Raw genomic sequence first — 72,089 nt, 5'->3', positions numbered from 1 at the left:
ACACTCATCGGCTGTGACCGGAGCAACTTATTGGTTGTTTATCAGGTATAACGTCGTCTTTTGCCAGACACATTTTCTTCTGAATAAGCAACGCCTTGTTGGCGTTTGTAGGAGTCACATGTTTGGAATCACACCTTTGTGAGGGTGAAACCCTAACGGGCTCCTAGCCTTCTGTACACACCCCCAAGCGGGCGGTTATAGGAATTGGCTTGTTAGGAGGTCGTGTATGACATCCAGCCAGAAGAGTCACTCGGAATTTGTTCACCGGTCCCTAAGCATTCTTTGACAGGAGTTTTGCCTCGATTTTCATGTAGAGGACCCAGGCAATCCTTCAATGGAATTCTGAATTTGGAGAGATCCACGCTCCTGTAGGGCTTCGTCGGAGGTGCGGGAGCAAGAGGAGCGGGATCTGAAGTTGACGAATGCTGAATAGTAACTTCGTCTACTTTTGCCTTAGACGCTGATTTGACCTTTGGCATCCAAACCCATTTATACTTAGGTGATTTCTTAACCGCCTCTTCTTTCTGCATTTCTTGTGCTTTTCGCACAAGGATCCGGACGTGCGCAAGAAGTGTACGACACTTTTGAATACGCTCCTCCAGAGTGAAATGGTTCTGTTTGACACGAATCCATTCGTTAGTAGGTGATTTGGAGAAGAATCCCGAAGCTTACTGTGGTGATGGTTTAGCCACTTGGCGTCTCCTGGAGTTCAGATCCTCTTGGTAGCGGTGTACTTGCTCCAAAGCCTCTGCAAATTGGCTAGCGAGACGTTGACGACACCTCTGACGAGCTCTCTCCGATAAAGTTGGCGTGCCTTCAGCAATCAACTCCTTAATGGAGGCGGTGTCCGGATTTGCGGCTTTGGTTTCATCAGACGCTGGCGGATCATTACGAAGTGCTACTGCAGTAGCAGTAGCGGGGAGATCGCCTTCTTAGGTCTTCAAATCTGAAGACCAGCGGATCTTCCGGAGGAGGAGACCTTCCTACACCTGCCAGGAGAGGAGGATGTGGAAGAGGAGGAGGAGACGTACTCCTTGAACTTCTGTTGGTCGAACTCGTATTCAACCTCTTCAGCCACGGGGATCTTGATCGTCGGCTGCGGTGCGACAGTCTTGACAGTAAGGTTGTTGGCTCCCACTGTGATCGCCAGCTTGTTTGGTGTGAAAGTTGACATCTTCATTGAGGTATTCATTACAACTTCAGTTGTTATAATAAAAACAAAAAGATAGTCTTTTTATAAGACTCTTACACAATGAAAACTAAAAATTACAACTCTCGTCAAAACATACACAACAACAGTTTATCTCATGTTGTTTGCGTGAGATCTTTGCCGGTGCCGGGGTTTATCCATAGACCACCAAGCTATCAGATCAATCTGAAGTTTCATTGATTCGCAAAGGAATCAAGAAACCAAAGTAATTATCTCGACAACAGCGACATAATCACTCTTCTCGAGATCGCAGCTAGCTACGATCTCAAGGGAAGGAACCGAGCTATGGATCTGACGAACTCCTCTTCCTTATGTTGAAGAACTCGATCCGATCTCCTCCTCCTCCCTAAAATTCATGCTCCTCAGTCTCTTATTCAGCAGGGCTTCACTAAGGCTCAAGAATTCTAGCTCTCTGCAAATGATGGCCCTAGGACTGTATTTATAGGCTTTAAATGTCATGTTTGTGGATAGGAATATAAGACTCTTACACAATGAAAACTAAAAATTACAACTCTCGTCAAAACATACACAACAACAGTTTATCTCATGTTGTTTGCGTGAGATCTTTGCCGGTGCCGGGGTTTATCCATAGACCACCAAGCTATCAGATCAATCTGAAGTTTCATTGATTCGCAAAGGAATCAAGAAACCAAAGTAATTATCTCGACAACAGCGACATAATCACTCTTCTCGAGATCGCAGCTAGCTACGATCTCAAGGGAAGGAACCGAGCTATGGATCTGACGAACTCCTCTTCCTTATGTTGAAGAACTCGATCCGATCTCCTCCTCCTCCCTAAAATTCATGCTCCTCAGTCTCTTATTCAGCAGGGCTTCACTAAGGCTCAAGAATTCTAGCTCTCTGCAAATGATGGCCCTAGGACTGTATTTATAGGCTTTAAATGTCATGTTTGTGGATAGGGTCGAAGAACAACCGTTATTATCCGTTTAGGTGGGTTTTCGGTTGTGTAACAGCTTCTACATATTTAAGGATAATCCCACATATTTATGGATGACCCCAAGGAGTTCTAGCAGCTAATTTTATCAGAAAACACGTCGGGAGCTGACCTGGGCGTGAGTCACTTCTACTATCTCGCAAATATCTCGGGTATTTTGGTCTTAACTTTCTTGTTCGACCTCGGAATGAGATGATTCAAGATACGTTAGAAAGCTGACAAAGATACATACAACTCTTATCTTTTGAGATTCTTCATATTCGTAGCAAGTCATGGTCAAAATCTCCATTCTTCTCCGAGACACACTTTGTGTCTCGCTGGTGTAAAATGGCTTGAACGGTCTCGGGTATTTTGACTCTAACTCCCTCGTCCGACCTCAGAATGAAGGGATCCAAGATGCATTAGAAAGATCACGAAAAGATCTACAACCTCCCAAGAGTGAGACACCTATGGTATGAGCAAGACATGAGTGGTTCTTACTCCTTTGTGGGTGAAACGTAACCCCAGGTTGAGTCGCTTCTTCGTTATTGTATCATCCCATTGATTTGTATGATTTATTAACTCGCTTCGTACATTTGTTAGCTTCTCTATGACATCAGATCATCCTCCTTGATTCGGATAATAGCGTTCATCGTCTTCTCTTTGTCTCGAGCTGCTTGTGGGAACCCATATATAATTTTTAATGACTACAGTACATGAAGCAGCTGGAGGGTTTTGAAGTGAAGGGAAAAGAGCACATGGTTTGTAGGTTGAAAGATCCTCTATGGTTTAAATTTGGCACCCAAGTAGTGGATAAGAAATTTGATTCTTTCATTTTGAGTCATCACTATAAGAAGACAAATGTAGATTCTTGAGTATATTTTAGGAGATATTCAGGTGCTAGCTTAATTATCCTGTTGCTTTATATGGACCACATGTTGATTGTTAGTTAGGATAGTCAGATGATCAGTGGGATGAAGAATAGTTATTTAAATCCTTTAACACGAAGGATTTGGGTTTGGCACAACGGATCTATGATATGGAGATTGCACGTGATAGAACATTCAAATTGTTATGGTTATCACAAGAGAAATATGCTAAATGGTTGCTTAATAGGTACAACATAAAAGGTGCCAAGACAGTTAGTACTGTTCTTGCAAGTCACTTAAAGCCTAGTAAGAATTTATGCCAGACTACAGATGAGAAAAAGAGGGAGATAAAAAATATTTCTTACTCTTCAGCTGTAGGGAGTATAATGTATGCTAAGTTTGCACTTAGCAAGATATAGTTCATGCAGTCGACGTTGTGAGCATGTTTCTTTCTAATCTAGAAAACGTACATTGGGAGAGTGTAAAGTGGACTTTAAAATATTTGAAAAGTAGCTTCATATTGTTTTTGAGTTTTAGAGGTTCCAAGCGGCCAATACTACATGGTTTTGCATATGCGGATTTGGCAGGTGATCTAGGTCATAGGAAGTTTATCTCAGGTTGGTTGTTCACTTTTATAAGGAGAGTTGTATTATGGCAGTCTAAATTGTAGAAGTATGTTGCTTTATCTACAACAAAGACATAATATATTAAAGTTGCAAAGTAGGTAAAAGAGATGGTGTGATTGAGTAGATGTTTGCAGTAGTTAGGCATGTACCAAAAAAATGAGTATCAAGTTTTCATTGATAGTCAGAGTGCTCTAGAACTAAGCAAAAATTCAATATTCCACTTCAAGATAAAATATATTGATGTGAGATATCATTAACTTAAAGAAGCTGCTGAGAAACAGGAGCTGAAGTTATAGATGATTCACACTAATGATAATTTAGCAGATTTTTTTATGAAGACAATTTCCAGAGAGAAGACTGATTTGTGTCTGTAATTGGCTAGTATGGGCTTCCAGTGAGGAGCTATAGATTGGCATACTCCTCTCATTAGGCTAGATGGGAGATTGTTGTAGGTCTAGTCCAAGTTAGGGCCACATATACTAGGTCTATGTTGAATTCCACTTGATAAAGAATTTGGACTTATATGCAATTCTAATAGGTTTGAGAACCTTAGGATAAATTTTGTTTAAATAAGGAACAACTTTTGTGAATCCGTGTAGTGAACAGGAGCCGAAAAAGAGAGCACCTATTCTTTTGTGCGCTGTATTCGAGGAGAGAGAAAGAAAAAGAGAGGAAGAGAAAATTTATAATTTCGAATTGTTATGTTGTCTAATTGGGGTGATTTAAAAGCTATTTTTTTCAGAGTAACGACGCCATCAAGGATGCAATGTTGGTTTCTCTGCGAGGGTTGAAAATTATGGTGAGAGGGGGTTTAAGTTGTTGGTGTCCTTGCAGTAATACTGTATTTTTCCCTTGTGATTTAATTCCCAAGTTTGGATGTAGCTTTGAATACTTGTACTCTTGATTAATAGAGAAATATTTCTCTCTAGATTGCCCCATAGATATAGGCACGATTTGCCGAACCATTTTAATCTCGGTGTTTGCTTCCATGTGATATTTTTGTGGGTGTCGTCATTATTTATTTCTTGTATTTAATTCTACCGTTTAATCTCCATAAAATTCCTAGCAAGATGATCACGAAGCAGCATTGCAAATGGTTACATTTAATGCACCTTTTCCTAGCACATTAAATTTTAAGCTTAGCAAATTAGTCTTTATAATTTAGATCCACAATTAAAGTTGTACTTGTCAAGTAAGAATTCAATAAATGCTAACAGATGCACTAGCTCAGAGGAGTAAATATTCTATTAGAACATCTTATAGAAAGTGATGATCTATACCATTCTTAGGTGGTTAGAGAATTAGTTTGGGAGTTATAAATCTTCTATTTACGGTGTAAATCACCCCATTCCTTTAGACGCGATTCTGATAGCATCCCTATTAAATTCAGATAATAAAATTAGTAGTTTCTTCTTGCAGGTATTTGCAGAGGTATTTAGGGTCCTTAAACCCGGAGGTGTTTTTATCGTGAGTTTCAGTAATCGTATGTTCTATGAGAAAGCAATCGCGGCCTGGAGAGATGGGACCGCCTTCAGCCGAGTTCAACTGGTTGTGCAATATTTTCAATGTATTGATGGTTTCACTCAACCGGAGGTGGTAAGAAGATTACCAGGAGATGTGGATAATTCACCTCTTAGTGGTATCATGAGATTGCTCGGATTATCTGGCTCAGATCCATTTTATGCAGTAGTTGCTTACAGAAACTTCAAACCTGTATATGAAACTACCCAGTAGGAATTTTTATCTTTGATTTCTTATAATGTTATTGATGTACTTTCGATTTTCTTCAACTCTATATAGAGTCATTTATAACCAGCATTCCTTCTACTGCTTGAAACAGGTGAACAAAAGGAAATGACAACTATATTCTATCAGATAATTCAAGAGACGCTTGTGTTGGGCTCTTAAGCCTCCTTTTTGGGGTCCGAGGAAACACGAAGTCACTGAGAAAGAAGGTCACACAAATACAAAATTAACAGCACGAATACAAACAATGAATTTTACGTGGTTCAGAAAGTTTCCTATATCCACGGGGCAAGAAGGGGATGAGTTTTCACTAATAGAGAAGAGAGTACAAATAGAGATTACAAAATCACTTAAAATCTCTCAAATAAATCTTTCAAATCTCTCACACAAACCCCAAACAAATTGCTCAGAAAACTCTCTTTTCTGTGCACAAAAAATAACCCCTTTTTAACCTTACTAAACCCTAAAAAACGTGTTTCAATATATATCAAAACACAAACAAAATCAAAAGAGGAAATGAAGCCCAGACCCAAACCCGATAGGCGGTCGACCGTCGAAACCATCGCGGTCGACCACACAAAACGACAAAAACCAAAAAACCATTACAGGGTCCGCGGTCGATCGCCGAATTCTTCGTAGTCAACCGAACAGAAATCCAAAAACTACTTTGTACTCGTTCACGTTTTCGGTCGACCGCACATGTTGCTGCAGCCGACCGGACAACACCCAAGTGCCTGTCTGCTTTGTTTTGCTGAACTTCGTCGCCGTCGTCACTGTTTCTACAATTCTCCACCTCGGTGAAGTTTTTCCAAAACTAAACCGACACCAATACCAACCAAACGTCCCACTTGTTGCGTCCAGTACGAAGTGAAAACAATCCACGACAACGGTCTCAATCCACAACAAGTCGAGAACCCAAACGAGAATGCGAACAAGCTCCAAAATGTCGGTATCAACTCATCAAACTGGCTGCATCAAAATGACTGTCTACGTATCCTTTTGCCCAAGGAATCAAGCCTGACATAGTTCACCCAAATGGCCTCCAAATGGCCTCCAAAAGCCCTCAATCAACTAGAAGGATTTTCAACCCTACACCAACTTCACGATCATCACCAACAAATCTACAGCTGATAATACTCCTAATGGCCTCAAAGTAAAAAGATAAACTCTCTTCCAAACTTGCATTTCTCCACACCAAATCTATCTTGGAGCTTAACCCCTCAACACTATTAGAAGAAGCACAATTACCAAACACCTCCACCTGAGGTGAGCCAACGACCATAGCCAAATCTGAACTGTGTCTACCTACTACACTCGAATCATGATCTTCAAACTCATCATCTATATCCACACCAACATGATCTCCAATCTGTGTCACCTCAGCTGGAATCCCAAACGATACAGAATGATCTGGAGAACGTGGAGTAATCTCCACCCAAAATAAAGTAGCATCACTCTCCACCTGCTACGATACATCTCTGATCTGACCAATACTCTCCACCTGCTGAGAGTCAAATGTGACCTTACTGCTCAGAACAATCTTCTTGAAAATTGAGTCCCATAACATGTAACCAAACACGCCTCTGAATTCTAAATATGCACTCAGATCAATTTCCACATCCTCGATGTGACAATATGCTAGGAACCTAAATATCTGAAGCAAACTAAAATCTGAAGCAGCTCTAACAGACCTAAATACTCCAATCTCAGCAGATGACAACCTATGAATAAGATGGCTCGAATATGTCAAAGCATCAGTACCATAACTCTTCTTCAAACTACTGCTTGACACAAAACACTGATCCTTCTCCAGCAAGGAACAACTCATCAAATTTGCCACCTCATCTCGTTGCCTCAATGTTTTCTTTCCAATGAAGCGTCTCAAACTGCCTTGAGCTCGACACAAATGCAGAAATGGATTCCTCTTGTGCTTCCCACCAAACGCCCACGTGAACATCATCTAGAAGGCCCTTAGCACGATGAATAGAAATGCCAAACTTCACCTTGGTCTTCTTGCTCACATCATTAAGCTCACAGTACTTCAAATTGCAGATCAAAGCACCTCCCACCAATCCTTGCAAATCCGAAGCTTGCAAGGAACCAACACTAGAATGTCCCAGCCTCAAATGCCACAGTCTAGCCGAATCAATAGAAGTCACCAGCGCTCCACCTGTCACCGTACTTCCAGTCAAGTAGTATAAGTTATTCTTCCTGACGCCCTTCATCATAATCATGGACCACTTTGTGATCTTCAGAATTGTATTCTCTAAGATCACCCTATAGCCTACTGCCTCCAAAGTTCAAGCTGAAATGATGTTCTTCGTCAACTCCGAAACGAATCTCACTTCTTTCAGCTCCCTAGTCATCCCGTCACACATCTTGATCTGAACTATTCTAATATCACCGATAGAGTAAACATAATCATTACCCATGTGCACGACATCCCCTCTTTCTAACTCCTCAAAGCTGGAGAACCAATCCCTCCTAAAACAAATATGGTATGTAGCACCTGAATCCAACATCCACTCTGTAGAGTCGACATAACAAACTGACGGTAATAGTGGACATAAGTAGCCTGAAGAATCCGAATCTAAATTGTCACCACTAGCTTTGGCAACATTCACCTCTAAAGCTTGTACAGCTTTTCCCTTATTCTTCCCGGCTCTATTCTTCAACTTTGGGCATTCAGACTTCCATTGTCCATCTTCTTTGTAAAAAGCACATTGATTTCTACCAACTGAAGGATGTGCTGTTCTAAACTGTGATCTCCTATTTTGGTTTGGACTTTTCCCTCTTGCGGTCAATGCATCTGCTATTGTATCATTTCAAGACTCCTTGTCTTTTTTCCTTAGCTGATAATTCACAAGAGCAGCGGTAATCTCATTATACGAAAGAGATGCATTTCCATTAATTAGGGTAAGAACGAAGGTCTCATATTCCTCATCAAGCAAGGAACTCAACAACAACAACGCCGTGTCCTCATCCTCGATCATGGCATCCACATTCGTCAAATTCGTAAGAATCTTTGTGTAGTTGTTCATGTGATCACTAATTGAGATTCCCTTCTTTAATTGGAAATGATAAAGTCTCCTCTTCAAATGCAAACGGTTCTCAACACACTTCGTCAAATACTTGCCTTCAAGAATCTCCCAAAGTCTCATTGATCACATCATATTTTAGATCCTGCGTTAAATAAGACCTAATCACGTCACATGCTGTCCGATTCATCTTCTTCCAAACCTTTTTTTAATGTTATCCGGCTTTCCGTCCAACTTTAAAGTTTCTTCTAAATTTTGCACGTTCAGCGCATCCAAAACTTCACATCTCCATAAGTCAAAGTTGTTCGTGCCATTAAACTTCTCCACATCTATCTTCATAGAGTGGATATTCAAATTTTGAATGGTCTTCACACCAGAAGTCCACTCCCAACACCTTCTTTCTCAGCCATATTCCTCAAAACACCAACAAACCAATACCGAACAAGCTAAAAAATAGATCCTAACTACGAGAAAGGTAGATTTTTACCTCCAATTAAAACCCTAACAAGAGCCTCCAAAAGATCTCATTCTCACATGATGGAAGACAAGATCCATAATAGTAAAAATCCCACATTTGTCTCTAATTGAAATCCTAGATGAGCTTCCAAAACGATCTACTCCTCCACCTAACCTAAGTGTAACCTGGCTCTGATACAACTTGTTGGGCTCTTAAGCCTTCTTTTTAGGGTCCGAGGAAACACGAAATCGTCGAGAGAGAAGGTCACACAAATACAGAATTAACAGCACGAACAAAAATAACGAATTTTACGTGGTTCGACAAGTTGCCTACGTCCACGAGGTAAAAAGGGGATGAGTTTCACTAATAGAGAAGAGAATACAAATAGAGATTACAAAATCACTTAAAATCTCTCAAACAAAGCTCTCAAATCTCTCACACAAACCCCAAACAAATTGCTCAGAAAACTTTCTTTTTTGTGCACAAAAAATAACCTCTTTTAAACCTTACTAAACCCTAAAAAACATGTTTCAATATATACAAAACACAAACCAAATCAGAATAGTAAATGAAGCCCATGCCCAAACCCGACAGGCGGTCGACCTCCGAAACCATTTGCGGTCGACCTCCGAAACCATTTGCGGTCAACTGAACAGAACGATAGAAACCAAAAAATTCATTATAGGTCCGCGGTTGACCGCCGAAGTTTTCGCGGTCAACCGGACAGAAATCCAGAAACTACCATGTACTCTTGCACGTTTCCGGTCGACTGCACATGTTGTCGTGGTCGACCGAACAACACTCATGATGCGAAACGAAATAGGGGGTTCCATCGGAATCAGCGATTTAATTCGAATAATACAATGTTTCGCCAAAATTCATAATATTTGGTAGGAAATTAAATAAAACAATTAATACGACAGATGGGTTTTAACAAGATTTGCAACAATAGTCATAAACAGTTCCAATCTCAAATATTTTAATCGCAATATTAATTATCATTTCGCAAGTTCTATATTCAATATCAAAATTAAACAGTCACATGTTCAGTTCTCTCAACTCACAAAATAAATTAAGCAGGAATATATGATAATAGTTTAGAGATTTAATACGCATGCAATTAACTGATAATTATGAGATTAACAAAAATTACTGAGTTGAGAGTTTACTATCCCAAAAGCTGAGAGAAATCCAAAAGCCCGTGCTATTCATGTGAAGCCCATAGCCCATTTATCAACAAACCCATCGATATATTCTGTGATCGGTTCTGATTGATTGGTATCTGATGGAATTTTACCACCTTCATTTTCTGGCGATGGACAGAGAAAGTTAGGAAGGCAATCAAAGAGGTGGTCAGACTCCACTGGCTTGCTTCAAAAATCTGAGAAGAGGATGAGCGGTGCTTGAAAGGGGACGACGGGTGATGGTGGCCGACCCAAGCAGCGACGTGGCGACAGCAAGAGAGAAGACAGAGGGGATCCTGTGGTCGTGGAGGAGTACTGGGCGGCTCGGCCACTGTGGAACTGTTTGAGGACGGAAAGGAAGCTAGGGTTTCAGGTGAGGGTTTCTCAGGTGAAGGGAGAAGCGAATGTCGGTTGTATGAGATGGGGAAATTGGGGTTTTCAGCGGTGGGGGAGAGATGAAGTGCGAACTGGGAAGAGGGAGGTGGGGTTGGGTTCTGATTGTCTGAGGAAGAAGATGAACAGTAGCGATTTTTTTTAATGACTGCAGAGAAGAAAAATGAAATTACTGCTACGGTTTCACACCACAATCAAGCAAGATAATTTTCATTTTTTATTCTTCAATAATTTCATTCTGATTACAACCATGCTTTTATAGAGCAATTACAAAATTTGAAATCTCACACAGAATCCCTCAAATCTCTCACTTATTAACTACTAAATTAAACAACAATTCAAAATTTAAAATTCAAATTTCAAAAATTAAAACTAAGCTAATATGGAAGATTTCCGATTCTTGTTCTCATCATTCTCCCTGGGTGGGAGAAAACTCGACTCCGTCGAGTTAGCTGCAGAAGTTTGTAATCTTCAATATAGTCTGTCTGCATCTTAATCTGCCATCAAATACTTTTCTGCATCTCAAATCATTAGTTAGATTGCATTATAAATTCACCATCTAAAATATTATCAAAATTCACTGCTGCATGGGTGAATATATATAGAAGTGAGGGTAAAGTGAAACAACTCTCAGAAATAATAGCTAGGGTCAGGCTTATATCAGTGGATTGTCAATAACATTGTGAACTGTTTAATCACTCAATATTGAGAATAGAACTATGACCAAATCGATAATATAAATGTTGCTATTAATTATTTCAAGAGTTGGAAAAGCTCATAAAAATCATGTCAAATCTTAAACAGCTATAAAGAAACTGTTTTGGACAAGTCCAAACCATCTAAAATATCAACATTAACAGTTTTAAATTATGTCCTGACTCCATATCATTCATTTCAGTTAACAATGTATTTATTCAAGTTAGATCACTGATTCCCCAATATATGACCAATGCAAAATAAAAATGATGTAAATCAACTCAAATGATTATGATGAAATGCAGACTCGAATGATGTGATCAATGACAGATGTAAACTCAACGAAGTGTCTAAAATGCATGACGTCCTCTATCAAATGGAATAATTAGGTGTTCCTTCGTTGATATGTATAACAAATTTCCTATTTTTGCAGTGATAAGGAGGAACGTGCAAACACATGCATGAAGGAGTGTTTTTGTGTGCTTAATATGAAGGAGAAAGGAAATAAAAACACTCGTGCTCAAACTTGTATCCCTAATCACTATAGATTCCCAAAAAGGATCAGTGTATATGTGAGTGACTATCGGGACAATGCATGGGGATGTGATATCTAATATGGTAGTTGTTTCACTATGCTCAGTTTGGGTTTTAACTTCCATACAGATATCCGAGTGAACCGAATCAAGAACTAAATCAGGAACGTGTTGGGTGTCATGTTTGTCTGGGAGGACTTCGTGGGGAATATCAACGACGTTTTCAATCATTGGAGTTGGTTCAGGAGGAGTTGAAGTTTCAATTTCAAAAACAACTTCAGAGATAACATTAGTGGGCTTCGTGATCAGAGGGGTAGTTTCAGAAGAAATGGGAATGCATGGTTTGTCAATTTTAGTATTCTGGAATTCCTTATCAGAGTTAGATTCTATCAAATCTACGGCTTGGTTAACGGTTTCCTCAATAATAGATTTGATTCCGTTATAGGCGGCTTATTAATTCTAACTCTGAACGGAGTTGTACAGACGGATGCAACGTGCCCATATCCTTGACAATTGTAACATTGCATTATTGGACTAAGTTTGGAGAGAGATCTTTCTGACTTCTGGCCCTCGATATCGACTCTAGATTGGGAAGAACTAGGGTTAGATCGACTCAGAGGCTGATTAGAGGTATTGGCACAGGAAAACTGGGAGGAATGAGTTTGACAATCCTGAGCCTTATGAGATTAGTGGATTTTGGCTTCATCTAACTCTTGAACTAAGGCGTAAGCTCTCTCAATGGTGTTTACTCCTCTAGCAAAGAGTTCAGTTTGGAGGTCGCTTCTTAATCCAGCTCTAAATTTTGATAAGACTTTCGTCGGTGCCTCTGGTTCAATGGTGCTGCATCGAGTAAACAATTCATCAAATTGAGCAACGTACTCTTTTGCAGATTTGGTTCCCTGAGTAAGACAATGCCACTTATCTAGCAATCTATAAATAAGCGATGGCGGAAGATATTTTCGTTTCAGTTCGTCGGCCATTTCTCGCCAAGTAAAAATTGGTAACTCACCTCTAATATGCCTTATCATTTCGAAGTTGGACCAATATTGGCAAGCGGGTCCGGTGAGCTTCATTGTGGCAAACTTGACTTTTTGGGATTCCGTCAGGGCGTACCAATCGAAGTAGAGATCCATGCTCTTCAGCCAGTCAAAGAAAGTTTCTGGGTAGAGCCTACCATCAAAGGTTGGTGGATCAGGTACGGGTTGAGGTGGGGGTCGATGAACTATGTATCCATGACCTTGCGGTGGGTATCCATAGCCTTGACCTTGTGGAGGCAGAGTTGTAATCCACATTTTTTTAAACCTCACTAATCTTTCGTGGGTTTCATTAATTGGTGCTGCTAGTTCAGCGAATTTCTCAAGGAGTTCGGGATCTGTGTTACCTGACAGGCTGGACTCACTAAATGATTCACTAGACTCTCCTAATCAGGATAGATCTGTGCGAGTGGGCATGCACTAACAATTAGATGAGATGAATGGTGTGCACAAATAGCTATATGAGATGAATGCGTTTTTTTTATATCACATAAAAGACTCAACTAATCTAAAAAAAAATTCCTACCCTAGAACCATGCTCTGATACCAAAATGATGCGAAACGAAACAGGGGATCCATCGGAATCAGCGATTTAATTCGAATAATACAACGTTTCGCCAAAATTCATAATATTTGGTAGGAAATTAAATAAAACAGTTAATACGACAGATGGGTTTTTACAAGATTTGCAACAATAGTCATAAACAGTTCCAATCTCAAATATTTTAATCGCAATATTAATTATCATTTCGTAAGTTCTATATTCAATATCAAAATTAAACAGTCACATGTTCAGTTCTCTCAACTCACAAAATAAATTAAGCAGGAATATATGATAATAGTTTAGAGATTTAATACGCATGCAATTAACTGATAATTATGAGATTAACAAAAATTACTGAGTTGAGAGTTTAATATCCCAAAAGCTGAGAGAAATCCAAAAGCCCGTGCTATTCATGTGAAGCCAATAGCCCATTTATCAACAAACCCATCGATATATTCTGTGATCGGTTCTGATTGATTGGTATCTGATGGAATTTTACCACCTTCATTTTCAGGCGATGGACAGAGAAAGTAAGGAAGGCAATCAAAGAGGTGGTCAGACTCCACTGGCTTGCTTCAAAAATCTGAGAAGAGGATGAGCGGTGCTTGAAAGGGGACGACGGGTGATGGTGGCCGACCCAAGCAGCGACGTGGCGACATCAAGAGAGAAGACAGAGGGGATCCTGTGGCCGTGGAGGAGTACTGGGCGGCTCGGCCGCTGTGGAACTGTTTGAGGACGGAAAGGAAGCTAGGGTTTCAGGTGAGGGTTTCTCAGGTGAAGGGAGAAGCGAATGTCGGTTGTATGAGATGGGGAAATTGGGGTTTTCAGCGGTGGGGGAGAGATGAAGTGAGGGGGGTGTTCGGCGGTCCTTGGAGGTGGGGATTTTGTCGGCTATTTGTGGGTTGTGTGGAGGAGGAAGAAGGAGTGGAGTTGGGTTCTGGGCGTCGTTGGACTGGGCGTCGGCTGTTTTGAGGGTGGGTTTCAGGCGCTTGGGCGGCGGCTGGAGGAGAGGGATCGGAGGTGGAACTTGGTGGCAGTGGAGGTGGGATTTTGGTTCGATGTTGACGGCGGTTGTGGAGGTGGTGGTGGTTGCTTGAGTCGAAGGAGGAGGGCGGAGGTCCGGTGGGCTTCGGGCGTTGAACTGGGAAGAGGGAGGTGGGGTTGGGTTATGATTGTCTGAGGAAGAAGATGAACAGTAGCGATTTTTTTTAATGACCGCAGAGAAGAAAAACGAAATTACTGCTACGGTTTCACACCACAATCAAGCAAGATAATTTTTATTTTTTATTCTTCAATAATTTCATTCTGATTACAACCATGCTTTTATAGAGCAATTACAAAATTTGAAATCTCACACAGAATCCCTCAAATCTCTCACTTATTAACTACTAAATTAAACAACAATTCAAAATTTAAAATTCAAATTTTAAAAATTAAAACTAAGCTAATATGGAAGATTTCCAATTCTTGTTCTCATCAACTCAAGTGCCTGTTTGCTTCATTTTTTCTTAACTTCGTCGCCGTCGTCGTCGTTTCTACAGCTTGTTTACTTCGTTTTATATACCCTTGTTTGTTACAGAAATATATTATCATCTAGCCGAATCGGTTAAAGAGATCAAAGAACTAATGCCATCTATCTTGGTCTATATATCAGCACAATTATGTGTACAAATAAAGGGTAAAAGACCAAATTGGTCCTTGTACCAAGGCGTCACACTCAAATTAGTCCTTGCACTATTTTTTTCCTCAAGTTAGTACCCGCACCCCTTGTCACATAAAAAATTAGTCCTTTTTAAACATTTCTTAACAATGAGATGTTAACTTTTTATTTATGACTATAAATTACCATTAGCAAGAAATTATTTCGTTTGCTTATCATAATTAGTAGAGTCGACAGCAAATGTGAGAATTACAGATAAATGCATTAAATTGAACAAAAAATAGGATAGCATAAAACATAGAATGAGTGTGCATACCTTTTGTTGATCAGTCATTAGAGTCAAATTTACTCCCTCTCCCAGTTGAAGGTCATTCTTGAGTTGTCCTAAAAACTATGACCGAGATTCTGCTCTTTCCACCTCCACAACTGCCCAAGCAACTGGGAACATATGATTGTTCCCATCTCTGCCTATTGCACATAATAATTCACTTTCACAAATTCCCTTTAAAAAACAACCATCTAGTCTAAGAATAGGCCTGCATCCAGCCATCCACCCCTTCTTAAGTACATCAAAACATACATATAGCCTTTTGAACTTATGTGGAACTCTTTAAGTGGGTTTCAAATATATTGTGCTACATGCATTGGATCTTAGCACCTCAGTAATGTAGTCCCAGAGCTTGGCATAGTGCTCAATCATTTTTTGGTTCGTTTCATCCATTGCTAGTTGCCGTGCCCTCACAATAGTAGCTGGAGAAACATGTAGCTTGTAATTTTCAAGAATGTCAGCAATAAAATTCTTATTCAACCACTTAGGATTATCTCGAATCTTTTTACCATATGTCTTCTCAAGCCACTTACTATTCAATTGTTTAGTTTTATATGTAAGGGGGCACTGATGCACTACGATAAGAGTCTTAATCTGCCACCTCTTTTAAAGCTACTAGTTTTTACACACGTGCAATGCACGTGATTTAATACCATGATTAAGTATTTTTGACAGTTTGTGCTCACTTTTTTCTTTAAACTCTTACATCCTGATTATTTTTTTATGCTTGTTTAAATGGGATACACCCAATTTAAATTTTCATGTTGATATTTGAATTGACAAAAAACAAATATAATTTAAAAATAATTTGAATTTTCATATTATTTTTGACCGATATGAAACTAAACTTTATTTGAGAAAGTATAGCATTGCAAAGTGAAAAATATTAAAATAGTGTTATACAAGGAAGGTGAATATTTAAAACCAATATGGCAAAATGATTGATTTAAAGTATGTTAAAATGATGCAAAAGAGAATATGAAGTTTATTTCTAATCATTGATAGACTTCATAAAAAAATATAAATTAAAGATTAATACTAACTCTAGTATACTTTTATATGATAAAAACATCCACATAAGAATATAAAAGTACTGAAAAAAATTCATGAAACTCCCTTCTAAAGATTCCTAATTTCACTCAAAATAATTAAACTATTCTATAAAATATTCATAAAATATTCATAAAATATTATTTATTTTATTTTTTATTGAGTTAAGATCAATCCTTCTTCAGGTTTATCATTTATCATTTCTCGGACAATTCTAGAGTATTGTCTTCATCATCTACATCAATTGTGACATCAGGCTAATTTTGTATTTTTTATGCTATTATCTTTCCTAGGCTCGTTAATTTTTTATCATCTCATTTAACTTTACAAAGAAGTCAAATGTACTTATGATGTTCAACACAAACTGCTCAAAATATAGACTTTGATTTTTTTTTCTATTTCAATGAGAATAAATATTAATTTCATATATATAAAATTCTTTGTGTTCCTAATTTATTACTTAAATAAATTAGAAGCTATCTCTTTATTTTCCTCTAAAATGAATTCTTCTGATGTGCATCCAATAAGAATTTCTGTTATTTCAATAATATTACCTTTGCTCTATCCCTGTCATTTTCCATAAAGATCTAAACTAAATACCTGCATTATTCATTACCAATTTCTCTTAGATTATAATATTAATATTTAATTTGAAGAACACAGTATGGAATTTATGAATACTTACTAATTTTTCTTATGTCTTCCATGGAGATTTTTTCTTTGATTAGGATAAAGTTATTAAATTATTTTTTAATGTAACTCATTCAGTGCTTCATTAATAGATATGTCTTATGTTAATGCCAATTCAAGTGATTCATTGACGTTTTCTGAATTTTAGATTTATTTCCATCACTTTCCCATTTGCAATGGAAATAACTCAATTCTTTTAAAGTTATCTCTAAATATTCTAATAGTTTCTCCATATGTAATTCCTTGTATTCTTTTACCCTATAAATATTATTAACGTCAAAGATTAAAGTTTCTAAATTAAAATCAATTAATGCTAAGGTATAATATTATAGTGTTTTATCATTTCTATGGATTTAAACATCTATCAATTAATGTTACGAATGTATTTTGGCTACCCCAACTTATTACTAAAATTATATGAAATTACTTTAATTTATATAGTGCCGATAATTTTTAATCTATAATATTTTTAAAAATTTTATCCATTAACCGGATGTTTTTAATCAATTCTTATTGTTTTTGTTTACCAGTATCAACTTAGACTATTCTTAGATGCTGAAAATGGATAGTAAATCCCTAAATTAGAAATTTTAATATATATATATATATATATATATATATATATATATATATATATATATATATATATATATATATATATATATATATATATATATATATCTAGTTAAAAATTTTAAAAATTTAGAGTTTTTTTTACGATTTTTAAATTTTGAAGGAGTTTTTTAAAAATTTTGAGGTTAATTTTGGCAAATTTTAATTTTTTAGGTGTCTAAGGGTAATATCTTGAATTCATCTTATTTTATTTACAAATTTTAGAATTTTAGGGTGGTTTTTTATAATTTGAACTTTTGAATGTGTTTCTATAATTTTTGAGATATTGAGGGTGTTAATTAAAATTTTTAAATTTAAATGTTAAAAATTTTAGGTGTATCATGGTAATCTCTTGAATTCATCTGTGTTGTTTGTAAGTTTTAAAATTTTAGAATTTTAATGTGCTTGTCTGTAATTTAAACTTTTGAGGGTGTTTCTATAATTTTTGAGACATTGAGGTGTTAACTGTAAATTTTAAATTCTTTGCAAACTGATGTTAATTTTTTAATTTCATGTTTTTTATTTTAAGTTTTGAGATATTTGGATGAGTTTTATAATTTTGAACTTTTCAGCGTCTTTTCTGCAATTTTAAAACTTTTTATGGTTTTTTTGCAATACTTCATGTATTATAATATGTTATCTACTTGTAATTTATTTATCTTAACAAACTAATATCATTTTTATGTTTTATATATTTTATTAATATTAGTTTTTTTAAATTGTTAAGCTAAACATGGTTCACATAGGATTAGGATAAGATATGATTATGATTAGGATAGATTAAGATATAAATAAAATATTCAAAATAGTGAAGGGTAATATTGACCATTGAAAATTAGAATTTGATTATAGATAAGGTAGTTCAAATTATAAAGGGGTATATTTGTCTAAAAAAGATTTTCCGAACTCGTGCTTTTAAAGGAAGTATGATACTGGACTACATGTAATTTTCCATGGACAATCTCCTTCACTTTTGCATTTGGCAACTACTCTGTCACTGTCATTTTTCACTTTCTTGATATTGTAACTTGTAACAATTGAGTAAAAAAAGAGACAACGTGATGAAATAATTTTCACCATTGGAGTAAAAATTTATCTTTGAGTTTGTGTCAGTGAAAAGAAATATTAGGATGCAGTTTCTTATGTATCTCAGACCTTGAAAGTGATTAACTTTTAATCAATATTGATTTATTAGCATGCATTTTAGTATTTTTATGATAATTATATATTGCTTTGAAAAAATTAATTATGTTTGTACAATATTTGAAGATGCATACAAATCGAGAGGAACTTGCTTGTAAAATGTGTGATCTAGCCGTTGCTACCGTAGTGATTTTGATGATGTCATTCCTCCATCATTATCAATATGCATATCGTCGACCTAGAAGAAACGTATCCTTCGTGATCCATCGAATACATGAGATTTAAATAGAAATGACCATATGCGTCGTATATTGAGTAGTAGTAGCTCTAGCTGTCAAGACTATCTCAAGATTTTAACCTTTTTTGAACTTAGTTCAGATGATAAGAGATGGAGGCCTATTGAAGGACACGGTTCATGTTCCTATTGAAGAACAACTGTCCATGTTCCTTTACATAATGGGACACAAATGTAAGAATAGAACTTGTAGAATTGACTTCATACGTTCTGGTGAGACTATTAGTAGGCATTTAAACAAAGTTCAAGGAGCAATTTGTTGTCTTCGAGATAGGTTCATGAAACTTGCCCCAAATAAAACTCCAGTACTGTTCATGCTCAATATCAAACAGAATAATCTAGAAGAGGATGGTTGCGTGGGGATGAAGAATGATGGAGGGCCGCTCCCTTCTTCGACTTTATGCCTTCTTGAAGGAGGGCTTGATGTCCACGCTGCACAGACAAGAAGAACTCGTGAGAGGACGAGGACCAGCTGTTATCATGTCCCCATGATATAATTTTGATGATAACAATTTATTCATATTAAAGAATCAATATGTGTGTTATACATATGCACTAACATTTATATGCAGATTTAAATATCATATATGAACAAGTGCAAGATGAGTTCAAGGCATTTTGAAGTAAAGAAGATGAAGAACATAGACGTCAATGTAATTGTTTTTACATTTTTTCTTTACTTAGAAATATTGTACAAGCCTTGATCACTCACGCACACACACACATACAAATTAGAACACACTGACACAGGCTTAGTGTGTTGGTTAACTATAGAAATCCCCTATGTTAACCATTAGAGTTATAGTTAATAATTGAGTGTCAAAACATTTAATTCATATCATTTTTTTTAACTCTTAGTAGTCGACTAATTAGAATAATAGTCAACTACTCATGTTTGTGACCAAAATATAAGTTTCTGTCAGTTTACAGTATAGTCGACTAATTAGAATAATAGTCGACTACTCAAGCTTATGACAGAAATATAAGTTTCTATTAATTTATAGTATAGTAGACTAATTGACTTTATAGTTGACTACTGAAGACAAAATACATTTTTCAAGTTTCTGTCTGCTTATAGTATAGTCGACTAATGACCTTTATAGTCGACTACTGAGAAATTTTCTGACTTCACAGAGTCTGTTTAAACTCAGTGTAGTCGACTATTTTGTCTTGTAGTCGACTACAGATACAGTTTTTCCATATTTCAAAATTTGAATTAATGACTGTTTATAGCCGTTTTTAAACATTTTTAAAGTTAAAATAATTGTCTTTTCAAGGGCTATAAATAGGTTATTTGTTCAAAAAAAATGTACAGACTTACATACCCATAAGCTTTGATCTTTGTGCATTTCTCAAGTGTAAAAACATTCAGATTTTGAGAAAAAAAAAGTTTCTGAAATTACCTTTGATCATCATTCAAATACTTGCTCTGTTTGGATACCATGGGGTTTTACTTGTTTCCATGGTGTTTTTGCCAAAAACAAAACACAATGCGTTTGGAAACCATGATGTTTTTTGAGTTAAATCATCCTCAAACTAAAAACACAACACTTATTTTAAAACACCTAAAAGGTGTTTTAAGTTTGGTGTTTTGGTTTTGAGTTTGAGAATGTATTAATATAATATCTAACATAATATATTAAATATAATTAATATAGAGTTATTATCAACATGCTTATTATACTATACTATACTATACTATACTATACTATAGTATACTATACTATACTATACTATAGTATACTATACTATAGTTAATCTAATATATTAGTAATATTTATTTTATAATATAACAATATAATAAATAAAATATCTTATATAACAATATAATAACATATTAAATACTAGTATTTAATTTATTAACAATGTATTATATAATAATAAAATATAAATAAACTAATAAAAAATAATAAAAAGTTTATTAAAGACCATAATATATTACATAATATTAAAATATTTATAATATATTAATTTATTAATAACATACTAGTAATAACATAATATTAACATTATTAATAATATTATATTATATGAATAATAGTATAATATTATATTATATTAATAATAGTATAATATTATATTAATAATAAAATAACATTATTATAAAAATATAAATATAATATATAACAATAACAAATTGATATACCAAAATAATTAAATATATAATTATTTGAAAATAATATGTAATAATTATAATATAATATAACTCATTAAGTATAATATAATATTATAATACATTATACAATTTTATATTGCATTATATTTAGTACTTCTAATACTATAATAATGTAAACTAAATATTATAACATTTTATTTACAATATATTTTATTATAATTAATATATAATATATTATAACTATGTTTAATATTAATATTTTAATGGGTCAAACTAGCGTTGACCACAAATACTTAACACGGTGTTTTGAAAATGTTTTAAGGGAAAAACGCAACACCATGGTGTTTTTTTAATAAAAACACAACAAAGAAAACACTAAGGTACCCAAACAAAGCCTTATTATTTAGGCAATTTACAGAAGTTAGAATCATTCCTAAGCCATTACTACACAACACTACAAATCAAGGCTTATAGGAATTGAGTTGTTGCTTCAAAGAAGTTTTCTCGGTTTGTGAGAAGTGTTAATCTCTTGGTTTAGAGATTAGTGTGCAAATTGGCAAGGTGATTGTCAATTGGTGTTGCAATTTACAGGGACTTGCAAATTGGTCAGGTTTGTTTTTGATTTTGTAAGTTTATTCAAAATCATAGTGGAAACTCTCAAGCGGGATTTGCTTGGGGACTGGATGTACACTGGGTTGGTAGAACCAGTATAAAACTTTGTGTTTGTGATTGTGAATTTCTGAGATTGTCATTTTTCTTTGTAATTTATAATCTACTTTGCATAAATTTTAAAAGAATACTATTCACCCCCCCCCTCTAGTGTTCTAGTGTATCTATTTCAGATCCTACACCAGCTCCCCCGTGGTTCCTCCGATGGTCAAGTTAGTGAAACTCGAGTGGGGAAGGGAAATGTCAAGAACCGATGTGGTTCTTAAGGTTGCAATGTGTATTAGAGATGATGATCTCACAGATTTAGCCCAGGAGGAGAAAGTCTTTACCTCTCTCTTTTTTTAGCTGATCCTTTGGTTTGGATCCGATCGATTATCTATAGCCCAGCCTAGGGAAGCGGTGTTGGAGTGCAGGCTAAGAGCCGAGTCATCCCTTGCTTTACAGGTGTCGGCTGGCGACTGGAGAGGAAGTCACTTCAGGTCTAGAAAGGATGTCTCCGTATTTTCTGGGAAGCAGTTGAAAGCGTGGCAGAAGGCATGCTGGCATGCTGAATCATCCCTCGCCTTACAGGTGTCAGCTGACGACTGGAGGAGAAGTCATTTCATTATGGGAGAGTGTGTCTCCACATTTTCTGGGAAATGATTGAGCTGACAAGTCATGGAGACCTTATCAGGCTAAAGTCTGGATAAGGCTTGTCCGAGGTGGACTGAGATGTTAACATATGCTCTGAGATAGAGGCTTGGGGCTGGGGCCGAGTTCTCAACTTAATCGGCAGCAAGGAATGTCCCTCCAGTCATTTTTGAGAAATGGCCAGTGAGTGGTCGAGTGCCCTAAATAGGATCGTCCATGATGATAGGGTCGACCGACATAGCCTTTCGCGTCGACTTAGGAGTGTCGGCCTGTTCGACTGGTTAGAATGTCGTCTCGTCTCAGCTAATAACCGTCTCTCGAGTCGATATAAAGATGTCGACTCGTATGGGAGGTCAGGATCTTTCGTGCTAACCAATATCGCCTTTGGTGTCGACACCAGAATGTCGGCTTGATGAGTCGGTGGGGCCGAGGCCTCTGTGATTGTGCCTTGGGTTTATCCCTGATAAGGTACAAAGGTATTGTAATTAGCCATGATAGTCGAGTTGCACTGGAGGATTCGACCATATGTTGTGTCTTGGGCTTACCATGATGAAGAGCCAAGGGCTTGTTATCCTACTGAGGAGTCGAATGCCTAGAACTATTAAGAGTTGACTAGGACTTTCCTTCCCCTAAGGTCGAGAGAAAACTGTGAGAGTCGACCAAAGGGTTGAGTTTGTTTTGCTAAGACCCTTATCGTATCATTTTGCAAATTGATGGAACATATATAGATGCAATGGTCCCAACTAAACATGTTCCTAGATTCAAAGGACATAAAGGGATCACACAAAATATTTTAGCTTCAATGATATCAAATAAACGATTTACATATGTCATGGCTGGTTGAGTGGGAGCTGCTAATGACTCAAATATTTCATTTGAAAGCAGCCCAACTGGAGGAACCTCCCAAGGTCCATTTGGATTTGGTCAGTTCCAAACTCCTATGATGCCCTGTATGCTACCTATGACGTCGGGCATGATGACTCCTCAATATTCATTCGAACAATGGATGCAATTTTTAAATGGTACACCAATGCCACAAATAAGAAACCACACCTCACCTATTAGTGGCACGCTGAGATCACTATCATTTGATATTCCCTCTTCGGATCAAGTGATGCAAATAAGAGGTCGAGACAGGGACATGATGAGGAGGTTTCATCTCCTTCAGAAAAGAACAAGAAAATTAAGAAAGGAAAGAAAGTGGATGCTAAGACTGCAGGGAACAAAAAATAGGATGAACAGGTTGATGATTTTCTAATTCTTTTCTTGGCTACTGAGTCTAGAAATGGTGACATGTGTGACAAGAGCATGCGAAAAAGGGTATTCGATTATGCATCATATGCATATAATGAGAGATTTAATGAGAATTTTACCAGTGCTTATGTGAACAACCACTATCGGACTCTCCGAACCCGTTACCACAACACGAGGAAGTGTTCAGAGATTAGTGGCGCTAGTTGGAATGAAGAGACCAAGACTATAACACTTGATCAAAGTGTTTATGATACATGGGCAAAGGTAACAATTTCATGTTTTTGCATTAGTTGGAATAAATACTAGTTTCAATAAATGATATGAGAGTGCTTTTTTGCAACTATACACATAGAGCACACTGTTGTATCTGTACCTATATAAATAGGGCTCATTGCTGAGTGAGCTATATCTGTATAGGTACAGACACAACACTCTGCTACATCTGCTCTAAAGCTAGAACAGATTCATGTGTGTTGTATCTGAATATATAGTAGCATGCTTATTTGCTCAAATTCCTTTTTATTTGTTCTTTCAAATAAGTCTAATTGTTACACAATGCCATGTTTGTTTGAAAAAAATCCAAAATTAAAAGAATATGTCAACAAGCCACTAAAGCATTTTGATGATTTGAAGCTTATCATTGGAGATGATTTTGTAACCGAGGAGTTTAAAAAGTACATATATCAAAAGTTTGAAGGAGTAGACAGTTATTTGATAGATCTTGATTCACCCATCCATGCAACAACATCCCCTGTTCACGTGGGATCATCCTCAGATGTAGACACAAATAGATTGATGCGCGCAGCGGAAATTTCGGCAACACTTCGGCAGCATAACAAGAGAGTCGGGTCGCAATAGGAATTCCTATTTCATCAAGGAAACAAGAACCTTAAGCAAAATATCTCAACCAAGTGAGATATCAGCTCTTCCTCTCATCAGTTTTAGGACTGACCTGTCGAGGGAACCTAAATAAGCTATTACAAATCACACAAAAGTGAGACAAACTAATTTTACGTGGTTCGCAAATTGCCTACGTCCACGGGGCAAGGAGGGGGGAGATCTACTATTAGAGGGAGAGAATACAACTAGGGCCTACGTCCACGGGGCAAGGAGGGGGGAGATCTACTATTAGAGGGAGAGAATACAACTAGGGTTTACATACACACAATTAAACCCTCACACAAACTCTCAAATCTCTCACAAATATCTCCACCAATGGATGCTCAAAACCCTAACAAAAGCCTTCTCAAATCTCCACTTTTGCCTCAGCATCCGCACCCTGCAGCCACCAACAAAAAACTCCCTGCACTTGCTTTTTCTCCGTAGCCACAAAAACCAAATCCCCTTGCACTCAAGCCAAAGCTGCACCCTCCTCTGCCTATGTTTTTTTCCTGTAGCCGCAAAACAAAATTCCTTGCACCCCACCCTAGGTCACGCATGAAAGCAATATTTATAGTCTGCTAAAGAAATAATCAGGTGGGCCTTCATCATGCGGAAACAAAACCGCGTGATGAAACTTTGCCCAGCTCATGGGCTCGTGGTCCCCACTCATAATTCTCCACCTCGGTAAAGTTTTTCCAAAACTGAGCCGACACCAAAGCATCAAAATGTCCCACTTGTTGTATCCTGTATGCCGTGAAGTTAATTCACGACAACGAACTCAATCCACAACACGTCGGGAACCCGAACAAGAGTCCAAACAATCTCCCCCATCAAAAACAACTAATCCAACCGGCTACATCGAAAAGACTGCCTACGTATCCTCTTGCCCAAGGAATCAAGCCTCACGTAGTTCATCTAAATGGCCGCTAACGGCCTAAATAATCACGAATGTGTAACAAGTTTCGATATTGGTTAAACTTGTTGCTCGGAACCACCTTAGTGAGCATATCCGCCAGATTATCCTTCGTGTGGACTTTCGCAATCTCCACATCGCCATCTTCAAGAACATCCCGAACAAAGTGATAACGAACATCAATGTGCTTCGTCCTTGCATGAAAAACCTGATTCTTCGCCAAATAGATAGCACTCATGCTATCACAATGAATGGTGATGGACCGCTACGATATACCAAGTTCCTCCAAAAGTTTAGATAGCACTCATGCTATCACAATGAATGGTGATGGACCGCTACGATATACCAAGTTCCTCCAAAAGTTGAAGCCAAATAGCCTCCTTCACAGCCTCGTAATTTCCATATACTCTGCATCCGTCATAGACAAAGCCACCGTAGACTGTAAGGTGCATCTCCAACACACCGGCACATGGGTCAAAGTAAACACATACCCCGTAGTAGACCCGCGCTTATCCAAATCCCCGGTATAATCCAAATCAACATAGCCAATGCATAACTGCCCACCTGTAGTGTCCCTCTCATAAACCAAACCAACATTGAGCGTACCTCGAATGTACCTAAAAATCCATCTCACGACGTCCCAATGACCTACTCCTGGATCGTGCATGTATCTCGAAATCATGCTTATCGCCTGTGACAAATCTGGCCTCGTACATACCATCACGTACATCAAGCTCCCAAACGCGCTCGCATATGGAGTCTGTGACATTAACTCTCGATCTTCAACTAACTTCGGTGAAAGGTCAGCTGAAAGCTTCAAATAGGCTCCTAATTGTACACTAACTGGCTTTGTATCCATGCTAACATGAAATCGCTGTAATACCTTCTTCAAATAAGCCACTTGTGTCAAACAAATTCTGCCCTTCTTCTTGTCTCTACCGATCTCCATCCCTAAAATGCGCTTCGTCTTACCCAAATCATTCATCTCAAACTCCTTTGAAAGCTATGCCTTCAACTCATCTATAGCAGATCTGGAAATAAAGGCAACCAACATGTCATCGACATAAAGTAACAAATAGATGTACGCACCTCCTTTCAACTTATGAAAATATACGCAAGGATCAAACTGGCTTCGAGTGTATGAATGACCAATCATAAAACCATCGAATCGCCTATACCACTGTCAAGAAGACTGCTTCAAACCGTATAGCGATTTCTTCAATCTGCAAACCAATTTTTCTTTCCCTGTAACTCGGAATCCCATTGGCTGAGTCATATATATTTCTTCATCAAGAACACCATGAAGAAATGTCATCTTCACATCCAACTGATCTAACTCCAAACCATACTGTGCCATCAAAGCTAGCAAAATCCGAATCGAAGAGTGCTTCAACACCAGAGAGAACACCTCATTATAGTCAATTCCTTCCTCCTGTGCATAGCCCTTCACAACTAACCTAGCTTTGAACCTCAATGGAGTGTCCTCAATGCGCTCTTTCTTTGTGTATATCCACTTGCAACCAATTGCCTTCCGTCCCTTTGGAAGCTCAACAAGCTCCTACGTATCATTCTTGTGAAGAGACTCCATATCCTCCTGCATAGCTAGCTGCCACGAATCAGCATCCGAACTCTGCTCGGCCTCTCTGAATGCAGTAGGTACCATCTCATCGATACTCTCCACCGGAAGTGCATACGTAACTATATCGGCATACAGTGCTGGCATCCGTATGTCTCTCCTCTGTCTCTGAAATGTAATAGAATCCCGAACCTGAACCGTCGGTCCCTGATTCTGCATATCAGTACCCGTATCCTCCGTGTCATCATCGTTCTCTCCTGGCGTCACCTCAGTCGGCACTCTAATGGATACTGCACCATTTGGACACTATGGAGCTGCATCGATCTACACCATCTGCGATATCTCCTCTGTCAGGTCGCTCTCCACTTGATGAGAGCTGGGAAGCTTCAAGATAGAAGCCTCATCGAACGTGACGTCCCTACTTTGCACAATCTTCCTATCAACTAGATCTCATAGTTTGTATCCCTTGACACCACGCTTGAATCCTACAAATATAGCATTCCTAGCTCGAGGTTCTAATTTATCTGTCCTCACATGATAAAATGCAGGGCACCCAAATACCTTGAGCTGGTCATAGTCGTGTGTTGGCTCGACCACTTCTCTATAGGGGTTTTCCCCTCAATCGCAGATGAAGGCAGCCTATTAATAAGGTGGCTCATATATGTAAGTGCCTCAGCCCAAAAGATCTTCTCCAAACCACTCTGTGATAATAAACATCAGACCTTTTCCAACAAAGACCGATTTAGGCTCTCTACCACCCCATTCTGCTGCGGTGTATGACTAACCGTGAAGTGCCTCTCTATGCCCTCGTCTCGACATAGCTGTAGAAAAGGGTCTGATGTGTATTCACCACCGTTGTCGGATTGTAACGTCTTAATCTTTCTCCCAGTCTGCAGTTCCAATCTCTTCTTCTACTCCACGAATATATCTAGGACTTCACTCTTCTTTTCCATGATGTACACCTAACATCGTCTAGAATAGTCATCAACGAACGTGAAGAACCTATGTCGACCACCAAGTGATGCAGTCTTGGTGGGACCCCAAACGTTTGTGTGTATGTAGTCTAGGATGTCCCTCGTTCTATGAATAGCAGTCCCAAAATTCACCTTCGTCTTTTTGCTAAGTACACAGTGCTCACAGAACTCTACTTTACCACTCTTGGCTCCCTTCAACAGTCCCTGTTTGCACAGCGCCTGTAGTGACTTCTCACCTGTGTGCCCCAACCTATAATGCCAAAGCCTGCTCATGTCCACCTCTGAAATAACTAAAGCAACCTGACTAATTTCGGTGCTCCCCTTCAGATAATACAAGTTTCAACTGCGGACTCCCTTCATCACCACCAAAGATCTCTTAGTAACCTTTGCTACAACGTCTTTAAAGGTCACATTGAATCCTTTTGCCTCCAAAGCTCCAACTGAGATAAGATTCTTCTTCAGCTGAGGAACAAATCTCACCTTTGAATCCTTTTGCCTCCAAAGCTCCAACTGAGATAAGATTCTTCTTCAGCTGAGGAACAAATCTCACCTCCTTCAATTGCTCCAACTGAGATAAGATTCTTCTTCAGCTGAGGAACAAATCTCACCTCCTTCAATTCATGAACTACTCCATCGTGCATCTGGATCCGTACAGTGCCTATCCCACAAATGCCACAGGATTAATCATTTCCCATGACTGCAACTCCCCCATCAAGTTTCTTAAAAGATGCAAACTAGTCTCGCCTGGGGGTCACATGATAGGTAGCGTCGGAATCAAGCACCTAATCTGATGCATCCGTATGGTTCACCTCCAGAGTAATAAATAGAGAAAAGCTTGAATCATCGGAATCATCGCCTTTTGCAATATTCACCTCATTAGCCTTCATGCCCTTTTTCTTGCTATTTTCTCCTTCTCATTGATCTTTGGACAATCTCTTTTCCAATATCCATGTTCTTTACAGAATACACATTAGTTTTTTCCTAGCTGGTGACAACCTCTTGACTTTGACCTTCCTCTATTACCACCTTTCGGATATGGGCTTTTACAACTCGTCGACAAGGACTCGCCTGAAGTACTAGCATGGACAGTCTCCTTGTCCTTCCTCCTCAAATCATAATTCGTCAATACATTAGTAACTTTACTATAACTGATAGAAGATCTCCCGTTCAACAAAGTGAGCACAAAGGTGTCATAATCCTCATCCGGTAAGGAGCCTAATAAGATAATAGCCTTATACTCATCCGATATCTTCTCATCAACATTCGCCAAGTCTGACAATAACTTAGTGTAGTTGTTCACATGAGTCGCTAGCGAGGTGCCTCTGGACATCTGAAATCTGAATAATCTTTGTAGCAAATGCAATCTGTTCTCAACACTTTTTGTAAGATACTTATTGTTAAGAATTTCTCACATCTTCATTGCAGACGCCACCCCAATCACATCATACTTTAGCTCCTGTTCCAAACAGGACCTGATCACCCCACAAGCGTTCCTATTCATCTTTTCTCATATCGCCTCTACATATTTTGGTGGTCTCTCGTGGACCATGATGGTCTCCTCCAAGTTCTGAGCATTGAGCGCATCTTGTACGTCGCTTATTTATAAACCAAAGTTGATTTTACCGTCATACTTCACCACACTAACTTTGGTGTTCTGAAAACCAACTTGAACTATACTCGCCATCGACTTGCTGCTTTCACCTTCTTCTCCTATTGCAAACTAACTCCAAGTTGTAGAGAAAGAATCAAACTTTGATAGAAATTAAGAATTACCCAATTGAACCCTAGATCGGATTCCAAATAGTTCTCCTGTCCACATGAGGAAAGCAAAATCTCCAACGACAACTCCTAATGCTATCTCCACCGAAGCCTAGAACTCCAAGAACCAAGTTTTACACAAGAATCTTTCTCCACCTAATTCCAAAACCCTAGATCTAAAATCTAGACTCTGATACCACTTGTTGCGCGCAGCGAAAATTTCGACAGCACTTCGGCAGTACAACAAGAGAGTCAGGTCGCAATAGGAATTTCTGTTTCATCAAAAAAACAAGAACCTTAAGCAAAATATTTCAACCAAGTGAGATATCAGCTCTTCCTCTCATCAGTTCTAGGACTGACTTGTCGAGGGAACCTAAATAAGCTATTACAAATCACACAAAAGTGAGACAAACTAATTTTACGTGGTTCGGTAAATTGCCTACGTCCACGGGACAAGAAGGGGGGAGATCTACTATTAGAGGGAGAGAATACAAATAGGGTTTACAATCACACAATTAAACCCTCACACAAACTCCCAAATCTCTCACAAATATCTCCACCAATGGATGCTCAAAACCCTAACAAAAGCCTTCTCAAATCTCCACTTTTGCCTTTGCATCCGCACCCTATAGCCACCAACAAAAAACTCCCTGCACTTGCTTTTTCTTCGTAGCCACAAAAACCAAATCCCCTTGCACTCAAGCCAAAACTGCACCCTCCTCTGCCTATGTTTTTCTCCTGTAGCCGCAAAACAAAATTCCTTGCACCCCACCCTAGGTCACGCATGAAAGCAATATTTATAGTCTGCTAAAGAAATAATCAGATGGGCCTTCATCTCGCGGAAACAAAACCGCATGATGAAACTTTGCCCAACTCGTGGGCTCGTGGCCCCCACTCACATAGGAAGGATAGAAGTACCAAAGCTACTCCCAGGACTGAAAAATTATCACATGCAAACAAGCGTCGGGGTGCACGCCATGGATCCTATAGTGATGACTAACTTTCTTGATAAAGTGGATGAAATTGCATGTTCACTTAAAAATTCAATCAACGTTGGAGTGAAAGATTAGCTGAAAATGTTTATGCTCTTCATAAATTCCTGCGTCATGTATTAGATCATGTGTTTGAGCTTCTATATGACAATGAGAGGGATGCTAGGCGATTCATAGCAAAACAATTGGGGTCTAAAGTGGCTTGGATGAATAACCATGTGGCGAAGCATGGTTTAACCACTAATATAGATGTTGAGGACGGCATTGAAGAGTCCTCGAATGAGACGTGAGGTCGTAAGTCTTATTAGTATCATTGTGGTTAGTTTATGGGTGTCTGTGACATTATGGTATCTATTGGTTTGATTTCTTTCAGGTTGAACTTTTTCTCTTCGTCTGGGTGTATGTTTTAGTGCTTTGTTATGAGAATTTGCTTGTGTCTGTTGCTTATATATGTAAGACCTTTAAACTTAAATTATGTATCTGTTTGATCTTCATTTTGTGATCTCGAAATGTTAGCAGCACATGATGGATCTTAGGGACTATATATTTGAATTGCTATCAGTTTGCTATTTTTTCTTATTATATGTGTTTGTTAGTGTTATTTATTGAGGTTTGTTATTTAATGGAGGAGGGAACTCCGGTCACATGAGTTTCATTTGAGTTTATATTACTTGTGAATTTTATTTTATTTTATTTTTGGTTGAAAAAATTGAATGACTCACAAAATTGCTTCAGGAAATGAGCAAAGTCAATATTGATGTAAAGAGATAATGACATAATTTGGGATCTAGTTATGAATTACATGGTAATGTGAGTGAAACAAATTGTTTTTCTAATGGTTTATTTTGAGAGTAAATGACTTTTTGATAGAGTATGATAATCAAAAGAAATAGTTATGAGATTTTTTGTTTTTTTATGGAGGTAATCTTACCTACGGCAATATTATCCATTTGAGTGGGGTCCACGTAACTACCATTTTACCATGCATACTATGCAAACCAAACACACTTTTTTTTGGGGAAAATTGCTTGGAGGAACCAAAATAACTTGGCCCATGCATCCTCACCCCCAGCCCAAGAACCATAACCCAAAAACCCTTATTCCGAAAAAAGAGTGCAAGTAACCCCCAAATACTGTGTAAACCCACTGCCCAATAAATCCATTCCCAAATTACCCTTCCCCATTTAATACACCCACAATCCGTTTTCTCCTTGAGCTGACCCCAACACCTCCCCCTCCCCCCAACACGACAAGCCCTCGTCCCTCCGCCCGGCAAGTCCGCCTCATCTACTGTAAGCTTACGTCGTGGGCGACGGCGACAGCCGACCATCCTCGTTGCGCGTCCGCTTCTTCGCCGCACATCCCTCCGAGATGATCTCCGGCGATCAAAAAGCCTTGCATTGCCCACTTGCTTCGACGTCACCCGTAGGATCCAGCGTCGCTGCGAGTACTTACCCCATGCTGTCACCGCCGAGGGCCCGCACGGGCCCTCTCTTCTCCGCCGCCGATGCCCTCGACCTCCTCTCCAAGAACCCTAGCTTCCTCTCAAGGCAGAGATTCTTCAACGCCAGCAGCCGCCCAACATTCAAACGAGTGTTCAGGGATCGCACGATCAGGGATCGCCCAACATTCTAAATTTGGTAATTTGAATAGTATGATTTTTTATGATTTGCAATGACTGGGAATAATTTGGTTAATGGGTTATCAATTGATCTTTCTAAAAGTTAAATAGAAATAATTACTGGCCAGATTTTCTGGAAAGCATCATTTTTTATTCTCTTCTATGAAATATTATAAACTTTGATTATAAGCACTTATGTTCTTGTCACCCTAGACAAGACAAGGTTTGTTGATATCCGTGACACCGTGACACTGAAGGACGTAACGCCAATGGCACTGGTGTTGCAAGTTATGGTCATCATCTTTTCATAATTTCTTGTTCTTGTTGGCATTGAATATTGGATTGGTAGTTCTTGCCTCTGAGATTATTTGTATTCCTGCCTCTATTTCCCACTCATCTGGATTTAATCTGTGTAAATCTAGATTATAGTTTTTATTTTAGAAAAAAAATTAATTTTGAATAACTAGTTTATAGCGCCAAAGTTGCCAATTATATATTAACCTCTTCTGCTCCTTGTAGGAGATGATCTTGGAAGAGTATGAGAAAATAAAGGAGGACGACGGGATCGCCTTTCGTCTTCTCGAGGGCCGACGTGGCGGAGGCGGACGACTATGATTTCAAGGTTGGGGACGTCTGTAGGGCTGTCACGCGTGCCGACTTCTTCAGTTTGTTAGTGATGTTTCTTCTTGAACTATGCATAAGATATGTAATATAGTTGTGAGCAAGGTTTTTTTTAAATGTAAGTAAGGTTCCTTTTTTTTGTTGTGTTTGTTGGTTGAATGGGCTCTCTTGAATATGTGATGTTTGGGGAAATGCCTATGAGATAGAGTGATATGTTTTTTTAGTTGGGCACAATTTTTATGAATACAAGGTATTTGAGAAAATGTGTGCGATATGGAACACCAATATGCATGTTATAGTGGAATGGTATGCTCCCAATGAAAGTAGTTGCTAAATGTTAGTGGTTTCTGATATGGTTTCTGAAGAATGGTTTAGTGTTTGTATATTCTGTGTGACATATGTTGCTGTTATGTGACATTATGATGCTGTTATGTGACATTTTGATATTCTGTGTGACATATGCTGCTGTTATGTGATTTTTTTGATATTTTGTGTGACATATGCTGCTATTATGTGATATTTTGTGTGACATATGTTGCTGTTGTGTGATATTTGGTATTCTGTGTGACATATGCTATTTTTATGTGATATATTCTCGTTACCAGAATTTGACATATGCTGCTTCTGTGTGATATATTATAGTTACCAGTTACATGATAAAATGTGAATTTGTAATTTCTTGGTGATCTTTTTTCTTTAGCAAATTAAATTGAATCTGAAAGTAAAGTTCTTACAGGTGTCACAATTAATACCAACAAATCACACGAACAGGTAATATGTCACATTGAAGTAGTAAATGTCACAACAAAATGTCAAAAGTAACATGTAACAGATAACAATCACAAAAGAGTTTGAATTCTGCCAGGAAACATTAATCTTGGATAGGTTCAGTGCATGTGGCTCGGTTATGTCCTTCAGCGTGACATCATATCGCAAATAGGAAGTGTCCTTCAACGTGACATCATTCTGCCAGGAAACGTTAATCTTGGTGATATTTAGATCTGATTTGTGATATTTGAGATGGTGGGTTGGGATTGTAACTTCCTGATGTATTTTTGTTTGATGGGTTAAAATCCTTTGTAAGGATGATTTTGATCCAATTATAGTTCAATTTGGGAGTGTTGTTATGTTTCTTAGTTATTCAAGGTTAAATGGGAAAATAAGGGAACATATATGTATCATAATTAACCGTAAATGTGACAAATAAGCATATCATGTGATATTTCAATGTTATATGTGACAATTCAATCTTACATATGACAGTTATACCTTATATGTGATATTTAGATCTGATTTGTGATATTTGGGTGTTGTATGTGATATTTCGCTGTTGCTTGTGACATCATTCTATCTCATAGGCATTTCCCCAAACATCACATATTTAAGAGAGCTCATTCAACCAACAAACACAACAAAAAAGAGGAACCTTACTTAGATTAAAAAAAACCTTGCTCACAACTATATTACATATCTTATGCATAGTTCAAGCAGAAACATCACTAACAAACTGAAGAAGTCGGCACGCGTGATAGCCCTACAGACGTCCCCGACCCCGAAATCATAGTCGTCCGCCTCCGTCGTGTCGGCCCTCGAGAAGACGAAAGGTGATCCCGTCATCCTCCTTTATTTTCTCAATACTCTTCCAAGGTCATCTCCTACAAGGAGCAGAAGAGGTTAATATATAATTGGCAACTTTGGCGCTATGAATTAGTTATTCAAAATTAATTTTTTTTTCTAAAATAAAAACTATAATCTAGATTTACATAGATTAAATCCAGATGAGTGAGAAACAGAGGCAGGAATACAAATAATCTTAGAGGCAAGAACTACCAATCCAATATTCAATGCCAACAAGAACAAGAAAATATAAAATAGATGATGACCATAACCTGCAACACCAGCGCCATTGGCGTTGCGTCCTTCAGTGTCACGGTGTCACGGATATCAACAAACCTTGTCTTGTCTAGGGTGATAAGAACAGAAGTGCTTATAATCAAAGTTTATAATATTTCATAGAAGAGAATAAAACATGATGCTTTCCAGAAAATCTAGCCAGTAATTATTTCTATTTAACTTTTAGAAAGATCAATTGATAACCCTACTCCGTTTGGATACCATGGTGTTTTCCTTGTTTCCATGGTGTTTTGGCCAAAAACAAAACAATGTGTTTGGAAACTATGGTGTTTTTAAGCTAAATCACCATCAAACAAAAAACACAACACTTATTTCAAAACACCTTTTAGGTGTTTTAAGTTTGATGTTTTGGTTTTGAGTTTGAGAATGTGTTAATATAATATCTAACATAATATATTAAATATAATTAATATAGAGTTATTATCAACATGCTTATTATATTATACTATACACTATACTACATTATAGTTAATTTAATAAATTAGTAATATTTATTAAATATTATCAAAATATAATAAATAAAATATCTTATATAATAATATTAACATATTAAATACCAATATTTAATATGTTAATAATGTATTATATAATAAATAAATAATAATAAAATATAAATAAACTAATAAAAATAATAAAAAAGTTATTGATAATAAATAATAATATAATAATATACTATACTATAGTATAATCACTATAATATTATTAACTTTTTAATAAATAAATTGAAATAAATTAATAATTATAAAATATTATATAATAGTAACATAAAATATTATATAATAGTAACATATTAATAATACCATAACAATATAATAATATTATTATAAACATATTGTCTAGTAAATACAATATAATATATAAAATATTAATATATTATGTAATAAATAATATAATTTATTATAAAATAAAATAATTTTTAATAATAAAATAATTATTTGTTAATAAATGTTAATGTAAAAATAATATATTCATAATATAATAATATTTATTTATATCATAAATACTAATATATTATTAAAGTACTATTAATAAACTCTAACATATTAAAAACTATAATATATTATATAATTAAAAATATTAATATAATATACAACAATAACAAATTCATATACCAAAATAATTAAATATATAATTATTTGAAAATAGTATGTAATAATTATAATATAATAATAAATATAATATAATATAACTCATTAAAGTACAATATAATATTATAATACATTATACAATATTATATTGCATTACATTTAATACTTATAATACTATAATAATATAAACTAAATATTATAATATTTTATTTATAATATATTTTATTATAATTAATATAGAATATATTAATAATATTTTTAATATTAATGTTATAATGAGTCAAACTAGTGTTGATCAAAAATACTTAACATGATGTTTTGAAATCATTTTAAGGGAAAAACACAACATCATGGTGTTTTTTTATAAAAACACAACAAGAAAAACACAATGGTATCCAAACGAATACCATTAACCAAATTATTCTCAGACATTGCAAATCATAAAAAATCATACTGTTCAAATTACCAAATTTAGAATGTTGGGCGATCCATGATCGTGCGATCCCTGAACACTCGTTTGAATGTTGGGCGGCTGCTGGCATTGAAGAATCTCTGCTTTGAGAGAAAGCTAGGGTTCTTGGAGAGGAGGTCGAGGGGCGTCGGCGCCGGAGAGGCCGTCTACGTAGATGATGCGGACCTTGCCGGAGGCGGAGGATGAGGGCTTGTCGTGTTGGGGGGAGGGGGAGGTGTTGGGGTCAGCTCAAGGAGAAAAGGGATTGTGGGAGTATTAATTGGGGAAGGGTAATTTGGGAATGGATTTATTGGGCAGTGGGTTTACACAGTATTTGGGGGTTACTTGCACTCCTTTTTCGGAATAAGGGTTTTTGGGTTATGGTTCTTGGGCTGGGGGTGAGGATGCATGGGCCAAGTTATTTTGGTTCCTCCAAGCAATTTTCCCTTTTTTTTCATTTCATGAATTGATTAGAATGCAAACCAAACAAAGGAAAAGATAAAATTAAAATTGGTGAGGTGGATGTCAATTTTCTTACTTGTTTCATAAATACAGAAGTTTACTACTGACAACCAAACAGGCCCTTAACCAAGTTAGCTTTGCCTCCTTTGAAAACCAGGCACTTGTGCAGGGTCATGTAGTAGCCATACGAAGCTTGTCGTAGTAGTCATAACCTGTAATGTTATGTACAATTTGTATTATTGCCACAAATATTAATATATAACTATCTCAAGCAGTTAACTGCGGATGCATTTCTCCCTCACCGTCACGCTTCACTCTTGACCAACTCTGTCAGCATTCCAGGTGGAATTGCTATCAATTAGTATGGATTTTCGTTATTTTCCATATTAGACCCTTAATCTTTAATATTTTGAATTTTGGGCATCAATTCATAAATATTGATTTTAGGTCACCCAATTCTTGTATCTTGCTATTTCTACTCTTAATTGTAGGGATTAATTTGAAACAGCTAACTTCATAGTAATTTTCAATGATGTGAGGGACTAATTTCAAAGATATGAAAGATTAAGGGACTAGTATGCGAATCCCCTAGTTGTTTTTTTCCAAAAGACTGCATAATCAATTCTAGCTAAATTTAAACAACAAACGTTTAAATTACATGTCCACTTATTGAAATATACAACTTTATTTTGATAGCGTGAAGTGCATATTCACTGACAGGCGAACTAACAAGAAGGGAGATCCAATGGAATGTTGCGATCACCACTAAACTTATTTAAGTAGTCTTTTCTCAAATTACGTCACTCCGTGTTGCTGATGCTGCTTCGACTTTGTTTTTGTTTGCATGCCTGAGGCAGAACAACTTTATCCGGTCAAGCGCGATACTAAGAGAGGACGGGTCAATGGCAAAAGTGATGCGAATCCAATTTTTTAATCCAACAGTGATTCCTGAAAAAAAAATAATTCCACATAACCACAGGTTATCCAACTAAAGAACATACAAGTCAGTGGTCGCGCACGGGTGTTCACTACCAGAAAGTCTATCACGAAACATATTTATTTACTAAGCATGGGAGAAAGAAATCAACATACAAGAAACCTCAAAGTATAAACTCAAATATGGAAGGTGGATCACTGGGAATATGCAAAAGCAAAAACTAATTATTCATTCAAAACTTAATTCAACTAGAACACTGCATCAATTTTTAGTACATATTTTTGCATGTTGAGGGATCTGTTTAGCTGCAATAGATTGTTTTGGAGGATGTATCTCACATATAAACTAGTTAACCGAAAGTACTTATACCCAATAAGTTCCCAAAAGTTGTATAAGTGGAGTTCAGTGATATCCTAGCTTCTAGCTTCGACTAATGACGGAGAAGAAGGTATTATAAACTAAATATATGGTAAGAAAGCAGTAAACATAAGATATTGTAGGATAATTAATCAACTGCAGGTCCAAAATGCTTTTTTTTTCGCTTCAACCAAGTCGTCCAAAGAATTATCTATATTGAATGCATGATTAGTGAACGGTAAGCTCAAAAGTTCTATCGTAACTAGAAAATAATAAAATGGAGTCATATGTACAATTTAGTCCATTCTTATAAGAATATTATAGCAAGTACGTGGAGCTCACCAGGCAAAACTATTACAGACTCCTCTTTGGCCAACTTGCAGCAGAAGTCTACACAATCTTTAATGCCCTCCAAATAAGAAAAATCCAACTTTGCCTGTATAAGATTAAGTAGACATAATGTTAGCTAAATACTATCAAGAACGTTCCAGAGAAAGGTTTAGAATTTAGATTTTCGAGAGCATCACCATCACAAACATGGACCCTTCTGGCTTATAGGGACAAGTAATGCAGTCAATCTCCTCCAACTTTTGATGACATATATCAGATGCTTGCCTAAGAATATAAATAATCTTGTTGAAGAAATCATCCTTTGTACTCTTGAGAATATGAGGGACTGCTCCCTAGAAACACAACAAATTTGAAAAATTAGACAACTACAAGTAAATGTACTTGGTCAAAAAGTTAGGAGGATTAGAAGAAGATATAATGTAGCACGAGACACTAGTTTAGAAAGACTTGCTTTGCTGGACATGATGCACAAGTATCATAACCTATGTTGCATAGAAACGGCTATAGATACAGGTACCGATACATGGGTACATGTACAAGACATGGCAAATTTGTAAAAGGTAGGGTATGGGGAGACAACTAGAGACACACACACACACAGTATATTTGAAATTAATAATTTACAAGAGGTCAATATTGTTTTTCATTCACATGTAATGAGAATTAAAATGCCTATACAATTTTTATGTTAAACTATGTGGATTATAACTTGGTAGAATGCTCGTTTTTTACTAGGCACTCAGACAACCCTTAAAATCATAGTTCAGAACCTGACCTATGTCCAACAAGCTTCTAGAAGTTGATATGAAGTGTCGGATACATGTCAAAGAAGTGTATAACAAGGGTTTAACATTAGAATATGTGTTGTATAATTGAGTACATGCCAGAAGAAACATATGCATATATGCAAGAAGTGTCCAAGGAGTTTCGATACGGGTACGAGTACGGCTTCACATAGAAGTATCTAGGTAACATAGATTATGACTTATCAGGAAACAACGGAGAACCTTAATCTATGCTAGAAAGATAATATTTCAATCACAGTTGAGTAACTGCTTCAAACTTCTATTCTTGCTTCACTGAGAAGTTTATTATTCCTTTGTGAATTTGAATGTTAAGTAGCAATATAATTTAAAAAAAGAAAACATAAGATGTGCACCACATAACTATTCATTACATAAGGCTATGTCAAGACTACATTACAGCATGTTGCGGCAATTTACACTGATATACTCGCAGTTGAAATATGTTTGATGGCTTTTTTAAAGTGGAAAACAATCATTACCCAAATAGCTCCTATCCAACAGAATATTAACGAGCAGCATAGACTGGTGCAAACTGCAGCATAGAATGTTCCAGCAATTTGATACCAAATTGTAATGTGTTTCTATACCCCTCTCTGAGGTTTTAGGAAGTAACCTGTCCCCAGAACTCTCCAAGTAGATTGATGTCTCAAAAAAGTTCATACATAAATATTGAACAGAATTTCTTTTAAATGCAGCGTAAATGTTGGTTTCCATCTACTTAATTTTAGAAGGACGATAAAAAAGTAAGGAATGCATGATTTTCAAAATCCTAATGGAACTGTAGTTTAATATCATCTATTCTAATGCCAAACCCTTGAGCATGTGCATATGAAAGAAAAAAAAGGAGTAATCAAATAATTAATTATAAGAAAAATCATGGTTCCACAATGCTTCTGGAGCCTTTCAATTTTGTCAAATCATGAGGCACCATCATATAAACGTTTCATGGAACCTTTCAATTTCCAACCAACGAAGAGGATCTTCTTGTCCTTCAGCAATACATTCTTTTGACAAATATTTAAAATACTTCATATGAATTTTTCAATTACACATGTATCTGCGCATCATCAAAAAACATTACAAAAGTTTAAGAAGGATGGCTTCATTTTACAGTTTTCAATAATACATTCCAAAAAGCTACTGAGAAAATAAAAAGCAGGAGGCATGCACAGAGGAGATGTATAAATTTCCAAATTATAAAAACATCAGCAGATGCTGGATGACATCTTTCAAGAATACAATAACAATGTTGTGACCCCAATCTGAAAATTGTGAAATTTTATAAAATCAAATTTGTCACCATCTTCTACATACCAATAATCAAAACCCACATATCTTATCAAGTTGATAGTCTTAGACATTGTCATTTGAAATATTAATTCAAATTTTTGTGCTGTCATCACTATTAATTGATTTGTTACCTGGATTTATGATTAATCCCAACTTCCATTTTATAGTGAAGTTCAATGTCTGTCTACTAAGCTCTTTCTATCTGCAAAAGTTTGCAGACTGTTTTGTCCTTGCCTTTTGACTTCTGGATAATTTGTGTTCACTGTAGTGAAATATGGTCTCTGTATAATGCTCATGTTCCCAAACTAACACCATGGTTTAAAACCGGTCTAGACTCCCGCCTAAGCCTAGATGATGCTTAGGCCGCTCACGTGGGTCTTGGGAGTACCTACGGGAGCATGGGCTGTTATGCATATTACAAATATTAGGTCGTGATCTGAGTTCCTCCTTTGTCACTTTCACGTCCTCCTACCTCCCCCAACCTTCAGCAGAATCTCTTCATATCTACAGTTAAAAATGAAAAAAAAATCCCTTATGCACTAGGTGCTAGCGGCCGGGTTTGCACCTAGTGCTCACTGTAATATTGGACTGTTTACTATTTACTCTATTTATGTGTGGTTGATTAGGATCTATTATTGTTTTTTTTTCTTTTTATGGGTTGCAACTTTTATGAATTTAACGTATTTTGTCAATTATTATAATTAAAAAAAAGAAAACATAGTCCGCCTAGGCTACTGCCTAGGCAACTAGGCTTTAGGCTCCAACTCTAGTGCCTAGGCCACCTAGCATTTTGTGTAACCTTGAATACCACTAGATGTTTACTTTATACTCTTTTTTGAATCTTGTTTAAATCTTGGGGTTTTTGTCTCTAGATCTAAAGGCTTATTCAAATTTATGTTAAAAACCATATACTTTAATTGATACCTTTAGATCCATTCATCTTTGCGCATTTATCTTTAAACTCAAATTTTATAATTTACTACGTATAATTATGTGGTCAATTCAAAACATTTTTTCAAAGAATCCATGTTTACTCATTTATTAATTCCCTCTCATACCCTTCGCTCTCTTATTTCCTTCTTCAACTCTCATAGACACATTAAATACTCTTTCAACTCCATTAATGCCTAAGGTTTAAATACTAAATTTTAGTGGGATTCATGTCATTTTGATATTTTAAGATATAAACTCTCCCAATTACTCAATTCCTAGCTTTTTAGCATAAATTTAGATAAGCATTTGGGCTAATTATAGCATTATTTTGTCATTTTCTTCATCAGAATTTTTTACATGACTATTCATGATTCCTCATAATTGTTTATTATAAATAATATGAATTAATAATACTAAAATTTTCAAAATATTAATTTTATTTTCAGAATTTTAATTTTAATTTTATGATTCAGATTCTAATTTGTTGCGAGACCAAATTTCATACTTAAATTTGCTTTAAGTTGACTATCTTGATAAAATTTGCACATATTGTTTCCTTTTGTTATAAACAGTCATGAATGATGGGTTGTACTGTGCATTAATGGATTTTAGAAAAAAATAATCACTACTTTAATTGAATGTCAAGGGGAATTACATTGATTTAATGGTTATAATTCCTTAGGTGCAAGCACAATTAACTGACTTACAAAGTCTCATACACAAAAGAAGTTGTGCATGTATGTGACGATGATGATGTCTTGATGTATCAATGTAATCCGATTGATATGCTAATTATATCTAGTCTAATTATATTAATGTGTTTTCCTACTATTCTTTCAATAATACTTGTTACATTTGTGGTTTATCCTACAACACTTTCAAAACTACCTATTATATTTTCTGAAATACCTGCAACACTTTCAGAAATACCTACTATGCTTTCAATAATATTTGTTATACTTTCAGCATACCTGCTATACTTTTAAAACTACCCGTTATACTTTCAACAAATCTAGGGACACGTGGTTTATCCTACTATACTTTTAGAAATACCTGCTATATTTGTGCTTTTTCATGCTATACTTTCAATTATATGCTTCTAAAAATACTAGCTATACTTTCAGAAATACATGCTATAATTTCAGAAAAAACCATTACACTTTCAACAATATCTACTATAACTTTCAATAATATCTACTATACTTTCAAGATATCTACTGAACTTTCAAGCATACCTGGTATACTTTCAGAAATATTTGCTAAACTTGTATTTTATTCTACTATATTAGAAACACTTGCTATAGTTATCTTCTCATGTTATACTTTCAGATTTGTCATGTTTACTTCAATAATATCTACTGCACTTTCAGAAATACCTACTTTACTTTCAGCAGTACCAGCTATACTTTCAGAATTAAATGTTATACTTTTAGAAATTAATGCTATACTTTTAGATTTTGCACCACAACCATTAAAATCATTATATTCCCACTTAACATTCAGTTTAATGAAGTTATTATTTCCTCTCAAATCCATCAATAGACAACAATTCATCATCCATCTCTATTTGTCATAAAAGAAAATAAAATACGCAAGTTTTATCAAGGATAATCAACTTAAAGCATTTTTTAAAATGAAATTTGGTATCACAACAAATTAAAATAAAAAATTACGAAATTAAAATCAATAGTTTGATTTTTTTAATATTATTAATTATAACAAACAATCATGACGAATCGAGAATAAATATGTGAAAATTTGTGATGAAGAAAATGATAAATTAATGTTATAATTGTCCAAAATGCTTGTGTTGATTTATGCTACAAAATTAGAAGTCGAGAAATTGAGAGAATTTATAACTTAGAATATCAAAAAAAAGATGAATCCCCACTAATACTTAGTATTTAAACTTTAGACATTAATGGAGTGAAGGAAAATTTAATGGGTTTATGAGAGTTGAAGAAGGAAGTAAGAGAGTAAAGGGGTGAGAGAAAGAATGAGAAAAAGAGAAGGGTAAAATTAGATTTTTTTTTATTACTTTTAAGGTGGGGCACATAAGTATGTAGTATATTTGAGAAATTGGGTTTAAAGATAAATACATAAAGGTAATTGAATCTAAAGGTACAAAGAAAGATATTTAAGTTTAAACATAAATATGGGTAAACCTTTTGGTCTAAAGATAAAACCTCTTAAATCTTACTTCTCCACTTGTATATGATAAATGATATAGAAGACTGCCTTCATCCTTAATCAACATGCTTATACTTCTTTCTTTCTCACCTAACATTTCACTATGGATTCTCAAATATTTTATCCCTCCTTTCAATACAGTCATAATGTATAGAAATAAATAAATACCATTAAACAATATGCTAGTATTATTATTCTATTCTCACTTTTCAATCTATTTTACCAGATCTGAAACTTCATATTACAGCAGTGATTCTAAACTTCATTTGCAAATTGCTTTCTCTCTCTCTCCAAAGAAAAGATGTAGTTTATTCTATAGCTCACGTCATAAAGTTTACAGTTCTCTTCATCATTTCAACCTCTGCAGGCCATGAATTTCAATAAACATGAGAATTAGCGCACCCATAATCATCCATCTAGGTTCAAATACCTTTACTATCCTATTTTAATTGTTTTATGACAAAGTTTCAGAAATACACGAGATCATGTCCTCTGAATCTGTGCCTTGACAAAACAAAGAACTTTCACTTTTAACAAAATGAAGAACATCCACGAAGACAATCGATGTGCACAGCTATTGTTTGCCACCTCATCTCGGTGACTACGAACCGAGCAGACAATTGCAATTTGTTGCCTAATCTCAACGACGTGAAACCATGCACAAAATCCTATCTCTATATTTGGATACCATAATTAAATTTGCACCACTGCTGTTTTCACTGATCTCAACCGCGCGACAGGCATATATTGTTGGTTCAATATGACATACGCACCAACTACATGTGAATAAGTTGATTATGTATTCGCTTCTCACTTGTCATTATCATCCTTTACAGAAACTACAAATACAAATGCTAAAACGCTACGGGCTAACAAGAAACCTACATGCATTCAAGTATCTCCATAGTAAGGAAGCCAAGGGAAATATACAATTGTACTATGAAGTAGTGCAGTTCATCATACATACATGCAAACATTATTTTCTAAACACATGGAATGCTAACCTGGATTAATGTTGCAGGATCTGTTGTGATGTCGAGGAAGCTTTCAATGCTCTCAGCAATCTGAAAGAAACAAAAAGGAAAACCACCACTAATCTCAATCGGAATGCAAATTTGAGAATTGAATCTTACTTTGTCGAAAATAATGAGCAAAACAAGATTTAAAGGTTTGCAAACATTATACAATATGTGATGTCATCTTCAAGAATTGCTTTCACCTGTTATCAGTAAGCAATCAAGCAATATTTCTAATGAACTGTACAAAGAAAACTAGAATAACCGTTGAGAATATGTTATCTCAACTGAAACACAATTTAAGATTAAATGCAGGGGAGACAACTACCATGCGTAGAAAGACAATTTAAAAAGGGAGAAATTTGGACATGATTCCATGAAGGCTAAAAACCACATTAAAATGGCAGATGGGATGTTCCTAAGCATCCGCATGTATAACCAGTATTGTTGAATTTAACGTACAGAAGGCTACATGGGCTATACTCATGATTTAGCGAGATATAGGATGCTATTGAAGGCATATTTGCCTACTTTACTACGAAATCAACGATGAGAGCACCCAAAACCAATACCAGCCAAAACACATCATTATCCATTTCTGACTAGCACAGAAGAAAGCAATCAAGTACAGGCCCATTTGAGGTAAGCTTGGCCTTGCGGATATAAAGATGACTTTCCGCATAAGAAGCATACCTCTCAATAAGCTAATCAAGTGGTGACACTAGGCAGACCTCAAATATCTGATCCTAAAGGAAAAAATAGCATCCAGACACACAGAACTCAGTGACAGTAAGCAGTTAATGAAGGCTGACGTATAAGGCTAAAAAAAGTTTAAATGGCCAAAGAGATGTTTTCAGGCTTACGGTAAAACAAATCCTCCAAGATCCAAAAAATGAATGTATGCATATGTTATACACTAAATTATGATAGTGGTTTGTAGAACTAGAGAACATTATGAAACATTTAAAAAACTAGAGTACTTCCAAAGAATCAAATACGTAAGGTACAAAAAGGAAGAGCATTAATCACCTTAGTTTGTTTAAGAAAATCTTTGGGGTCATTTATCACCAGCCAACCAAGTCGCCAGCCAGGAACAACCCATCTCTTTGATATAGAACCCAGAGTAATGACAGGGGCAATCTCTCCAAATGCTCCCATTGGCACAAATGGATTGCTCCCAAATGTTACGTGATCATACACTTCATCTGCTATTACCATTATACCAAGCTTCTTCGCGGTCTCAGCAATCTAAAGATTACGAGAAAATCAAATTTATAACAGAAAGCAACAGCAGCATATAAAAGACCATAAATGCAACACACCTGGTTCAAATGTTGATAAGTGAACACATTCCCACAAGGGTTTCCAGGGTTAATTACGACCATCGCAACAGTATTTTCGTCCGCAAGAGCCTCTACATTATCTAGATCAACCTCCCAACCTCTCTCTGGAACGAGGTCAAAATGTCGAGCCTCTAGTTTGCTAAAAGCAGCCCGTGCTTCATAAAGTGGGAAACCAGGCCTCGGCAACAAGATATTTGCACCAGGATGAGCAAGAACTGATAGAATAATCTCAATTGCTTGGGTGCAGCCACCCGTAACATACACATCATCAGGAGAAAGCTTGTACGGAAGATCCTTGCTCAAGTACTCAGAAATTGCACTAAAAGAATAGGTTATGAAATTGGATCTCTACTAATACTGATATAACGCTGAGGACATGAAAAAGAAATTTGAAGAAAGAAATTAAAGGATTCGGGAACCACTTTCTGGCAATTACAGCTCCCAAGATAACTTGACAAGTTTAACATGAGAAAGATATGGGTAGAAGCCTTGCTTCAATGAAATCAACAATATATACAAACAAAAGAAACTAGTCAATGTTGCGCGCCTATGCGGAAGCGTGCTCGCACACCGAACGAGTTTGTGAGCCACGGGAGAAAAAAACCAAACAAAACACGAGCACAATCCAATCCAAAATACGACAAATCAAACCAAATACAGAGATATATGTGGTTCGACAATTTTTCTATGTCCACGAGGAGAGGATGAGGAGATTCCAATTAAATCAAGGAGAGTACAAAGGGTTACAATCTCACAAAAGCGCACAAATAAACCCTAAACCAAATCTCTCAACTTGCTCATAAGTTCTCCCTCTCAATATGCTCAGTACAATCTCAAATCTCTTATATCAAACCCTAGAAAATCGTGTTTGATTATATATCAAACAACAATCCCAAATAGAGCAGGAAACCAAGCCCAGGCCCAGACCCGACACGCGGTCGACTGCCGCGCCAGTCGCGGTCGACCGTGGCTAACGACAGAAACTAAAAATCCATTACAGGGTCTAGCGGTCGACCGCCGCGCCAGCCGACGCGGTCGACTACCAAAAGTCTAGAGACTTTTTCCTGTGCTGTGCACGTTTACGGTCAACCGCCGCGCCACTCGCGGTCGACCATGAAACTTCCAAATGCCTGTCAGCTTTATTTTTCCTGAATTCTTCAATTCTCCACATCGGTGAAGTTTTTCCAAAATTAAGCCGACACCAAACTAACGTCCCACTTGTTGTGTCCAGTACAAAGTGGAAGTAATCCACAATAACGGACTCAATCCACAACAAGTCAGAACCCAAAATCGGCTGCACCAATGAGGTTGCCTACGTACCCCCTCTCCTAAGAGATCAAGCCGCCCATAGTTCATCTAAATGGCCGCCAACTGCCTCAACAATCTAGAATATTCAACAAGTTTCTACAATGATCAAACTTGTTACTCGGAACCATCTTAGTGAGCATATCCGTCGGATTATACTTTGTGTGGACCTTCACAATCTCCACATCATCATCTTTAAGAACATCCTGAACGAAGTGATAACGAACGTCAATATGCTTCGTCCGCGCATGAAAAACCCGGTTCTTTGCCAAATAGATAGCACTCATGCTATCACGATGTATAGTGACGAACCGCTGCGATATACCAAGTTTCTTCAAAAGTCCCCGCAACCAAATAGCCTCCTTCACAACCTCCGTAATCGTCATATACTCTGCCTCGGTCGTCGACAAAGCCATCGTAGACTGTAAGATACATCTCCAACACACCAGCGCATGGGTCAAAGTGAAAACATATCCCATTGTAGAGCGGTGCTTATCCAAATCTCCGGTATAATCTAAATTAATATAGCCAATGCACAACTGCCCACCTCTAGTGTCCCGCTCAAAAACTGAACCAAAATTGAGGGTATCACGAATGTATCACAAAATCCATCTCACGACGTCCTATTGACCCACTCTTGAATCGTGCATGTATCTTGAAATCATACTCACCGCCTGTAATAAATCTGACCTTGTACATACCATCGCATACATCAAGCTTCCAACCGCGCTCGCATATAGATTCTTCAACATCAACTCTCTGTCTTCAACTTTCTTCGGTGAAATGTCAGCTGAAAGCTTCAAATAGGCTCCCAAAGATACACTAACTTGCTTCGAATCCATGCTAACATAAAATCAATGTATAACCTTCTTCAAATAAACCACTTATGTTAAATAAATTATGCCCTTCTCTTTGTCTCTGTCGATCTCCATCCCTAAAAAGCGCTTAGCCTCACCCAAATCTTTCATCTCAAACTCCTTTAAAAGCTATGCCTTCAACTCATCTATAACAGACCTGAAAATAGAGGCAACCAACATTTCATCGACATAAAGTAATAAATAAATATACGCACCTCCTTTCAACTTGCGAAAATATACAATGATCAAATTGGCTCCGAGTGTATGAATGACTGATCATAAATCCATTGAATCGTCTATACTACTGTCGAGGAGACTGCTTCAAACCGTATATCGAAATCATCAAACTTTTTCTTTCATGCAGCTCGGAATCCCAATGGCTGAGTTATATATATTTCTTCATCAAAATCATCATGAAGAAATACAGTCTCCACATCTAACTGATCTAACTCCAATCCATACTATGGTACCAAAGCTAGAAAAATCTGAATCGAAAAATATTTTACCACTGGAAAGAAAACCTCATTATAATCAATACATTCCTCCTGTGCATAGCCCTTCGCAACCAACCTAGCATTGAACCTCACTAGAGTGCCTTCAATACCCTCCTTCGTGTATACCCACTTGCAACTAATCGCCTTCCATCCATTTGGGAGCTCAACAAGCTCCCATGTATCGTTCTTGTGAAGAGACTTCATCTCCTTCTGCATAGCTACCTGTCACGAATCAACCTCCGGACTCTGTTCGGTCTCTCTGAATGTAGTAGGCACCAACTCATCGATACTCTCCTCCGAAAGTGCATATACAACTACTGTGTTGATATACCATGCTGGCATCCGTATGTCTCTCTTCTATCTTCGAACTGTAATTGAATCCTGAACCTGAGCCGTCGGTCCCTAATCCTGCACATCTATACTCGTATCCTTCTCGTCATCGCCGTGCTCGCCTGACGTCACCTCAGTCGGCACTCTAATAGATACTGTACCATCTGGACAATGTGAAGCTGCATCGATCTCCACCATCTGTGATGTCTCCAATATCGGGTCGCACTCCACCTGATGAGTGCTAGGAAGCTTCAAGATAGAAACCTCATCAAACGTGACATCTTTACTCAACACAATCTTCCTATCAACTGGATCCCATACCTTGTATCCCTTGACACCACGCTTGAATCCTACAAGTATGATATTTCTAGCTCGAGGTTCCACCTTATAATTCTTAACATGATAGTATGCAGGACACCCAAATACCTTGAGCTGGTCATAGTCGTATGTTGTCTCTTTCGACCATATCTCCATAGGGGTGTTACTCTCAATCGCAGATGAAAGCAGCTTGTTAATGAGGTGACTTGCATATAAAAATACTTCAGTCCAAAAGATCTTCTCAAAACCACTATGCGTCAACAAACATCGAATCTTCTCTAATAAAAACCGATTTAACATCTCTGTCACCCCCATTCTCTGTTGCGGTGTATGACTAACTGTGAAGTGTCTATCTATGCCATCATCTCGACATAACTGCTGAAAGGGGTCTGATGTATACTCACCACCGTTATCGGATCGTAACGTCTTGATCTTTCTCCCAGTCTACAGTTTTAATCTCTTTTTATTCCACAAATATATCTAGGACTTTACTTTTTTTTGTCATGGTGTACACCCAACAACGTCTAGAATAGTCATTAACGAATATGACGAACCAATGTCGACCACCAAGTGATGCAGTCTTTGTGAGACCGTAAACATCTGTGTGCATGTAATTCAGGATGCCCCTCGTCCTATGAATAGCAGTCTCGAACTTCACCTTCATATTCTTGCCAAGTACACAGTGCTCACAGAACTCAACATTTCCACTTTTGGCTCCCTTTAATAGCCCATGCTTGCACAGCGCCTGCAGTGACTTCTCTCCTGTGTGTCCCAACCTGTAGTGCCAAAGTCTGCTCATGTTCGCCTCTAAAATAGTTGAACCTACCTGGCCAATCTCGGTACTCCCTTTCAGATAATATAAGTTCCGACTGCAGACTCTCTTCATCACCACCAAAGATCCCTTAGTAACCTTTGCTACAACATTCTCAAAGATCACCTTTAATCCTTTCGTCTCTAAAGCTCCAAAAGAGATAAGATTCTTCTTCAATTAAGGAACAAATCCCACATTCTTTAATTCACGAACTACTCCATTATGCATCTGAATCCTCACGGTACCTATCCTACAAATGCCACAGGATTTATCATTTCCCATGACAACACCCCTATTGAGTCTCTCAAACGATGCAAACTAATCTCACCTAGGGGTCACATGATAAATAACGCCAGAATCAAGCATCCAATCTGACGCATCCATAGGATTTACCTTCGGAGTAATCAATAGAAAAAGCTCGAATCATCGGAATCATCGTCTTTCGTAATATTCACCTCATTGGCCTTCGGGCCCTTTTTCTTGAAATTCTCCTTCTCCTTGAGCTTCGGACAGTCTCTTTTTTAATGTTTTCGTTCCTTGCAGAATACACATTGGTTCTTTGCTAACTGGTGATAACCTCTAGACATTGACCTGCCTCTATTACTACCTCTCGGATATGAGTTTCTACCTCTCATCGTCAAGGTCTCTCCTGAAGTACTAGCGCGAAAAGTCTCATTGTCCTTCCTTCTCAAATTATAATTCGTCAAAGCGTTAGTTACTTCACTATACCTGATAGAAGATCTCTCATTCAACAAAGTAAACACAATTGTATCATACTCATCCAGTAACAAGCCCAAAAGAATAATAGCTTTGTACTCATCCGATATCTTCTCATCAATATTCGCCAAGTTCGATAACAATTTGGTGTAGTTGTTCACATGAATTGGTAGTGAGGTGCCCATGGACATCTGAAATCTGAATAACCTACGCAGCAAGTGTAATCTGTTCTCAACACTCTTTAAAAAATACTTGTTGTTGAAAATTTTTCACATCTTCATTACAGACGTCACCCCAATCACATCATATTTCAGCTCATGTTCCAAATAATATCTGATCACCCCACAAGAGTTCCTATTCATCTTTTCTCATACCAACTCTTCATATTTAGGTGGTCTCTCTTGGATCATGATGGTCTCCTCCAAATTCTGAGCATTAAGCGCATTCTGAACATCGCTCATCCACAACCCAAAATTGATCTTGCCGTCATATTTGATGGCCTAAGCGAACTTGATTGGAAATAATTAAGAAGGATACAGTAATAGTTAACATAGAATATATCTTTGACAAAACCGCATGGAAGGACATGATTCGTGTAGCTTATCCCGAAAATTTTTGACATAAAATTGTTGTTGTATCATCTTTTCAGTTAGTAAAGATCTTCAATGCGTTTGTCCACGCTTTCTAGGTCCACTTTGTATCAGTTTTCTTAGGATCAAAATTGGAAACCCTTTCAATGCTAGTGACATTCTGTAGCAACGAACATGTTGCTAGTTCATAATTTGGAAACACATATAGTTAGCTGTGCATGTTTCTGGGTTGTAACTTATATGTAGGTAACTCATCCAATTTAGGAAGAAACAAAGATCAACAGATTATGGAGAAAAACTTGTAGTTTTATTTGCTCGAACCTGCCTTATGTTCAATATTGTTGTGTCATCAAGGCGTAATTAAACAAATGCGCTACCTAAATGGCTAGGTGGTTTTTTTAAAATAAGGGTTATTTGCACTCAAATACTCCAGACCTTGCTCCAGTTTTAACTTTGATATCCCCAGAGTATTCTTCTGCTTAAAAAAAACCGAAAGCTCAGCTTATTTTTAACTTGGATGCCCCAAAGTTGTCTTGACTCGAAGAATACAGCCCAAGTCTAACAAATTTTAACTTTGATACCCAAACTTTAACAAAATTTAGCAAAATTTTAATTTTGGGGGCCAAAAAGATTTGGTATATAAAAATTTAACAAAATATAACTTTGATACCCAAACTATTACATTTAACAAAACAAATTTAGTTTTGGGTTTGAACTTTGGGATAATTTTTGGGACAAAAGAAACTTAGGTGTATCAAAGTTAAACTTTTTTGTTGAACTTAGAGTAGTTATTGGCCAAATAAAAACTTGGGGATATGAAAATAAAAAACATGATGTAAAGTTTAGGGTACTTGAGAGCAAATAACCCTTAAAATAATGATTTAAACTTCATCGACGATCTAGCTTAAATTATAGTTATAACTTGAGTGTGTTTGGCAACCAAAGTTTTTCTTTTTGTAGTGTTTTTTTAAAAAACATCATACCATGGTGTTTATTTTTCAAATGTGTGTTCAAAACACCATTTATAGTTATTATTTATATAGCGGCGGCGACGGCGGAAGGCGGCGGCCGTCCCCGCCCCCCCGAACGGAAGGGCGGCGGCCGGCGACGGAAGGCAACCCGCGTGATGACCAAGTGAGGGGGACGACCGGCGACGAGCGGCAGACGACGGCGGACGTGCGACGGCAGGCGGCGGATGGCCGTGCGGCCGCCGACGCCAATTTCACCTGCCCGGCGCGAACGGGCGGGGCGGGGCGGAGCTGACCACCGAAGCGGGGCTGGCGGACTGTCGCGCAGACCGGGCGGCAAAACGACGCGCCTGCGGGCGGCCGGCGCGGGAGCGGGCGACGGACCGGCGGACGGGGCAGCGCGGGCGACGACGGGCGAGCGGACGGAGCCCTAGGCTGCGACGGCGTGACGGACGGGCGAGACGGCGGCGAGCGTCGTTTGGTGGGCGGCAGCGTGCGGACGGTCGACGAGCACAAGCGGGTGGGCGGCGCGGACAGCCCAATACGGCGGCGGCGGCGACGGGCGGGTGGCGAGGCAGGGCGGTAGCCGCGGGTGTGGCGGCGGGAGGCGGTGGGCGAGCGGCCCGGATGAGCAGAGCGGCGAGCGACGGCGCGGCTTAGAATAAAAAACGGGCATGGTGAACGGTGCGAGCGGGCACCGACAGGCGACGACTGCAGGCGGCGGAGGGCGGTAGTAGGCGGCGCGAGCGCGGCTGGTGGTGGCGGGCGGCGGACGGCACGCTGACGAGCAGCGAGCGGGGTGGCGGAAGGGTCGGCGGCTTAGATGAAAGAACGAATTTTAAAAGCACATTTTTGTGTTTTAAGAAAGGCGTTTATTTTTTGGGATTTTGTAAAAGGATTCAAGTCAAAATTGCTCCGGTGACCCAAGACACGTTCATATGTTTTTTTATTTAAAAAAAACGAAAAAACGGTAAAAACGTCATTGTTGTCAAACGCTCCTTATACTTATTAAAAAAATTGCGATGCTGTTCGCGCTGGAAATCAAGAAACAAATAATTTTTAGGACGTCAATTATAAGTGAAACGACTCAAGGCTTTAGCAATTACGATGAAATAATCAGCCGGCATCTAGCTTGAAGGAATGCCGGAGGTGAGGCAATCCATTGATCCCGAGGACTTGAGGGCGGAGATGAGCGGCGTCCTCAGCGACGGAAGAAGTACGAAAGCAAGCGAATTTCGAGGGGTCGCCATGCGCCGAGAGGATAACCTCGCGTTTTCCGCCATCATCTTCCACCTGCGACATCAGCAGGTTCAGGCACAGCCGCGAATGTTGTTGAGGTTGCGCCGCCAGTTAGCGTCGATAGAAGGCGCTGTCGCGGGCGGATGAGAACTTCCATTGGATTCTTCTTCCACCTCCATTCTCCTCCATAGGGAGTGATGAAGGAGATAGAGGGTTAGGGGCATAGGGAGAAGGACCGGGCTGGCTTTTATTGAGCAATGAGCATCTTTCTCACGTAGGACAAACATTCTTTGGGGCGGACCAAAACAAATCTTTGTCCTATGCAGAATGCTGCCTAAATTGCAAAAAAATATCATTAAGTTTTAAGAAATGATAGAAGCACACTCTAAGGCACACTACCAACCACACCCCCTCTCTCTCTACAGTGCAGGGGGCCCCTCACATGTGGGGCCCCCTGCACTGTAGAGAGAGAGGGAGTGTGGTTGGTGGTGTGCCTTAGAGTGTGCCTGTAGCGCCTCTCTTAAGTTTTATGTTTTGACAATTAGAAATAATATTTTAATAAAAATAATACTATGAAGTTCCTAAATTTTCCACCTTAATATCATCGGTCATGCAAATATGAAAATTTTAGCTGAATGTTTCTCTATGATACTTACACACTAATTTTAAAGTTGTTTTATCATTAATATTTGTAAAGACTTACCTTTACATGGTTCTTCTATGACATTATTATTAAAATAAAGGTTTAATTTCACATAACCTTCTAGGGGTGTTGCCGTACAATTCCCTTGAAAATATTTTAACTTAAAAAGACTCTACTAAACTTGGCAAGTCTCATAGGTAACCTTTATGAGCAACTTTCACGCCATTAGAGGGGGCTTGAAATTTGGGGTGTCTCAAAAAACCCTCGTGAACTTGAAACTTTTCTGGAGAGTAGGAGTGAATGTTAATCGGTTTCAACAAATTAATTGATCAAACTGATCGAACCAACCAAATTTTGACTATTTGGTTTGATTTTAGAATATAGTTCGGCCAGCTTAGTTTGGGCAAATTTCGACGCTAACAAATCGAACCAAATACTATCCCAATTATCTAAGGGCTTGTTTGGATTGAGGGGAATGAGGGTGAAGGGAAGTTAGGGGAACCATTCATCTCCATTCACCTTGTTTGGGAACACTTAGGAGGTGAAGTTAATTCACCCTAGTTCCCCTTGGTTCACCCCCTAATAGTATAAAAATTGTTACCCCCCAAATTGAGGTGTAACCAAGGGGAAGGGAACTCCCTTCCCTTCCCTTCCCTTCCCTTCACTCAGTTTCCCTTAACTTTCCTTCACCCCCTACAAATCCAAACAGGTCCTAAAACATGAAGTTTCTTTTTCATTAATCCTTAAGTTTTCTTTCACTTTTCCTCAAAAATTTTATTATTTTTGTAATAGCTCCCAAGAATATATTGAGGAAGGGTCCAGGAGGTACATAAAAATTAGGCATGATCCGACCGTAATATTGAGAGCTTTCTCAATTCTTATATACACTCATGTCGAATCAATAATACCAAAAAGCAGAATAAAGTAGTAGAAATATATACAACATCCAAAATCACAAGGTTGACAAAATAGTCTAAAGAATATCAGAATATTAAGAAAAGCTAAAGGGAACAATGTTATATAGTTTGATCATAGAGTTGCAAAATCAAAAGTACTACAAAAGATAACTAAAAAATTACTTCTACTTAGCTGAGCTTTGAGCTGGTCTTCTTTGGGGTTTGTGATCCCCTTGTCCTTAACTGGATTTCTACCTATGGATGGATGCAGAAACAATAAGAACCATAAAAATCTTGCGTACAAACATAAGAGGGAAAAAAAATAAAGGATTAGTTATACAGACAATTGAAATTGAAATAAATAGATATCAACAATAATTATTAATGTTCATAATATGATCGCCGATCGAAATGGAACTTGTGAATATCAATGATGAATAATCAATCTCTAATATTCAGAATTCTAAATTCCCTAATCACAGAATAAATATCAATGAACCACGCATACCTTTATATAACACACCCACCAACGAACTTCTTCGTGTAAAGGGCAATGTCGCCTAGGACTATTTTTATTTATAACCCACTGGTGAGTTACCTCATGTAAAGGGCATTAAATCTGTGAATATAGAGTATCAAACCAACAATAAATAACAAGCGTCGCAAACCAAGGCAATAGAGCCATCGAAATAAGTGATGAGTGATGACTCATCATGCCACAATTAACTTCAGGGTCTCAATGGCACAATATTAAAACTAACAAACAATGGTATTGCTATGAACAATAATTGACAATCAACTCATGCATGAAGTTATTCAATTAAGCACAATTGAACATCTAATTTTCAAGAAGGCAAACAATCGAATTCTTAATGAGTTGAGAGGGAGAAAGGAAAGTTTACCTATTGTTCTTACCGGAATCCTTGATACCGTGAAATAATTCCAAGAGGTTTGTTCCTATGTAAACATACACATACACCCATATAAGCATCTACACAACTAGGTTATACATTTGCTTGGTACACTGATATAAGCATTTACATGACTAGGTTATACATTTGCTTGGTACACCCATATAAACATCTACACGAATAGGTTATACATTTGCTTGACATAGATATGTATGAATCTATATGCAATGCATGATCGTGAATGGTCAGCTAAAACAATAGTTGTATCATGATTTGTGATGCCAAAATGGTTAGCTAGACAAGGTCCAAGTTTTGTAAAATTAGAGTTATTTTACTTGTATAAGAGTATACTTCCTAAAATATGAAGTTTTGTACTAATTAGGCAATGAGAGATGGTGTTATATATACAAATGCATGATATGTACGGAAAGAAACATAGATTGCATTAGAAGATACACATAACTATTTGAGAGCATAAACAATATCCAAATTCAATGACATCAGAGCCAAAATGTTCATATATCCGTCTATTTTTTAGATTATTAATTTAACTGAGAATATCTATAATGTGCATAGAGATATGGCATTAGTAGTATATAGTTATCTATAGCTAATAACATACAGATTCCAGATTCATGTCTTAAGTCTCTGACTAATTCTAGTCAAACTAAAATCATCCAAAATAGATAAAATTATTGCTATAGTAATATTGATGGATCTATATTTTAAAACAAAAATCTCTTTCTATATAATTCAAACTAAGGTAAGACCACGTGCAAAATATTACATAGGGGTCTTGTTATTTGTTTAGTGTACATGTATTAGATTCAAGCATGGATTAAAAAAAGCTAATGATCTTAGAATTGAATTGAGTATGTTAACTAAATGTGAAAAAATAACAGGGCATAAAAATATACCTCTAAAGTTGCAAGCGCGCAATCCTCAGTTTATAGTATAAAAAGTTATCGATCCCACGAGGAAGATGTTTGTAGGAAAAAATCAAAATTGGTTCCTATATTGTGTGTGTGACAATTAAGAGTGATGGATATGATTGTGGAGAGATAGAGAGAGTGAGAGTGATTGTACGTAAATAAAAATAAAACGAGATTGAGAGTGGAGAGATAAAGAGTGGATGTGATAAAGTGTAAATGTAAATAAAACTAATAAAAGGGAAGAAAGAAAGATGAAGGAAATAAAATCAAGAGAAAAATCAAGAATAAAGATGAAAATAAAAAAAGTAAAAGATGGAGGATTCAATTAGAGATATGATGAATGTAGAATTGAATCCAATAGCTAGTTTCATATAATTTCTATAGTTCCCACAAGTATTAGTTTCACATCTTTAAAAAAAGGGTAATTTCTTAGAGAGTTCTAGCAAAAAAAAAAAAACTAATCCCAAGAGGGTTCTAACCTCAAGACGAATAGTGCAAGAACATAAAGTCTAAACTACAAAATAAATTACAAAATCTAAACTACAAAATAAATGCAAGAATTTAAAGCAAGGAAGTAAATACATGAAAGTAACTCTACTCTACAAGCATGAAAATAAATCTAAGGCGAGATGGTTTTAGCCTCTTAGCTATTTAAACAAGAAAAAAAGGTAAAAGATAAATTTATTAACAAAGAGAAAATTTACATCCCAAGAGGGTTCTAGCCTCAAGTTGATAGTAAACCTTCATCTTGATCTTCATCTTCATCCCACCTTCATCTGCATAATTAAACAAAGAGAAAAAAAGAAAAATATGAAGAGGTGAAAATATTTATTTATTAATTGTAATAAAAAGTTACAATTTGGAAGGTCTTCTCAATTAAGAGTAACCCTCCTCTCCAAAATAAGTTTTTACAAAATATTTCACACCCCAAACCCCTCACTCTCTATCCAAATTTATAGAGTATTATAGCAAATATTAACCATTGGATTAAACTTGATCCTCAAGTTAATCAATTTTAGCCTTTAATCCATAATAGTAAACATGTTATCGATCAACTACCGATACGGGTATTGATTCTCAGTCATCTTGTTCTTCGAGCGATCTTCTCTTGTGTGTATAGGCTTGGACTTTTTGGGCTTTTTGAGAGACGAGATGTTGAGTTCTCTTGGGCTTTAATTCATTAACCTGTATTTAAGATAACACATGTTTATTAGTGATATTTTATTTAAATCAAATAGATAATAAGGGTATAAAAATATAATAGAAATGTGATTATCAAGAAAGTATAGTTTCTAAAATAGAAAATTATTTTAAAAAATAAGTTTGTTTAGAGGAAGATATGCTCAAATCACTATCAATATGTTCTGCATGAAACTGGTGTATTAGGACGAAGTTAGTAATATCGACATGCAAGCCTACTTAGCCATTAACTAATGCACAACCCATCATAATTTTATATTAGAAGACTAAGAAACATACATGATTATATTTTTTATTAAAATGCATAAAAATGTGGCCTTCTACACTCTAGATTGACATGCATCCTTATACACATTTCATATCCTACGTGCAAGCATAAATCCAATCAAACATGTGCATGCATGACTATATAAGCTTTAGAACATGAAAATTTTAGTTTAATATCAAGACAATCAAGAAAAATGGGGACTTGTTTGAGATAGTACCTATAAGAGAAGATAGAATCCGATTTTCTTCTCCAAAACCTTCTTTTAAGCTCCTTCCTCCTTCTAGACTTATAGGTGAGGGCTTCATAGATGTTTTTATCTATAAAATGGAAAAAAGAGGAGAGATTGAGGCTGGAGGATGGCTGACCAAAGGGAGAGAGGAGAAAGGGAGTCATGGTGGAGTTTTTGAGGAAATGGATCAATAGGCTAAGGTTGACTGTATATATAGGGTAACTCATGTGACTTAGGCTCTGTTTGGCTTGATAGAAACAGAGAGAAAGGAAAGTAAAATAGAAGAGAAAGTGAGTTTCTACTGTTTGGTTTGAAAGAAAACAAAAAATAAAATGAAAATATTTTTCACTACAGAAAACTCATACTTATTTTTTCTTTTCCCCTTTCTCTCCACTGCCTAGGTGAAAACGAGGGAGAGAAACAGAACCGCTCACCCTACACCTCCGATTTTCCTCGATCTCTCACCTCTCTCTCTTCAAAACTCCAATACATTCTCGATCAATCTCCCCTCTCTCTCTCTATCCCCCCTCATTCTCTCCTCTCTCCGTCTCCAAAATCCTAGTTTAACTTTGCTTAAACCCTAGATCGATGCTGACCAAACTCTCGACACCGAGATCAGAATTCTAGTCCTCTCCTACCCCCTCAACCTTCTCTCCCACCTTAGACGGAGCAAACAACGGAGACCGCTGGCGGTGACAGTGACGGAAGTGAGGACCTCTGGGATGCGAATCCGACGACCTCGGAGATCTGCGATCTTGAGAAGAAGCAGCGACGTGCTGAGAGGTTTGGGTCCCATTTTAGCTTTCTGAAGAGGAGAAGCACAGTTCTCGTATGGAGCGGTGAGGTTCTTGATCCCTTTTTTTATTTCTTTTTGGTTCGGATAGATCGATATTAAAAAAACTATGTAATTTAATTTTCCTGAGGAATATTGTTTAGATTTTTTATAGATATATATAATATAGCTGAAGGCCATGCAAATGGATTACATGAAAGATCTCAATAGGGCAAAGTTTAGATGATGAATTATAATGCTAGATGTATAGGATATTGAGAAAGTTAGAGATTATGAAACCTAATAGATTGTTGAAGGAAATCGTTGAGATCAATGTTTGATTTGATGAATGCATACCTGAGGATAGAATGTTTATTTTAGGGAAGTTAGTCATGAGGACTATTGTAATAAGAGAGGAATCTCCATGGTGAAGTATGACGAGTTATATTAATCTTTCAGCATTGTTCTCAAGTAATGTGTAATTTAGGAGGTCGAGATCATATAACGTCCATCTGATATTGAGGATGTGTGATTTCTCATGAATGTTCAATTGATGAGTGTTGGGTAAAGTTGTATAATAAACGAAATCTTAAATAAAGGTTTATTAGGTTTTCCCCATGTTTAGGAATGTGAGAATTTCTTTAGGGTAAAATATCTCTTTTATGTTATTTTCTTAACGCATACTTTTAGTCAATAAAAATATATCCAAATTACAGATACTCATTGGGTTACCAATTCATCGGAGGAAAAGGTGGTTGAAGATTAAGCTTGGATGGACATCACACAATCTTGGTATTGATACTAGGATGTAATTTAATTTACACTCTAATTACATCACTTTATCAGAGCGATAAACAAGGTTAGGACAAGTCACGGCAAAAATCTGTGCACATCTGCAAAATAGCAGGTTGTTTCTAGCTGGAATGGGCATTAAATCAAAGTAGTGTCTCAGATACTGTCCAAAGAAGTTAACATCTTTTAAGTTTATGTTGTTATATAGAACTAGTGTGTAAAACCCCGTAAATTTGAATATATTATGATAAATAATAATAAATATGTTATATGGTGATAAATAGCATATATTGATGTTTGTGTATAATAGGAATTGATTTGAGATCAATCTAATGTATATATATGTATGTGAAGATGGAAAACATGCACGAAAACATGCACAAACCTTGATTTCCTGAGTTTTGTTTGGTATTTGTTTGAGATGTGTTTGCGGGGTTCGAGCCGCACTTCCTCACATGTAATTACACGAATACACAAGTATAGTAGTATTGCATACATATGAGTATCCCAAAGGGGGTTTTGATAATAATTAGGTTGTTTATAATAGAGTTAGAGATTGTTCATACACTCGTTGGATATCGTTGATGAGCACAACTCAGTACTATATGGGATAGTGCATAGATATACAAGATTTACACAATTTATACATGAGATGGATGTCGTTGATGGACTTAGTTCAGTACTACATGAGGTAGTGCGTCGATATTCCATATGTATAGGCCATTGGGTCGGGTTTGGATATTTTGTATAGAAGTCCGTCTGCACGAGTATGTGATGAGGCTTGTGAGCCGTATAATTATGAGATTTGTGAGGCCATCTATTTGGATACCTATATGGTAGTCCGTCCCGCACTCAGGCTACGTGCTGAGATTGCGATGAGACTAATGAGCCATGTACACTATTTAGGATACCTACAGGGTAGCCCGTTGCACATGATGATGCTAAGTTTTAAAATCTTGTAAAGAGTTGCACTGAGATATCTAATTGATAGCCTGAGTCTTTGGTGGATGTTAATTATAGATATGATTCATCATTGAGATATATGACCGGGATACTTTGCTCTTGAAAGTATTTATTCTACCTCCACAGTGATAGTGGTGGATAATATAAATATGATGTAATGATGTCTTTACTTCCTTTATTGCTTTCTTTATATCTTAGTTGTGATTAATGATTAGCAATTCACAATTTGAGACATATGGTATATACATAAGGGTTTCCTTGTTATGGATTTCTAATTGTTGATTTCATATAGGTTGTTTATTCTTAGTTCGGTATTAATGTTTAGATATCTATAATTAGAGACAATGGTATATGCATGAGGGTTTCTTTGTTTTGATTATTTCGCTCGACGTACTACGTTTCGTATTGTAGGTTTCTAAATGTTAATTCCACTTAGATATAGGGAATATGATCTAGGTAGACTATGCTTAATAGATAAAGCCTCCACTATATCTAGTAGCCTTTCCCCTGGGGGCGGATGGAGGTGATATTGCTGTAGCACGCTGACGCTCTTTATGTGATTCTTTTTGTTGTTTTCTCTTCTTTTAGGCAGCGTGGAGGTTCGGAGAGCCGCAGGATGATGGAGTTCTTGTATAGTCGCCGTCACATGAGTTATTAGTAGAGGCTCCACAGTAGATTTTTACTTATTTTCACTATTCATACATTAGAGTTTTGTACTCATATTGTAAAGGCTATTTGCCTTAGTTTATTATCAGTTGAATCTTCTTAAGACATTTTTATTATTTTAGATATCAGGTGTATTTTAGTTGAGACATGATTTTCATTTATGAGATATCTCTTTCCAAATCGTGTCTATTGTTTTTATTTCCTCACTTTGCCTATTTTGTACCTGCACTTATATTTGATTCCAATAGAGGATATTACCATGATTAGTGAAACATGTTTATGCATAGTGTGGGTGTATGATAGGTTTGACATCTCTGGATTCACCTTGGACTACTGCCATGTGTGAAATCAGGGGCGTCACACAGTAGTGGAATAGCTCGGTTAGTTCTGTTATTTATATAAAAAATGAATCTGATGTTCTCTGGCTTTCCTGATCAGGGATATAAAATAGAAGGTTATCCAAGCATGATATTTTTTATTTTCATGTGTTTAATGCTTGGGTTATAATATTAACATGACGACATACAAGACAGGGAAATTAAACATTTATTCCCGAAATACACTATGAATTGACAACCCCCAGCCTGACTCGGCTGGGGTTTAGGGGGCTACATGATTTACGAAAAGTATTTTTTAAGGAACTTCCCATTAATTGGCATCATGAGTCTGTCTTCTTTTTGATCGATGAGGCGATAAGCTCCGTTCGAATAAACCGATTCTATTACGAAGGGCCCTTCCCATTTAGGATTGAACTTCCCTTTGGTTTTGTGCGTCATCACCATGGGTCATCTGTTGGCCAAAACTAAATCGCCTTTCTTGAAAATCCATTCTTTAACCTTTTTGTTGTAGGCTTTAGAAATACGGGCTTGATATAATTCGATCTGTTGCTGAGCTTGAAGTCGTTTATCATCTAAAGCTTCAAGTTCCTGAAGCCGTCGTTGATGTTTCTCTTCCTCCATCAGTCTGGTTGTGATAGCGACTCTTAGGAAAGGGATTTGAATTTCTAATGGTAGTACAGCTTTGTAGCCATATACTAAAGAGAACGGTGTAGCTCTTGTAGGGGTCCTCACTGTTGTGCGGTAGGCCCACAAATATTCGCCGAGTCTTTCGTCCTAATCGCGTCGGCTCTTTGTTCGCGAGGAAAACTGTTTTCTTCATTGAAATAATTGTCATCTTGGATTACAAAGACGCGTCTTTTATAGATCCGTTACAACAAATCAAAGAAAAAAAGGTTTAAAAAATTAACAACTTATCCTTTTTGTGAACAAATCGCGCAGCTCCTGTTTTGCGTCGCTCGCTTTGGTTGGCGTTCTTGCCAACGCGGGTTTAATCCGTCTGACCACGCGCGATCGTAGATCCGGTCGCGATCTACACCGATTATACGGGCTATTATTCCACGAAGTGGAATATAGCCGCCTGCGAGGCGACTTGATTTCACAAGGAAAAATCGTCCAAATCTCGGGATCTAAGGAACCCAAGCTTAGATCCGGAGTATGCATCAGCGTATGTAGATCTCAGATCTATATTCTTCCTCGCTCTCGAACACCTGCCTTTTGTCACGATTGATGCTCGGCCGAGATGCAGATCTTGAATGTCAAGTCTTCAAGGTCTTCAAAATCTAATGCTGATCTTTCAGATTCGGCGCAGTAGTTTCGGCTCCTTGCAAAGTTCGACCTTTGAAAATGAACACCTTCTACGGCCTATTTATAGCGCTCTCAAGACTGTGCCGCGCACAGAGCAATGTCCAGCACCCACTAGTGTGGCCGCCCCACTTGTGCCCGAGCCACCCATGGCGGTGCTCGGCTTATTGGCCGAGCCACCCTATGGTGGGTCGGCTTAAAGCCGAGCCCCTTACGGTGGGTTGGGTTTCCAGAGTTTTGCAGTTTGTTCGTTTCGCCGGTTCTGTCCGTGCATTTGGTTGATGAGACTCTTATTCTGTTGATCTGACTTTGGCGTAAGTCTGCATTGCCTGCATTTTGCAGTAATCTCACTTCCTTGAGTTCCGAGTCTCGAAACTGATCTTGAATTCGATCGGTGGTTCAGTCGCAGCTCTGGTTCCGGTTTGGATAACTCGTTGATTTCTTTTAACTTGGCTGATTCTCAGAACGCGTATGGGTGCATTTCGTCGCTTGCGTGCGATTCGTCGATCTTCGTCGCCTCGTTGTTCGTCGGTTTGTAGCCGCAGCTAGTCTTAGGGGACCTATAGCAATTTATATGCCTACAGATAACCCCCGTCCAAAAGTATTTCAGTCTCGTTCTTTATAGAAAAAGTTCGTGAATACTTTGATGATGATACGTCCCCACCCTTCAGTCGCGTGTAACGGACCTTGGAATGATCTCCGTGTCTTGATTCCTTCAAATCCTTCAGGCTAGTCGGTGCTTCTGTCGAATATCTGCTAAGAGTTCCCCGGGCTGCTGCATTTATTGATCTGACCCGTTGCTCGCCGAATTTTAAACCTGCGAGTTGATGTCCTGATCTTTTAGCTAAACATCGCATTTCCGTTTGGGCCGTCGTAGTCTTATTTACAACGCGTTGCTTCGGTGTAGTGTGCTTGAAGTTATCCTCATTAAGATTATTTATAAAAACATAATTCTCCAGGAACTTCTCAAACCAAAAATAGGAATAGTTTTATACTCATATACCTTTATTGGGAGTGTTTTATTGGTGCCCAAATAGCTGAACCGGCCTTAAAATGAGCCAAAAAAAGAGCAGTAAATCGGCTCAAAAAATCCTCCGACTCTCTCCGAACAAATGGAGAGCGAGTGACCGTGAATGATGGACTGAACCGTCACTTGATTTGAAGTCGTTCTCGATGCTCGGTTCGCTTCAATTGGATTCTGCTTCAAAACCGGTCGGTTTGCTTCGGTTCGGTTTGCGTTTCAACCCTGTTCAACCTATTATAAAAAAAAGGGTCTTTTCCCTTTTGCTTTTTCCTCCACCTATGGGGCCGACCCCCCCTCTTGGGGCTATTTTTGGCTTTCTCTTTCCTCAGCATCGTTCTCTCTAAAAATTTGAATTTGTCTTAGATCTAACCTTCCTTCGGATCATTGCACTGAGAAATCGCCTTCTGAAAACTCCATATTTAGAGTTTCCTTCGAGCCCCTCAGAGCGCAGTGGTTCAGAGCACCTTTCAAATCTACGTTTTATGTCGGATCCTCGAGCCTTTCCTCAAGGTATTATACCTTTCCATAATTTCACATTTTTTATGCTTTATTCAATTTATGAATTTGTGGGACCGACGGGTGAGGCCGTCTTGGATTACTAATTTTGGCGCCTCGAGCTTATTCTTTTAGCTCGGGAAAAAAATGTGATCTTTTTTTTTAGATCTGACCTCTGATTTCTTTTGTAGGCCATTATGTCCGCCGGAATCTCGACGAAGGTCGCTTTTCCTGCTGCATCGGCCTGATGGCGTGCCTTCCCTCATATGCCTGGTGAGCCTACTTTTTTAGGCATATTCGCAAAATTTTTACAAATTAGTCCTCTTTTTTTTCTGGATATTCGCAAATTGCGTCCTTTTACCCCCGTTGTTCTCCTTGTGTGAGGCAACCAGGGAAAAGCCTAGATTCTCCGTTGGTGCAGGATCGACGCTTAAAAGACGGAAGTTTTACAAAATTAGCACTCTTTTTCTGAAAATTTTGCAAATTAAGTCCTTTTACCCCATTTTGCTCTCCTTGGTGAGAGCGATCGGGAAAAGCCTTGATTCTCCTTGGTGAGGATCGACCGCTTTAAGGGATGGTTTTTCTTGGTCAAAACCACATCTCATAAATAAAGGGGGCGTTTTGACGCTGCATCGTGCTTTATAAAGGGCCAGGGATATATTCGTCGATTATACCTATCCTTATAAATGCGCAATGTGGCCCAAATCGTTCTCGCCCTTTATAAGGTAATGACTCTATCTTACCATTGTAAGATGAGGTTCAATTTATCCTTTTAGATCTGAACATTAACAAACACTTAACTGCTTGTTATTCAGCTGCTAATATCTTCCGGTAGCCTTTCACTCGCATGCGCGTTGTTGAATGGACTCGTGACGAATATTATTCGACGGATCTTGATGACTTTTCGCCGCAATTCCGCCTTACTTCTCAGTCTTGCCGCTCCGGCACGTCGCCTGGAGGTTGCCCAAGTGGTGAAGGAAGGTGGACATCGAGCCTTCGCAGCTGATTTACAGATGCGCTCTCGTTGAAGGATGTCGGTTGGGATCTTGTTCCGTTCGAGTCTTCAGGAAGACTGACTTCTTGTTGGCGACTCTTACCAGAGATCCCAATGCCAGCACTTATTGAAGCTAGCAGCAATGCTTTACAAGGACTTGGCCAGTCGTTTCATGTATTTGCCGAAGATTCCTCGAACACCCGTTTCTTTGACTGAGCTCAGCGCCAGGCCTGTGAAACGGGAGATGTCGTGGCGTTTGACAGAGGAGCCATGAGAGCGTCCACTGCGGCTATATTACTCATCAGGCAGTTCCTGGTTCGAGCAGGCGATCACATTGTGTTGGATACTCCTGGAGCTACTGGGCTAGATACTCCGCCTTCGCTAACGAGTTTCCTCACCTCTGCCTTACCTTACAGGAATCGCCTTTGCTAACTTAGGACGGGAAGATGCCCGCACCGCGCCACAGCTTCCCCCTATGGCTTGGCGTCCATTCTTTGGACAGGTTTTGGTGCGCTGCTCGATACGAAGCACGTCTGGGAGCCGATGGAGCCGGAGGAGCTTACATGCTTGCGGTCTTTATAGCAGCCCATTCGGCGCCACCATGCATAGTTTGCTACAATGCGCCGACAGCATTTCTTTGCCCTAATGCGATGCTTATAATCCAGATTTTCCAAGCACTTTATCTGACCAGGCACGAGAGTTGGGCTTGCTCTTCATGAGATGCCACAAAATTTCTGGCTTGCCCAATGGGACCAGATGCTATACCAGCTACTTCCCTTCCAACCGATGAGGTGAGTCAGCTGAAGATCGCATGCCGACCGCTACGAGCCTTATGCGGACTTTACTTGTCATCTATCATATTGCTTTGCGCAGTCTAAGCCCTAGCGAGAGGGACCAATAGCAAATCGTGAGCCTGAAGCAGTTCGCATTAGTTTGTTCAGAATCTGGAGAGCCAATCTGGTTTGAAGTTATTTTGTGAACTGGCCACCGCTGACTCCTTCAGAGGTTAATCAGCTGCTGATGAAGTACTGACGCCGTCCTATACCAATAGTAGTCCTTAGAGCGGCTTTCCTGCAGGACAAGTCAGAATCATTTTATCTCCATGCAACTGCCCGATTCGGTCGATGGACCTTCCTTGCCGCGTTATCTCGCCAATCTGGTGCAAAGGAAATGTGTGGCTCCCGCTATCAGTCTGCGTGCACGCTCTGCCACTGGAAAGTGCTTTATCCTGCAGTTTCAGCTTGCCTACAAGAAGGAACTGTTCGCCTTCTTCCGTGATGTGTGGCAACATCATCGACGGCTTCGGCCAGATTTCTTGGTGCTTACACGGAGAGATAGCTGACAAACCGGACTCAGATTCCTACATTAAGCGTGCGAGCTTCCGTATATTTTTTGATGGCTTGGCTTCGTCCTTCATCGTTCTGATGTTGTATGTCACGTACCGAATGCCATAGACCAGTTCTGTTCCTTCTACAGCTTGCTTGAGACAAGGCGCAGTGGGAGGGCCGAGGTATTCCCTGTATCAGGAGGTCAGCCTACCAAGTCCACAAGTGCTGGGGGCATTCTCCACTTGCTTTCCGCAGTTCTCCAGCCGGTACGGCGAGTGTTTGGATTGATGAGGAGAAGCCGAGGGAGTACAGGACTATATTTGATATGGGCTTGACTTTAATTGCTAGTGAACATCTAGGCCCGGGTTTACCTGACTTTCGGGTAGGAATCAGTGTTTTATAGAGCCGTATCTACCTTGCCATTCGACCGCCAGTTCGGTTATGACCAGCTTTAGCTAGGGAATCCGCGCGCAGCAGCTGTCCGGCTTATGGAGCGTCTGGTGCGAGACGTCTTCGTGCATGGTTGTGCGACCGTGACGGCTGTACTGGCTGCTAGATTTCAGTCTCCCGGGTACTGAGCGGCAGCTTGAACTCACTTTCTTGAGCTGCAGGTGGTGCTAGCCCAGCTAAATAGCACTGTTCCCCTGTGAAGACTATCGAGAGTTGCGTGGCCGAATAGAAGCCTCTCAGAGTTTGGTATTCTCGTGTATCAGGACGGTGCTCGATCACAGAGGCGCGCGGGGCCAAAAACAGCGCATTCGAGCAGTAAGGTCACAGGGCCTTTAGTTCTGCTGGGAGAGGCCTCAGGCGGAGACCCTGAGACACGAGGCAGATTTGCGAGCAAGGTTAGTCACCTATCTTTCTTTTTTTTTTTCTCTGCATTTCCAAATTGCTATTCCTGACCACTATTCGATATTTCGGGGACAGCGACCAACAGTGAAGCATGAATTTCCGGTCCTTTTACCCGGCCGCAAGCACCTATCGCAATTGCGTCCATGCCTGATAGCCGGAAAGATTAGCCACAAGTCGCATGCAGCTCTCGTGTCCGCGAGCATCGTGAGATGGACCTGGCTGGCGATGATCCTGTTAGTGGCGGAGGTAACATCACTATATAGATCATCCCTGATCGTTTAGAATTCAGGCTCTATGCTTTTCCCATCCTATGATATCGTGACGGAAGGGAGATGAGTCCCGATGATTCTGCATCTCCTGCGCGAGTGACTCACCGCCACCAGGTAGAACAGCCTTGCCCAGAGACCGCCCATGTTGGGAAGCCTGTGCAATGAAGCGACCCAGTCTCGCAATGAACCCAGCGATACATCTTCAAGAGGTTAACTTGTTTTTGGCCATAGTTTCCTTCCTCTTCGCCTCATACTATATTTTTTATGTCAGATTCTTTCGGATTGATGACTTCGATGGCGGAAAGGCCTGCCTATAGGACACTTCTATGTTCAACTTCATGTTATGACTCTCCTTCAGATCGGCATGGCGCCAGGCCGCTCAGGATATGTTTCTTGAGTCTGTACTCCCTCAGACTCCGCGGAAACGCCGTTATTTTAGTGCGTGCCTCTTCTTAAACTAAATAGACTAGCCAATTCTGTGGACTAATGCAATTATAAATATGATGTTTTTTTTGTGCCTAACAAGGGGCCTTTTGTTGCAGGCTGTGACCCTGTTGAGTCGGCTGTACGACAACTCCAGCCAGTCCGATGGCAGACATCTCCACCACCGCCCAGTGACTGCAGAGGGGTGAGAAGGTTATGATGTTTAATAACTGAGGCACTGCCATTCATTTCCTTATGATGGCTTTTTGACGAGTTTCTCTTTCTTTGTGTAGGCTTCCTTTCTCAGCTTCATAGTCCTCGTTAAAGAGTTGTTATCGGGCAATGACCTGATGAGGCATCATTATCAGGTAGAAGTCCGCTCTTATTTCTCCTCCCTGAATGCTATAATTGGCAAACTCCTCCACGACGGATTTTCCTTCTGCCAGTTTAAACCCTATCCTTGATTCCAGATAAATTTAATAAAGGAACACTTGGCATATCCGGAGTCTGCGATGGCTATGGTTGATGGACCTTGCATCGCGTAGAGCTGTTGAGCTTCAGATGTTTCCATGACTCCGGGATGCAGGTGCTTCTCGTTCGTTGCTACCGAGGTTAGAATGCTCGCGTACAGACATGGCCGCAGTACTCGAATGGTTGCGGATAGCTCGAGATTCATGTGCAGCGGGGCCGCAATTCAATCTCTATCAATTAGATCAGGATGAACCCATAGGATTTCGCCGTTTGGGGCTGTGTGTGGCACAAGTCCCTTTTGGCGTTGTCTATGTGGGTCATCGTTCACTGTCTTCATCCCCACTTTGGTGATGCGCTCTGGTTTGAACCATGTTGTGGGCACCGATCCAAAGCTGATTGAAACCGCGTTTGCTCCAACATTCTTGGCCGGCTTCGGGGTTATGACGCCTACATCGATAAGCGCCTGGATCTTGTCCTTGAGGTGGTAGCACGACTTGGTTGGGTGATGGACCGCTCTGTGGTATGCGCAATACTTCGGGTCCGTCACTTTGTTGGCCCCTTCTTGATCCACGATCGCCGGCAACTGGATCTTGTTGTTCTCCAACAGGTATTTGAAGATGCCGGGAACTTCATCATCCTTGAAGGAGTACACTTTAGGAAATCTCGGCTCCGCAGATTTCTGCTTCTGAGGCCGTTGTTGCCATTGCCCTCGAGATTGTTGGGGTGCTTGTTGCTGCGGCTGTTGCTGAGGTTGCAATTGAAAGGTTTTAGCACCACCAGTAGCTGCAGGTGTTTTGCCCTTACCACGAGAAGCGAAGTTTGAGTCCAGCAGATTAACCGTCGGTTGGTTCCTTTCGGCCTTCTTCCTTTTAAGGAAGCGTTCGGCTTGTTCACCGCGCACCTTCAAGTCCTTCCACGTCTTGGATGGTGCTGTTCCCATTGCTTCCAGCACGTCCAATGCGAGGTTGTTGTGGCAGGTCTGGAGGATGAATTCCTCGGTGATCGGGTCCCGGAAATTCATCGCCTTGTTCCGGAACCTTTTGACGAAGGTATCGACTAACTCTCCGTCCTTCTGCTTCTCATCGAGCAACGATCCGATAGATACCTCAGTGTCGTCGTCGAAGAAGTTGGCCAGGAACTTGGTCTCCATGTCATCCCAGCTGTTTACGCTGCCTGGCTTGAGGCGGCGATACCAATCGAAGGCGGCTCCGCGAAGAGTGCCGACGAATGACCGCACCATCAGAGGCTCATTACCAGAGATCACCCCCAAGTGCGATTTGAAGTAAATCAAATGCTGGGTAGGTGAACCCATCCCATTAAACGGCGTGAAGTTAATTAGATTAAACTTCGCCGGATATGGGATCGATTCCCATTCTCTTGGGTATGGGCAAGGAATGCCTGTTTTCTTCGTCTCTTGAGCGGAGAACAATGTGTTGATTTTGCTCTCGAGGTTCTTGATCTTCAGACTTTCGCCTGTGTCTTCATTGGCATTCTCATTACCACCCCCTGCATTGATCATCCTCATCTTCCAGATTAATCGGGTTACGATGATTCTGCTCGCCTTGTTGGTTCGCCAATGCTTGGATTTGTTGGTCATGCATTTCTCTCATCTGCTTCATGGCCATCTCCATCTCAAACTTGAAACTTTCTTTCTGCTTAGCCAAAGCGTCTTCAAGCATCTTGGCCATCTGCTCCGTACTTATCATAAGTGCCTCGCGGGGTTGTCCCTCACTGGATACCGTATTATCTGATGCAACCGCGGAGCCGGCATCAGATTCTTCATCTTCTGAAGGGCGTCTTGTCCGAATCCTACCATAAGTTGCTCGCTCTATGGTTCCGGACTGCAGACGGGTTCTAGGTCGGGAGGCTCTCAGAATCGACTCGAAATCATCCCGTGCCGATGTCCCTTTGCTGGTCATATTGGTGGTGACCCTCGGAAATTCTCCGTCTTCAATCACCCTTCTTCTTCGTTGGAAGCGCCTAGGCCTTGGTTTTGGCGTCTCCGCACTGAGTCTTTCAAAAACTGAAACTCTTTCGGGGACCGCCTTAATGCAATTGCATTCAGACAATACCGCCCGAATGAGTTTGGAACAGGGACATTGAATTTCCTGTTCTCGGGGACTCCTCTTCCTGGTTCTATTCGTACCCCCAGCACGATAGTACAACTCGTCATTTTGACAGTCGGAGTAACCTATCGTGTGCGGGCACGCCTTCTCAGGTATAACACTATCACTATCAGATGATAATGTTTCCATCTGAGGTTGACTTGCCTTCTTTGGGCTTTCAAAGGTTACCCGCCTCAAAACATGCCTGTTTGGGCGTGAATTTTCGGCGTGCTCTTGGACTTCAATGCGCAAATTGGTGCGCGCAGCTGCCTTGAGCTCTTTGTCATGCTGGAGGTGATGGCGACCCCCAGTATGTTGAGTCGTTCTGGGCTTCTTCATCGGGCCCAAACGCTCGTGAATTGGAGCTTTGCCTCTCTCGTCAGGAATTGGACCGAGGCGCT

The 72,089-nt window shown here is 38.5% G+C and overlaps 2 protein-coding genes across 3 annotated transcripts in view; one reads left to right on the top strand and one right to left on the bottom strand.

The window, feature by feature from the left end:
• LOC109824470 overlaps positions 1-5,429 on the top strand; it is a 22,628-nt gene extending 17,199 nt beyond the window's left edge. Inside the window, exons 2-3 of one of the 2 annotated variants that reach the window (XM_020391074.1) lie at positions 4,382-4,438; positions 5,059-5,429. In XM_020391074.1, the coding sequence (XP_020246663.1) occupies positions 4,382-4,438; positions 5,059-5,373 (372 nt within the window). In that variant the 3' untranslated portion in view covers positions 5,374-5,429. The remainder of the gene's footprint in view (positions 1-4,381; positions 4,439-5,058) is intronic. The other variant, XM_020391075.1, reaches the window with a different exon arrangement.
• Positions 37,575-54,048, bottom strand: LOC109823294 (probable aminotransferase TAT2). The gene is made up of 9 exons (XM_020389578.1): positions 53,702-54,048; positions 51,393-51,518; positions 50,317-50,472; positions 46,166-46,534; positions 45,873-46,091; positions 44,832-44,891; positions 38,785-38,940; positions 38,600-38,693; positions 37,575-37,911 (listed from the first exon to the last, which is right to left on the bottom strand). Exons 1-9 carry the CDS (start codon positions 53,876-53,878, stop codon positions 37,754-37,756), a joined length of 1,515 nt encoding a protein of 504 aa, XP_020245167.1. The 5' UTR covers positions 53,879-54,048; the 3' UTR covers positions 37,575-37,753.

This window comes from Asparagus officinalis, chromosome 9, assembly GCF_001876935.1.
Source record: "Asparagus officinalis chromosome 9, Aspof.V1, whole genome shotgun sequence".
Taxonomy (NCBI): domain Eukaryota; kingdom Viridiplantae; phylum Streptophyta; class Magnoliopsida; order Asparagales; family Asparagaceae; genus Asparagus; species Asparagus officinalis.
Note: the sequence above shows the minus strand (reverse complement) of the source record. Positions and strands in the feature narration are given on the sequence as shown.

Coding starts and splice junctions, on each gene's coding strand:
- LOC109823294 (XM_020389578.1), bottom strand. CDS start 53,878: ATGTCGCAGGTGGAAGATGATGGCGGAAAACGCGAGGTTATCCTCTCG. Junction 46,535..50,316: donor GGAGTACCGAGATTGGCCAG/GTAGGTTCAACT, acceptor CAGTATTAGTAG/AGATCCAATTTCATAACCTA. Junction 38,941..44,831: donor ATCCTGCAACATTAATCCAG/GTTAGCATTCCA, acceptor TTGTGTTTCTAG/GGAGCAGTCCCTCATATTCT.